The 72,089-nt window shown below is 40.4% G+C and overlaps 1 protein-coding gene across 2 annotated transcripts; it reads left to right on the forward strand.

Moving 5' to 3' along the window:
- Window positions 1-2,237: 2,237 nt before the first annotated feature.
- LOC311049439 (NACHT, LRR and PYD domains-containing protein 3-like) lies at window positions 2,238-58,444 on the forward strand. 2 transcript variants are annotated; one of them, XM_084063009.1, is made up of 18 exons: window positions 2,238-2,364; window positions 11,239-11,322; window positions 15,306-15,371; window positions 15,457-15,579; window positions 16,230-16,300; window positions 17,310-19,119; window positions 20,785-20,958; window positions 32,034-32,204; window positions 32,878-33,051; window positions 33,133-33,288; window positions 41,819-41,862; window positions 46,386-47,031; window positions 49,220-49,282; window positions 50,801-51,015; window positions 51,386-51,627; window positions 55,875-55,985; window positions 56,297-56,438; window positions 57,903-58,444. In XM_084063009.1, the coding sequence occupies exons 2-18, from the start codon at window positions 11,258-11,260 to the stop codon at window positions 58,295-58,297; spliced, it is 4,668 nt and encodes a 1,555-aa protein (XP_083919135.1). In that variant the 5' UTR covers window positions 2,238-2,364; window positions 11,239-11,257; the 3' UTR covers window positions 58,298-58,444. The 2 variants fall into 2 exon arrangements, with proteins under 2 accessions (XP_083919135.1, XP_083919136.1); XM_084063010.1 differs by lacking the exons at window positions 55,875-55,985; window positions 56,297-56,438; window positions 57,903-58,444 and having other exon boundaries at window positions 50,801-51,055; window positions 51,386-51,523.
- Window positions 58,445-72,089: the final 13,645 nt, after the last annotated feature.

The following is a 72,089-nucleotide window of genomic DNA, read 5'->3' on the forward strand; positions in this document are numbered from 1 at the left end:
TATACATCCTTATAGAACCACTGATCTATATACTAATAAACTATTATTAAACATATAATATATATACATCCTTATAGAACCACTGATCTATATACTAATAAACTATTATTAAACATATAATATATATACATCCTTATAGAACCACTGATCTATATACTAATAAACTATTATTAAACATATAATATATATACAGCCTTATAGAACCACTGATCTATATACTAATAAACTATTATTAAACATATAATATATATACATCCTTATAGAACCACTGATCTATATACTAATAAACTATTATTAAACATATAATATATATACAGCCTTATAGAACCACTGATCTATATACTAATAAACTATTATTAAACATATAATATATATACATCCTTATAGAACCACTGATCTATATACTAATAAACTATTATTAAACATATAATATATATACATCCTTATAGAACCACTGATCTATATATTAATAAACTATTATTAAACATATAATATATATACATCCTTATAGAACCACTGATCTATATATTAATAAACTATTATTAAATATATAATATATATACATCCTTATAGAACCACTGATCTATATACTAATAAACTATTATTAAACATATAATATATATACATCCTTATAGAACCACTGATCTATATACTAATAAACTATTATTAAACATATAATATATATACATCCTTATAGAACCACTGATCTATATACTAATAAACTATTATTAAATATATAATATATATACATCCTTATAGAACCACTGATCTATATATTAATAAACTATTATTAAACATATAATATATATACATCCTTATAGAACCACTGATCTATATACTAATAAACTATTATTAAACATATAATATATATACATACATCCTTATAGAACCACTGATCTATATACTAATAAACTATTATTAAACATATATATATATATACATCCTTATAGAACCACTGATCTATATACTAATAAACTATTATTAAACATATAATATATATACAGCCTTATAGAACCACTGATCTATATACTAATAAACTATTATTAAACATATAATATATATATATACATCCTTATAGAACCACTGATCTATATATTAATAAACTATTATTAAACATATAATATATATACATCCTTATAGAACCACTGATCTATATACTAATAAACTATTATTAAACATATAATATATATACATCCTTATAGAACCACTGATCTATATACTAATAAACTATTATTAAACATATAATATATATACATCCTTATAGAACCACTGCTCTATATACTAATAAACTATTATTAAACATATAATAATGAACTTATTTTATACACATAAACTTATACTAATATAGTTACAGTTACAGTCTTAAAAGTTAGCAGCAAACAATCTATCTGCCTGTCTGTCTGTCTGTCTGTCTGTCTGTCTGTCTGTCTGTCTGTCTGTCTGTCTGTCTGTCTGCCCACCTGCATGTGTGTCTGTCTGTCTGTCTGTCTGTCTGTCTGTCTGTCTGTCTGTCTGTCTGTCTGTCTGTCTGTCTGTCTGTCTGTCTGCCCACCTGCATGTGTGTCTGTCTGTCTGTCTGTCTGTCTGTTTGGACACGTTGTGAGCTTGTAGATCGGCTGTTTTTAGTAATGACATTTGGTGTAAAGGAGCTAGGAGTGCCGACACCTTTTTGACTTGAGAACTACTTTTGTGAGGCAACTTGTTTCCCTCACACATTGTAATATAACTGTATAATACTAAGTACTGACGTTTGAGAGCAACACTCTTTAAAACAAAGCATTGCATTGCCTTCTATAGAAGCCATGAAGGGAGCTGATAGGTCCTTCATGATGTCAGTCAAGTCTCCTTAATCCAAGTGACAGATGCCTAAAAGAGGAGTTTTGTTTATAAATATTTTCAAATATTGTAATAATAATTCTTTAGGGGCGTGTAACATGTCATGTGTTCTACCCGCATAGCATTTGTGATCACTGGTAGATCGCAATCTACCTTTTGGGCACCGGTATGATAGGTATTTTTACACACCTTAATAGTTTGTCAAGACATGTACATGTCTCTCTCTCTCTCTCTCTCTCTCTCTCTCTCTCTCTCTCTCTCTCTCTCTCTCTCTCTCTCTCTCTCTCTCTCTCTCTCTCTCTCTCTCTCTCTCTCTCTCTCACACACACACATGTTTCCGCCCCTCTCACTGTCTTCGCCATCAGTTCAAAGTTCAAACAGGAAGTGTTCGTTCTTATGGAAGCAGGAAGACACAGAGTTGTAACTTTACTTTGACGTGTGACGCTGTAACAAACAACAACAAGACTTTGAACAACTGACACACAACTACACACAACAACCTCTGACTTGATGAGCTCATCTTACCAGGTAAGAATGTTACTGTATCATAAACTATATGACACCGTTCACAGCTGATCTACAAGCTCATTTACACACACTGTGAGCTTGTAGATCTGCTATTTTTGGTGAATAGATTTAGTGTAATGGAGGGGGAAAGGAGTGGACCTAGTACATAGCCCTGGGGAGTGCCGTCAACAGTTGTTCATATTCAACAACATGTTTATATAATCTGAGATCGTCGTGACATGTTTTCTCTCTCTCTCTGTCTCTCTCTCTCTCTTCCTCTTTTTACAACTCACTGTCTGTCTGTCTTCCTCTTTGTTGTTGCAGCCACTTCCTCATACAGTGACACACACACACACACACACACGCACGCACGCACGCGCGCGCGCACACACACACACACACACACACACACACACACACACACACACACACACACACACACACACACACACACACACACACACACACACACACACACACACACACACACACACACAGGACAGTTCATAATGTGTTGTTATGAATATTGTAGCAACTGATCTGATTGGTCTGAGACATGGGGGGGGGTATGGTGGTGCATGTGGGGGTATGAGGCGACAGGGAGGTGGTATTCACCATATTCACATGGTGGCCATTTTGTTATTGTCTCCGCCAGGCCGAAAGGCATGGCGAGAGAGTATGTTTTACCCCCTGTCCGTCCGTCCGTCCGTCCGTCCGTCCGTCCGTCCGTCCGTCCGTCATTCGATCTGTCTGTGTACAGCTAATCTCCGGCACCGTTGGCTTGCTCGCAGCCAAACTGTGCACACACACTCCCTGGATACCAGAGCAGAACCTCTGCCCCAAATTTTTCACAGGGGCCTGTTATAGCGCCACCAGGAGGCCGATTTGTGCAAAACACATTTTTTGACAGTACTCCTACAGATTTTGTCCAAAAATCCCACAAATCGGTACACAGTATCTCTCTAGTCATTAAACGAAACGGGTCTTTCAGATTTATCATATTCCATCCTGATTGGCTAAAAATGTCTTCCAAAGTTTGCAGGAGTGCACCGTTTTGAACAAAATGCCTCAAATCATGAACACAGCATGCAATTTCCGTGACATTTTGCACGCACATTCCCATTAGGCCGAGGAAGAACTACCATTTGAAAATTTTCAAATCAGCCTCATGGTGGCGCTATAACAGGCCGATTCGTGTTTTTTCCTATAATTGCACCGATCTGTGTAAAACTTTGTATGCACACTCCCTAGAGGTCAAGGAAAAACCTTTGCCCGCATTTTTCACATCTGCCTTTTATAGCGCCACCAGGAGGCCGACTTGTGTAAAACACATTTTTTTATACTACTCCTTCCAATTTTATCCAAATTTCACGCAAATCGGTACACATGATCTCTATAGTCATGTGATCACGACGGATGTGTTTGATTTTTCATGTTCCATACTGATTGTCTAAGATTGACATCTAAAGTTTGCATTATTCATTGGCTTGTTTTGAACAAAATTCTGCAAATCATGAATGCACCGTCCAATTGCGCTCAAACTTTGCACGCACATTCACACTATGTTGAGGAACAAATGCCACCCTTTTAACATTGGCCTGTTATAGCGCCACCAACAGGTCTAATTTAGCGAAACACATGTTTTTGACAAAATGCCTCAAATCATGAATGCAGTGTCCGACTGTCGTGCAAGGCCTAAGAAGAAATGGCACCCTTTTCACGTTGGCCTATTATAGCGCCACCAGGAGGCCACAATAGCCTACCTGACCTGGCGGAGACCTGTGCTCCGAGGAGCACTTTTTCTAGTTAAGTTAATGAAATAATGGGGGGGGGGTTGGGGGGTTGGTTTAGGGTGGTGGGGCTCAGGCTCTTCTGTTCTGGCATTTTCATGTCAGGGACCCCCAGATTGAAATGTATTTGGCTGCAGACCCCCATATGTTCTGCCATTAAATGTTTGTGTTTAATATTTGTTCTAAAATGTCAAAATGATTCCACATTTTATGAGCTGTGAGATTGTAGATCGGCTAATTTTGAACTGTTAAAGTTAAAATTGGCTTCATTGATCCCTCTAGTGTCTTTTAAGAGGATTGCCATGGGCACACTCTCCAGCCATTGCTCCTGATTTGACGAGTAGCATATGCTGTGATCTTAGTCTTATATTAGTTTTATGATGTATTGTTGGTATTTAGCCTTTTAATAGTCTGTATTTTGGTGCTATTGGTAGTAGGTCTTTGGTATTATGGATGTCATGTTTCGTCTTTGTTTTGTTATGTCCTGTATTGTCGTTACTGGCAGAGCTGTGTAACATTTTATTTGCCTCTTCTTGTCAGGATCCTTGTATTTTGTGTATAATTTCCTGTTATCCTTGTACTTTTATTGTGTAGTATTGTTCCTAGTGTTTCCTGTCTGCCCTAGTGTTTGCTACCTGTCTTGTCTCTCCTCCCTGTGATTACTTGTTTCTCCAAGTCAATGTGGGGGTCTGCAGACACATACATGTTAATGTGGGGGTCTGCAGACACATACATGTTAATGTGGGGGTCTGCAGACACATACTGTACATGTCACTGTGGGGGTCTTTCCCTGGGGGTCCACAACACCATGCCTCATTAAAATGATTTGTATTATATTTTCCTCTCAAGCCAATCAACACTGAACTGAGTTTAAAACACAACAATCTTCTCTCTTTAGAGCAGTGCTTCTCAAAGTGGGGTCTGGGGACCCCCAGGGGTCCTTGAGGGGTTTCCAGGGGGTCCCCAGCAAATTGAGGAACAGTCTGACCACTTTAACCCTATTTTTTTATTTTTTATTTAACCTTTATTTAACCAGAGAAATCACATTGAGACTAGTGTCTCTTTTACAAGTGTGCACTGGCCAAGAGAAGTGTCACGATATGAGACAAGTTTTGGACCCAAGTGCAGAACCAGGCAGGCAGAGAAGGTTCAATGAAGATGTATTAATAAAATCAGCATACAAACTGACATTAAGGCAGGACATACAACAGGACACACCATGACATGAACTATAATCTGACAAGGGAACACTGAACACAGGGAGGTTTAAATAGACAAAGACTAACAAGACACAGGTGAAACATAACCACAATCAACACAGGGATTGGCTGGGAGACTAACAGTACACAGGTGGAGAAACAAGTAATCACAGGGAGGAGAGACAAGACAGGTAGCAAACACTAGGGCAGACAGGAAACACTAGGAACAATACTACACAATAAAAGTACAAGGATAACAGGAAATTATACACAAAATACAAGGATCCTGACAGTACCCCCCCTCAAAGGATGGATTCCAGACATCCAAAAAACATTGTCAGAACACCTAGCAGGGTGGGTGGAGGGGGTTCGGAATGGAGGGTCTATAGAGAATTAATTATAGAAAACAAAAACATAGAACTTAATACTGGACTGCATGTCAGGGCAAGGCTAGAACTCACACAGAAAGACAGGTGGGAAGACACGCAGACAAGCACACAGACATACAGACAGGCACAAACTGAGACAAACCAAGAGACAAACAAACTAACTGACAGACAGTCAAACAGGCGGACAAACAGGCAGTCTGACATAACAGGGGGGTAAACAGGTTAGAGGACTGGGGAATAGACAAACGCACAAGAAGACTGGCATACACGCTAGCAGACATACAGACAGAGAGACAGGCAGACATACAGATCGGAAGACCAGTCAACGGATTGGTTTGTGGTCCAACCGAACCTCTGGGGCATGGAGCTCCAGAGCAGAGCAGAGGGGGCTGGGGAGAGGCAAGAGTCTGTGGAAACTGAGGCCCTGAGACCCGGGGAACAAAAGGGTTGATGGGCGGTGGGACTGGGGCGAAGACTGACCTCTGGAGTGCCGGTGGAAGTCCATAATGTTCAGATTGGTCAGGTTTGTCAGCTGAGAAAGCTGACAGGGGTTCAGGTGGAGCACAAGGCGGTAGCGGAGCCTCAGTGGCACTGAGTTGCTGTAGCGGAGCCTCTGTAGTGCTGAGCTGCGGCGGCGGAGCTTTAGTGGCGGCACGCTGCGGCGGCGCCTCTATGGTGCTGAGCTTCGGCGGCGGAGCCTTAGTGGCGCTGAGCTGCTGCGATGTGGCCTCTGTGGCGCTGAGCTGCTGCGATGTGGCCTCTGTGGCGCTGGGCAGTAGCAGGGTCTCGTCATCGCTGGGCGGGGGTGACTCAGTATTGGTGGGCAATTGGGTGCGCCGGTGGCGGCGGGAGCGGCGGCGACCAGACCTCTTACGAGGCTTCGACTGCACACTGGCAGCATTGGCAACACGACCCAGGACGATGTTCTGGTCACCGACCCCACGGAGATCTCCCAGAGCCAGGCTGGTGCCTAGGTATGGGTCATCGTCTGAATCTGGGTCAGAATACACAGGGACTTTCACCCTGCTCTGAATATAGCTTATGAAGTCAATGGGCTGGATCTTCTGTAGAGCAGGATTGGGGCTGGCAGGTTGCAGGTTCAGGGCCCCGATCCTGACAGGAGGAGCAGGCTGGGAAGCAGGGGTGACTGAGGTGGAGCCAATAAAGTTCTTTAGCCGCTCACAGACGTCATTCAAGTGTGGGACAAAGTGGCTCACCCATGGCCTTTCCTGGAACCACAGCTGCTGGGTCGAAATCCTCTTTTCAAATTCAGCACGCTGATTGAGAGTGGAGGCAATGAGGCAAGTCACTGCATTATCAAATTCATCCACTCTTTGCTGGAAAAGTCTCTGTTCTGCTGGGTCCATTTGGTCAGATTATACTGTCACGATATGAGACAAGTTTTGGACCCAAGTGCAGAACCAGGCAGGCAGAGAAGGTTCAATGAAGATTTATTAATAAAATCAGCATACAAACTGACATTAAGGCAGGACATACAACAGGACACACCATGACATGAACTATAATCTGACAAGGGAACACTGAACACAGGGAGGTTTAAATAGACAAAGACTAACAAGACACAGGTGAAACATAACCACAATCAACACAGGGATTGGCTGGGAGACTAACAGACTTGTATGTGTCTGCAGACCCCCACATTGACTTGTATGTGTCTGCAGACCCCCACATTGACATGTATGTGTCTGCAGACCCCCACATTAACATGTATGTGTCTGCAGACCCCCACATTGACTTGTATGTGTCTGCAGACCCCCACATTGACATGTATGTGTCTGCAGACCCCCACATTGACTTGTATGTGTCTGCAGACCCCCACATTAACATGTATGTGTCTGCAGACCCCCACATTGACTTGTATGTGTCTGCAGACCCCCACATTGACATGTATGTGTCTGCAGACCCCCACATTGACTTGTATGTGTCACTGTGACATGTAAAAATTTGAAAATTTGAAAAATTATGAAAATCTGGAAATAGCCGATCTACAAGCTCAAAACAGGATGTGATGTGACACGTTGTGAGTTTGTCGATCTGCTATTTTCAAACAGTCAAATAGGGTTAAAGTGGTTAAACTGTTCGCTGTTTGCTGAGGACCCCCTGGAACCCCCTTAAGGACCCCTGGGGTCATATAAGTTCTAATGTGACTCAGAGTGTTCTTCATAGATTGTGTTCTTACATGAAGAACATGATGAATGTCACAATCTTTGTGACAGAGTGCCGCGCTATGAGCTTGTAGATCTGCTATTTTTGAAAAATCTTGAATTATTTATTTTTTTATTCTTTTTCAAAAAACTGTTAGGATTTAGAAAACATTTGTAAGAATGGCCTCAGGCCTTAAGGGAAGAGCTTCTGGTACAACAGCACAGCAGCCTCTCCAAGGATCCTCAAAGGGGGTTATTGTCCAATAATAGGCTGTTAATGGGGCACTTTTGATAAAAATGAAGGCAGGAGGACAATAATAATAATAGTAATGGCATTAAAAAAATGCAACAAGATTTTTGTGTGTGTGTGTGTGTGTGTGTGTGTGTGTGTGTGTGTGTGTGTGTGTGTGTGCGTGTGCGGTGGCGTAACAGAGGGGTAGCAAGCGACGCAACGCCCGTGGCGCGAGCGACACCCGTGAGCGACCATAAATCTCCCGCAAATGCGGACCAGGCGATCATATTGTGGATTAGCGGGAGGACGGTTCCTATTCACTTCTCATTACTCAGATCCGGTCTAGAGCCCGCCTACTGTCTGGGTTTGAACACATGAGGCTCACACAGACCGGATCTGCAACCTTCTTTGTTCTCATTCGTCGCTGAACTGTCAATCTGACAAAATGAATGAATGTCATTGGCTGTGGGAGGAGTGGGCGTTTAAAAGCACAAACTGCTGCTGCTGTTGGCCATTTATTATCTATATCAATTTTGATGAGAGAAATTAAAGCTAAAAACGTGTGGCGAATGCATTCAAATAGCCTAGTGAAATTAGAAGATCTACAAGCTCACGAGGGGTGTGAGCTTGCCTTGTAGATCTGCTCATGGCTTTAATAGCTACACTGATGCCCAAATAACTAATACTCCAGGCTGAAAGAGTTTAAAGTGACTGTATGCATATATTGATAAAGATCTGTTTAAGGGCTTGTAGATTTGCTAGTTTTTTAAGATAACTGATTCAGTGTGTATTGATCAAAGAAGAGATGGAGTGCTACTTGGGAGAGATAGATAAAGATCTATTTATGTGACTGTAGATTTATATTGGTCAAATAGAGATGGTAAAATCAGGCAAACATAAGAATTAAATAACATTAAAAAAATTATGATAATAATGATGATAATAACGACAGATTCAGTAGCACAGCTCAGATCGAGAGATTAGTGCACGTGTGCATGTGTGCATGTGTGTGCACGTGTGCATATGTGGTGTCTGTGCAGAATGATGTGGCTGTAGGTTTGACACATGAAGTAGGGCCGCCCTCTACTGGACAAAGCATGAAAATGCAGCTTATTGAACGTTCCAATACATGCATTATATCTGTGTAAAGTATGGAGACACTTTCACTACTGAAGTACTGCTGTGTCATGACAATAAGATGATATGGTGAGGGCGGGGGGGGTATGGTGGTGCAATGGGGTGTATGGGGTGAGAGGGAGGTATGGGGGGGTCTATGGGGGGGCGGGGGGTTGGTCTACTCTAAATCAGTGTTTAGTTTCTCAAACATGTTCATATCAAGGAGGAGAAGATTTGTATTTGAATAATTTTCCAAAAATGTCAATAAATTCCACATTTATCAAAATGTTTCGAAAATAGCCGATCTACAAGCTCAAAACAGGTCGCGATGCGACACGCTTTGAGCTTGTAGATCGGCTATTTTCAAATAGCCAAAGTATTAAATAGGGTTAAAGTGGTTAGACAACAGGGGGTCCGGGACCCCTATGGGGTCCTCAGAGTTACTACACGGGGTCCGCCAAATCTTTGTGTGATAGGATTTTTTTTTTTACCTTAACCCCATCCCCTTTCTGAGGTGAACTTTAGCCAAAAATAGCCGATCTACAAGCTCACAACGCCTCGCAGCTGAGCTTGTAGATCGGCTATTTTTGGCATTTGTATACAATATAGATGGGGGTCCCTGCTTCATCTCTCTCTCAACTAGGGGGTCCTTAGGCTGAAAACGTTGAAGACCCCTGGGTTAGACTGTTCCTCGTTTTACTGGGGACCCCCTGGAACCCCCTCAAGGACCCCTGGGGGTCATATCAGTGACTAAGAGTGTTCAGCATAGATCCTGTTCTTACATGAGAACAAATCACAGAGAAGAAAACATGGTGAATGTCAGAATGTTGGTGAAAACTCTGTGAGTGGATCTGAAGAAGAAATGTCTTCTTAAGAATGGTTGGTGAATGAGACCCATTTAGAACACTGGTTCTGGATCAGGACCCACTGTTCTGTTCATGTGGGGCGAGGAACACATGTTCTATTTTATGGACTGTCCTGCTGTCACCTTTATCTGTCTCCACCAGGCCGAAAGGCATGGAGAGAGAGTGTGTTTTTTACCCTGTCCGTCCGTCCGTCCGTCCGTCCGTCTGTGAACAGCTAATCTCTGGCACCGTTGTCTTGATCGCAGCGAAACTGTGCACACACACTCCCTGGATGCCAATTCAACCTCTGCCCCAATTTTTTTTCACATGGGCCTGTTATAGCGCCACCAGGAGGCCGCTTTCTGCAACAAAAAAAAATTGACAGTACTCCTACAGATGTTGTCCAAACGTCACACAAATCGGTACACAGTATCTCTATAGTCATTAAACGAAACCGGTCTTTCAGATTTTTCATATTCCATCCTGATTGGCTAAGAATGCCTTCCAAAGTTTGCAGGAGATTTTGTGCGTATGTTCCCACTAGGCCGAGGAAGAAATGCCACTTCTTTCAAATCAGCCTCATGGTGGCGCTATAACAGGCCGATTCCTGTTTTTACCTGTAACTGCACCGCTCTGTGTAAAACATTGTATGCACACTCCCTAGAGGCCAAGGAAAAACCTTAGTCCTGCATTTTTCACATCTGCCTTTTATAGCGCCACCAGGAGGCCAACTTATGTAAAACACATTTTTGGATATTACTCCTTCAGATTTTATCCAAATGTCATGCAAATCGGTACACATGATCTCTATAGTCATGTGATCAAGACTGATCATTTTTCATATTCCATCCTGTTAGGCTAAGATTCACATCTAAAGCTTGCAGGAGTGGCCCGTTTTGAACAAAATGCCGCAAATCATGAACACAGCGTCTGATTGCGGTGAAACTTTGCTCGCACATTTGCACTACGTTGAGGAACAAATGCCACCCTTTCCACAATGCCCTGTTATAGCGCCACCGGTCTAATTTAGCAATACACATTTCTGGATTCAATGAGTTAAAATGCACATATATTTATAGTCAGCTAACGGGTTAGGATGTTCTAACAGCCTGAGTACAGCTTGTAAGTGTGTCTTCTTTGTGTTCTCTGTGCATCATAGATGTGTTAAAGTCCAGAAGATGAGTGTCTCTGGGGACAGAGTGGAGGAGGGAACCAGCAATGAAGACAAACCACCAGACTCAAGGTAAGATCACTGAGCCTCATTCACCAACCATTCATTTATAAAACAGGTTTCTTTGACAGTACATAACATACATTAACAACAAGATCTATCAAAATGTGACGCATTGTGAGCTTGTAGATCGGCAATGTTCGATTAATCAAAGTACTAAATATGGTTAAAGTGGTTAGACTTAGCTGGGGACCCCCCTGGGCGTGTGGGGGTATGGGGGTGTAGGGGGTTATGGGGGTTATGGGCTTCCCACTGATGTCAGGACAGCAGAGTCACTGCCCATCTTTCGCCGCAGGCTGAAAACCCACCTCTTCAGGAAACACTACCCTTCCTCTCTGCCTGGCCTACTTGTTGTTAACTAGTTGTACGAACTCTTGTTTTATTTTTGTATTGTTTTATTGGATCTTGTTTAGTCGATACACTTATTTGTTTTAGCTCCTGCTCATTTGATTTTGCCATTTTTGTCTCATCTGTTTAATACAGTAGGTAGCTGATATATTGCACTTTTACCTTAGCGCTAGGTATACTCTTGGTTGCTTGTTTTTGCAGGAAATGCACTTAAAACTTCTGGTGATTAGTAGTTTTGTTCCCTACCCATGTTGAATACACTTATTGTAAGTCGCTTTGGATAAAAGCGTCTGCTAAATGACTGTAATGTAATGTAATGTAACTCAACCAGGGGCCTGTTCCTCAAAAGGTGAATAAACTAAGCCTGGACTTAAGCCAAATCCAGACTTGACAAAGTCGGGACCATATAAGCCTCGTTTATTCCGTTCCTCGAAGCAAAGCCAGGCTGAAAAGGAGCGACTTTGTCGAGCTAGGCCTTGTCAAGCCAGGCTATGTCCAGCCAGGATAATGAAGCCAGGCTTCACGTATTTCTATAAAAGACCATGAAAGTCGATAGCAGAATCCTTGAACTTGACCAATCATGGAGTCCAAAACCAGAGCGGCGTTCCTCTCTGTGGCTGAACAGCAGCATTGCAGCAGCTCATGAAATCATACAAGGAAGTAAAATCTAAAATGTATTATAAGCGACTGTGTTGAATAAATAGATCCAGGGAGAAAGCGTGGCAAAGTATTGCAAGCACACACAGAGTGTGTGTGTGTGTGTGTGTGTGTGTGTGTGTGTGTGTGTGTGTGTGTGTGTGTGTGTGTGTGTGTGTGTGTGTGTGTGTGTGTGTGTGTGTGTGTGTGTGTGTGTGCGTGCGCGCGACGGGACAGGACGGCAACGGGACGCACGGGACGGGACGCCGGGGGGGTTGACCGCGACTGGGGGCCGCGACGGGATGAGCGGGGGACAGGGGGGGGGGGGGGAGACACGCAATAACCCCACATTTGCAAGACCACTTTGGTAGAGGTTTGGGTTGTGTAGTTACCTTGCCATCATGATGTAACTCCAAAGGTGGACAAGAAATAAAAAATAATTTCTCCATTGACTAGAAATTGATAATTTAAAATATGCTCCTCATTGACTTACATTCAGTGAAAAAAAAAATCTGTTATATATTATCAAACATCTAACAACAATATGAACTATAGTGTTAACAGAGTGACAATGACATCCCATGAGTCATTGTGAAACAATTATGATTCATGGTCACACACTATTTCAGTAATATAATTAATTTGATTATATCTGATTGTATTTATTTCATTTTATTTGAATGCAAGGTCATTAAAATGAGTCCATATTCAAACACATGTGTTGAATTAACTGTGGAAAAACTTGAAGAACAAGGCACTGGATTAAGTAAGCTTGGCTGTTAGCCTGCTCCTGACCAGGCTAACTTCACAGCTAAATTGCCATGGTAACTAAGGTAGGATTGCTTCAATTCTCTTTTGAGGAATCGGCTCATGGCTAAACTTAGCCCGGGTGAACTGGCTAAACTAATCTTCAAGCTAATTCAGCTTTTGAGGAACCGATTCAGCCCTAATCCTGGCTAAATTAAGCCAGGATAGGTGTTAAAGCCAGGCTTAAGCTTTAATTCTCTTTTGAGGAACAGGCCCCAGGTCTCTTCTGGTTGGATTGTAATTTTCAGGCTTGTTGAAAACTAAATCATTGTTTCTCACACATGTTCATATCAAACTGAAATGTATGTGTCTACAGACCCCCATCTGACAATATGTTCTGCCAGGGACCCCCATAAGAGAAGACTTGTGTTTAATATGTCTCAAGATGTATCAAAATGTTTTGAACATAGTCGATCTATAAGCTCATAACAGGTCACATTGTGACACGTTATGAGCTTGTAGTGTATGCATGGGGGTGTGGGGGGTGGGGGGTTTAGGGGGGGTATATGACTCAGGCTTCAACTCAGCCAGGTCTGTTTGTTTGAATTGTAATTTTCAGGCCAGTTGAAAACTCTAGTGGTTCTCAAACATTATGAAAATGTTACCAAAAATAGCCGATCTACAAGCTTAAAACAGGCTGCGATATGACATGTTGTGAGCTTGTAGATCAGCTATTTTCGAATAGTTAAAGTATAAAATAGGTTTGAACTGACCCTTGCTGGGGGCACCTCAAGGAGCCGGGGGAGTCCCCAGACCCCACTTTGAGAACCACTGCTCTAAAGATGACAATATCTAAAATATATTGTCACAATATGTATTATAAATGATTAAAAAAAAAGATTGTTATTTAAATGCTATCCATCTATACATTTGGAAAATCTCAACATATCACATACTCAACATATCACATGTCACCTCACTGGCCACAACGTGTGCCATGAATTTACGGGAGGCGTAGGCTACTTTTCATTGCTCACTACACATTTGCCTCCTCGGAGCATAATTCATTCAACTCACCACATTAACGACCACACCGGACGGGGAAACACTTTAGCACCGTTTACCGTGAGCACACCCGAGTGCCGACGGCCACACCCGACGCAAAATGAAGCGTCGGCCATTGAAATCTCTCTGCATCTGCACAACAACAACAGACGCGAGCCCTTCACTTCAACCCCCGCTCTTGCTTACCTTTTTCTTTGGTCATGTCTCTATCCCACCACACTCACGCTAATATGTCCATCATTTTCGTGCCATGCACATCCCAAACAATACATTATTAATGTATTGTTACCCACGCCAGCGTCTAAACGCAGCCTCTAACAGTCACCCGAACCGACTCGCCAGTCAGTCAGGATTGCCAGGTTGGAGAAAAACAAGCGGCAGAAACAAGCAAGCAGGTTCATGAAAAAACAAAAGCCAGAGGGAGCAAGACGGTGGATCTATATGGGGTCTGAAGGGGTCCGCGATGTTTCGCGCGGCTCCCAAGACTCCCAGGGGGTCCACGAGGGGGTCTGTGGACCCCCAGGGGGTTCCCCATGTATTTTTTTTGTTTGTACATTTTGTATCCCACGATTTTGTAACCCCAAAATAAGCAAGCTAGAGCCCTGTGCGCGGCTAGGGGGCAGGGCGCCCATAGGGCGCCCGGAGCTCTAGTATTATATAACAGTTTTTGAAGAAAAAAGAAGAATCAATTCTTTTGCACAAACATATCAGTTCTCATCTGTACCTCAGAGTGCTGATGAGTGAAGATTCATATTAAGACGTAACGTAGATTCTAATTAGAAATGTTACGCTTTTCTATGTTTCCTTAAACATAAGTATTCTGAACATTTTGATATTTGAGCAAAATCTGTAGCTCCAACGGTTTAGCAGATAGATCCATGTTGGAAGTAGTGCACCAGTTATGGTCATTTTAAGGTTTTTTGACTCGGATAGAGACTTACACACAGTTTCTAAGTTGTTCCCTGGGGTCATATTAGCAAAGAACAGTTGAGATATCTCTTTAAATAAATAAATAAATAAGTAAGTAAGTAAGTACATTGGTTCTGCTTAAAACTGGTGGAAACTCGTTCGGTTCCGTGAAAGCACAGAGGTTCCTAGAATCTAGAATGAAGAGCCAGTAGACAGAGAACTAGAGACTGGTTTATAAATAGTTCTCAAACATTCAGTAATTAATGTTTGTGTGATTGTTATGATTCCAGAAGTGACGACCAGAGACAGACACCAGAGTCTCCAGAACACATTAATGAACCAGACTCCCAGACAAAGTAAGTAACTGTAAACTTTAATTCATGTTAGTTTGATCAGGAATGTACTGTATGAACCAGTGTTGTGTGATTGTGATGATAACAGAGGTGACCAGAGTCAGAGACCAGTCTCTCCAGCTCCCAGCAGCACAACGAGTGGCATCTTCTCTCCATCTTCTACTGGACTCTCTTCAACCATCAGTGATGAACCTGGACCTTCACACTCACAGTAAGATCAATGGCCCGGATTCACTAAGCAATTTATGACCATATTTTGATCGTACCGGCATTTACGACAATTCCTTCACTAGCTGTCAGATTCATTCATGTCTCAAGTCAGCCCCGAGGTGGTCTTACCAGGGATCAAAGCTGTGCGTATGTCGTTAGAATGCTCTATTCTTCATGCAAAATCAATTACAACAGTGCCAAACCTCAAATAAAATAGTATGCGCCCAGCACAACACATATATAAAAAAGAAAAATTATGTCAAACGATGTATTGCTTGTAGCATATTTATAATAGACATGATGCAGATTCCACCGCTTTTTATTTATTTTCTAGGCTATCAGTTGCATTTAGAGCAGAATTTCTAGGCCACACACACACACACACACACACACACACACACACACACACACACACACACACACACACACACACACACACACACACACACACACACACACACAGTCAGGGCATAATGTCCTTTATTCAAACATTTATTCAAACATCATTTTACTAGTTCAGTGTTTACTATATAACTAGTACTAACTAGTCTGTTACCGTCCATCACTAGTTACTAGCTTCAGGTAATCACTGTGTGTGTGTGTGTGTGTGTGTGTGTGTGTGTGTGTGTGTGTGTGTGTGTGTGTCCACAGAGAGAGGAACATCAGTACTGAGGATCCATCCAGGGGTTCAGTGTGTGACCATCCCACCAGCATTGTACAAAGTAAAGCCTGATGTATTTGTGTACCAGCGCACTTTTTCAATTGATTAATTGTTATTAACATTAACATGGTCACATGGTTAACTGCTGGGCTTACAGCCATTGATAGACTAACTGTACATTCACTTCATGAATTAAAATATAATTCAAGATCAAAACAGACAGACAGCCTGACTACTACTGCTGCTGGCCAGCGTTGCCAGATTTTGCGAAAGAAATAAGCAACCAGGTCTATTAAAGCAAGCCCAGAAGAACAACTAGGCCACATGAGCACTTTAAACCTATTCATGTATACATTGGCCATTTGAAAATAGCAGATCTACAAGCTCACACAGACGCGTCGTGAGCTTGTAGATCTGCTATTTTCAACAACAAAGAAATCTTGAAAAGGAAGGAAGGAATGTTTTTTAAACTGGTCACAGGACTGAGGGGTCCCTGGCACAAAATATTTACAGATGGGGGTGCGTTCGTGCGTGCGTGTATATGTATGTGTATGTATATGACATACACATACATACATACATACATACATACATACATACATACACACACACACACACACACACACACACACACACACACACACACACACACACACACACACACACACACACACACACACACACACACACACACACACACACACACACACACACACACACACACACACACACACATACATACATACATACATGAATATATCATTAATGTAGTTGCTGCTCAGAAAAAAACAACCTGAATAATAAATATATGTAATCAATAATAACTCACAAATTAATACAACTATAAACTTAAGTAAATGAATGAATGAATACATACATAAATACATAAGTATACTAGTCAAAGAGTTTTGTTGTTGTTGCCTTTTTTGAGTTGTTTCAGAGTCAGAGTGTTTTATTTACATTTGATCCTGTATTTATTCTGGGAATATAAATTATAAATCATATGTTTCCATAGGATTTAAAGTTATGACTGAACGTGTGTTTAACATTGATGAACTGTTGTGTTCCAGTGGATGTCAGTCTGCAGGAGGTTTTAAAGCCCTATAAGACCAGTCTGACACAGAGGTCAGAAGGTCAGAGAGAAGACATCACTGGACCAGGACCTGGAACCCCCTTAAACAGGATCTACACAACGCTCTACCTCACACATGGAGACAGTGAAGGGGTTAATCAGCAGCATGAGGTGTGGCAGCTTGAGAGAGCATCCAAGATGGAGAAGACCTCCCTTGACAACACAATCCTGTGCTCTGACATCTTCAACCCCTTACCAGGCACAGAGACACCCTTCCAAAGAGTTCTGACAAAGGGCATCGCCGGCATTGGAAAAACATTCTCTGTGTACAAGTTCATTCAGGACTGGGCGGAGGGCGTGGCCAATCAAGACATCGATCTCCTGATTCCGATCTCGTTCCGAGAGTTGAACTTGGTCAGAGATAAGCGGTACAGTCTTCTCACACTGATCCATGAGTTCCAGCCAACCTTAAAGGAGCTCACAGCAGAGCAGCTTGCTGCCTGTAAGACTGTGTTCATCTTTGATGGTTTGGATGAAAGCAAAATTTCACTGAACTTCCGCAACAATGACAATGTTTCTGATGTCACAGTGACATCATCAGTGGGCGTTCTGTTGACAGACCTCATCAAGAAGAATATGCTTCCCTCAGCTCTCCTCTGGGTAACTACCAGACCTGCAGCAGCCAATCAGATCCCTTCCGAATGTGTTGACAGGGTGACAGAAGTACGAGGGTTCACAGACCCCCAGAAGGAGGAGTACTTCAGGAAGAGATTCAGTGACGAGAAGCTGGCCAGCACAATCATCACACACATCAACAAAACAAGGAGCCTCCACATCATGTGTCACATTCCACTCGTCTGTTGGATCGCTGCTACCGTTCTGGAGGACATGTTGAAGACCATGTTGAAGACAGACAAGACAGGACAGCTGCCCACAACCCCGACTGAGATGTTCTGCCACTTCCTGTTGGTCCAGACAAGGAGGAAGAAGCAGAAGTATGATGAGACAGATGGGGTGAGTCAACAGCAGCTCATGAAGACTGACTGGGAGGTTCTTCTGAAGCTGGGCAGGCTGGCGTTTGAACATCTGGATAAAGGCAGCATCATGTTCTACCAAGAAGACCTAGAAGAGTGTGATCTTGATGTCACTGAAGCCTCCCTGTACTCAGGAGTGTGCACAGAGATCTTCAAAAGAGAGAGCGTGCTCTTCCAGACAAAGGTCTACAGCTTTGTTCATCTGAGCATTCAGGAGTTTCTGGCAGCAGTTTACCTGTTCCACTGTTTCACTAAGAGGAACACGAAGGTTCTGAATACATTCCTGGGAGATGACAACAGTCGCATGTCCCTGGATGACTTCCTGAAGAAAGCCATGCTTAAAGCCCTGAAGAGTAAAAACGGCCACCTGGACCTCTTCATTCGCTTCCTTCACGGCCTCTCACTGCCGTCCAATCAGAGTCTATTAGGAGGCCTGCTGGGTCAGACAGAGAACAGTCCAGAGAGCATCCAGAGAGCCATCAACAACCTGAAGGAGATGAATGCTGATGATGATGACTCTCCTGACAGATGTATCAACATCTTCCACTGTTTGATGGAGATGAAGGATGAATCAGTACATCAGGAGATCGAACAATACCTGAAGTCAGGGGACAGATCTAAGACACATCTGTCTGATACCCAGTGTTCAGCTCTGGCCTACATGCTGCTGATGTCAGAGAAGGTTCTGGATGAGTTTGACCTGGACAAATACAATACATCAGCCTGGGGACGAGAGAGACTGCTGCCAGCTGTGAGGAACTGCAGAAAGGCTCGGTTAGTATTCATGTGAATTTTAACAAAATGGAGGAAATCATACTAAAGCTGCAGTCAGTCAGTCAGATTGTCATCACAACATGTTGACAATCTGTCATGCTACCACTGAAAAAGATTAGTTTATAGACACATCTACAAATGTATTATTATTATTATTATTATTATTATTATTAATAAAATAATAGAAGTAATATTAGTAATAGTAAGCAGTGGTGGAAACTGGAAAGTAACTAAGTACATGTAGTACTCAAGTCAAATATTCAGGTACTTTTACTTCCGATTTTCTATACTTTTACTTCTACTCCACTACATCTCAGAGACAAATATTGTAATTTTACTCCACTGCAATTATTTGAAAACTTTAGTTACTAGTTACTTTGTAGATTTTGATTATTATTACAAACATACATTAGCCATTTCAGCCCTATTTAAACTTTGGCTATTTGAAAAAAAGCCGATCTACAAGCTCACAACGCGTCGCATCACAACGCTTTTTCAAATGATTTTTAATACATTTTAGACATAACGGTAACTTGTGAAACCGGACATTCTGCATACTGAGTACTTTTACTTTTGGTACTTTAAGTATATTTTGATGCCAATACTTCTGTACTTTTACTCAAGTAAATGTTTATTACCGGACCTTTACTTGTAACAGAGTGTTTCTACATTGCAGTATTGATACTTTTACATATAAGTAAGAAATGTGAGTACTTTTTCCACCACTGATAAAGTAAAGTTATATTAATAAAGTATTAATAATGATAGTAGTAGTGGTAATCAATGTTCACGTTAAGCCATATATTACATATTATCACAAAGTGTTGTGAGCTTGTAGATCGGCTATTTTTGCAGAATGTTTACCTCAGAATAGGGAGGCTAGTGTTCATGTGGTTTAAAGAGCAGTGGATCAGAGTTATGTAATGAGATACTTAACAGGCTCTGTGTATGACTGTAGTTCCTCTTCCATACGGTGACATTCCTGTTTCCTGTTCTAGATCAGTTTCTCATCGCTTCATTTGATTGGCTCAGCAGCAGATTTGAACAGGAAACAGGTGTCGTGTGTTTTTAGTTCACATCTGCTGCTGAGCCAATCATGAACAGAGCCTGTTTCCTGAAGGCAAACTTAATAAGCTAATACACTTCTTGCCATGAAGAAGACAGTACAGATGTTTGTAACACATAGTGGGATGTTGAACATTAGACTGAAATGACAGCTTGAACTCATCACCACATCATGTGACTGTGAGTGTTAGTTGTTTTGCTCTTGTGATTGGCCAATGATCAGTGAGGCTTATGGGTAATGTAGTAGATGTCATGGATACGAGTGAATGTCATTGTGTGTGTGTGTGTGTGTGTGTGTGTGTGTGTGTGTGTGTGTGTGTGTGTGTGTGTGTGTGTGTGTGTGTGTGTGTGTGTGTGTGTGTGTGTGTGTGTGTGTGTGTGTGTGTGTGTGTTGTCACAAATTAACAAATTAAGTTAAAACATTTACCTTTATTATTAAGATAACTAATAATTATAACAGTAAACTAATTGAATCATCTCTACCTCCATAGTAGTAGTAATAGTAGTAGTAGTGCTAGCTGTGATAGTGCTGTTATTGGTAGTGTGATGCTGTATAAACTAATTGTTTTACACATTTTCTCTTTTAATGTGTAATTACAGACTTGCTGAATGTACCATCAGTGAGACAAACTGTGAGGTCCTGGTCTCAGCTCTCAGCTCTAATCCATCCCATCTGGTTGAACTGGAGATGTCTAGTGTCTCCCTGGATGATGCTACAGTGAAGATGCTTTGTGATGCAATGAAGAGTCCTCACTGTAGACTGAAGATTCTGACGTCAGTAGTGCTATTATTTATATCTATCTATCTATCTATCTATCTATCTCTCTCTCTCTCTCTCTCTCTCTCTCTCTCTCTCTCTCTCTCTCTCTCTCTCTCTCTCTCTCTCTCTCTCTCTCTCTCTCTCTCTCTCTCTCTCTCTCTCTCTCTCTCTGAGAGTGTCTGTCTGTCTGTCTGTCTGTCTGTCTGTCTGTCTGTCTGTCTGTCTGTAATGAAATGTGCATACAGGCACTTAACGAGCCATCATGAACCTTCTAATGTTACATCACCTTGAGGCAATAATATGTACAGTTGGGTTGAAAACATTTCCACAGAGAGATCACTACTCTAATATAATAACAACACTCTTAGTTAAGGAATTTTAGCAAGATGTTTGAACCATCTGTGAAAAAATGTACTACGAATAGCTTACTTCACCATTGTCTAATCACCTCTCAATTAATGCAAATCCTCTTGGAGAATCCTGGAGAGCCAATCAATGTTAAGGAGCCCAGAGGGAACATATGAAACAAATTAGGAGTCTAAAATTAACTTGTGAGGTGTCTAACTAGTAGTGATGCGCGGGTCGGGTTTTTTCATGACCCGCCCCGCCCCGCCCCGCGACGGAACCCAACCCGCCTCAACCCGCCCCGCGAACCCATATATAAATCTATGGCTCAACCCGCCCCGCGCCCCGCGATTTTTTTTTAATTCTGTAAAATCATGGTTAGAAAATAATCCCCAAGTGTATTCAAACTGTTTTATTGTTATTATTCTTATTCTTATTAGGAATAAAGACAAAACAAGAGCATGTGATTTTTTATTTTTTTTTGCGTGTGAGAGCGGCTGACCCGCTCACCCGCAGCCCGCATAATTGCCTCCGAAATTCTGACTTGACCCACCCGCGCCGCGGGTTGACCCGCGGGTCCCGCGGGTTACGGGTCAACCCGCGCATCACTACTAACTAGGGGTTTTCAGGGGTGCTGAATCCATTCCAACCATTATTTTTGAGTAAAAATGTCTCCCTGGCCATCTAATATCTCCCTGGCCATCTAATATATCATATTGGTTATTGTTAAGCTGTAATGTAAAGCACAGTGTATAATCAATGGGATTGGGGTGTTTTTTAATTGATTCTATTCTGAAAAATTAAATAAGAAAATATTGCTCCAGGATTTTCCACAAGGATTTGGGTTTGCATTAATTGAGAGGTGATTCTAGACACCTATAAGAACACATTGGTGAAGAAAGCTATTGGTTGTAAATGTTTTCACAGATAGTCCAAACGTCTTGCTAAAATTCCCTAACACTCTCTGACATGTGGATTTAGTTTAGTCAATTCAAGATGAAAACAACAACAGCTTGTTTACAAAGGTTAGTATATATGAGATGTAATACTGATGATCATTTAGATTATTCCAGTGGTCTATCCAAGGTTCTAGTCAAGCACTGAACCAACTGGTGAACGAGTCATTAGAATGAAACTGAACTGTAGTGAATAATTCAGTCAGTAAACCAAACAAAAAAAACGATAATTCTCACAACTATAAATGATGACACCTTGTATTCCTCACTGTGATTTATTACGGCAGTGATTTGACATGTGATGTGGTTGCTGAAATGACATACACAATATGTACTTCAATTATACAATATGCATAATGATAATCAACAAACAAACATTATCATCCCACACTTGGAATCAAACAGCTGTATAGAATACAGTGCATTCTAGCAAGCATATACAATACTAACAACACATGAAAAGGGAACGTCTGCTGAACATTATTATATGGTGAATAGAACAATGACTTAATTATCTTGTGTACAATAACTACTTAGGTTAACATTCATACAAACATATCAACCCCATAATAACAACTTATAACATAGTTAACCCAAAAAGTAAATACTTAAGGTAGGATTAACACGACGAACATCAGCAAACATTTGAGAGATTATCAATGTTACTTTAGCTCAACTTTATCAAAACGGACAAACTATGAACTTACACAAATATAGAGTCAAATAGCAGCACTTAAGTTGGTCATTTACGCACATGAAAAGCAAATGAAAGAAGCAAGTTCTGGAACACTCTGCAACTACTGTTGCACCTTGCTGTTTGGACAAGAACAGACTAATAATATTCAATTACATACAGCTGTGTGGTAGCTCAGCCATGCAGGTGCTGAGTGTTAGGGGGGAGGATCTACGTCCTCCCAGTGGGGGCTCCTCACTGGCAGGTGAGTCAGTAGGATACAACTGTAGTGACAACGCACACATTTCAGTTAGACAACTCATTGAATATAGAATATATTTGTATTGAGCATAATTGAGCATAGATATATGAAGCATAGTTTGGCGTGAGGGCTCTGTCTCCATTCATTCCCTGTAAGCATGAACATTTTAGTTAAAGGTAGGGTAAGTTAAAAACCTTTGTTTAAAATAAGTATTAAATAGCTCTATATTCTGATAGTACTCATTGCTATAGAGTGTGTGTTCAGTAAAATTAGTCTCCTTGTCTCTCCAGCTCTTTATGAAACAGAAAATGCATTTTCTTTTCAGTTTCAGTTCCATTTCCAATTTTATCCAATAAGGATAGAGAACTCCATCAGGATATTGATTAAACAGTGAAATTGGAACTGATGACACTAAGAAATGAGCAGGCAAAATTGGAATTGGAACACTATAAAAATGAAGCTTAAAATGGGTACTTTCTCCTGATTGGCTGAGATTTTTACACCTACCGGAAAATGCATTTTCTGTTTATTAAAGAGCTGGAGAGACGGGGAGACTCCTGTTACTGAACAAACACTCTATAGCAATGATTACTATCAGAATATAGTGCTTTAACCTTTTAACAAAATACTTTTTGTTTTAACCAAAAAATATCACTTACCCTACCTTTAAGTTACATGCCAAATAGAATTACAGGGAATGAATTAAGACCTCCAAGGGTAATTGCAAACTTGATGGTCAGCAGCAGACAGTGAGGCAAGGCAACAGACAGCAGAGGAGACAGCAGAGAGGCAGCAACGACAGCAGAGGAGAGCAACAGCAGTACAATGTCACTGCCAGGAGAGAAGTTTAAATAGCCGCCCAGATCAGGAGAAGAGTGCATGTGACTGGTCACCTGATCAGGTTGGTGCGCTGCCTTGAGTTGGCTGCCTGAACTAGCTACGCAGGCTGTGCATCATGTGTGTGTGTGGGGAGGAATCAAGTTGTATGAGTTTGATATTTCAGATCTCATTATGAGTGGCTATGACTGTCTTTCAATGTTTGCGGGCCCTGGGTGGGCAACCCGGCCTGGCGGAGACCTGTGTTGCTTGTATTGCTTGGAATCCTTTCAGTTTTATCCTGTATGTTGGAGTAGTTGGTTGAAAATAGAGTGAGATTGTCTGCAAAGTCAGGATCTTTAAAGGAGAAATCCGGTCATTTTAAGTGTTATGTTTGATGTGTGTCAAATCACTTACCAACGTATAAATGAAAATCGCGTAAATCCACAGAGCCCCCTATCGACCCCCACCGTTGTCATTGTAGGAGGATATAGAATAGCCCAAATTCGCCTATTTTAACCAATGCAAAGTCTGTTTTTTTGCTTCTAGTACTCATTGTTGAGTCCCATGATAATGTAACAGGCGCTAAAACTCCCGACAAGCTAACGGCTAATAACAGAACGAGCTAATGCTGGTTGCTGGTTTCTCTCCCGACCTGGCAACCTGGGGCTGCCATTCAGAGAGATAAGCAGCCCCAGCGTTAGCTCGTTTGTTATTAGCCGTTAGCTTGTCGGGAGTTTTAGCGCCTGTTACATTATCATGGGACTCAACAATGAGTACTAGAAGCAAAAAAACAGACTTTGCATTGGTTAAAATAGGCGAATTTGGGCTATTCTATATCCTCCTACAATGACAACGGTGGGGGTCGATAGGGGGCTCTGTGGATTTACGCGATTTTCATTTATACGTTGGTAAGTGATTTGACACACATCAAACATAACACTTAAAATGACCGGATTTCTCCTTTAAGGTGGGAGAACATGGTCCATTGGAGGTCGGTTTCGGTGGAAAAACTAAACTGGAAACTAGAAATTGTTTAACACTCGCGTGACTAACCCATCAATCTGACCGATTTTAAGAATTTAAAGTGGATTATCTTCTTTCATGAAGCTCTGAGGAAGTTCCCCTTTCATGTCTTTAATCTAAAACGTTTTATAAATAGGAAATTAGCTATACATATACCATCCCAGTTATATTTCGGCTATTTGGACCGCTCTCACCCTTTCTCCCACAGGCACAGAGCCGTTCACACCTCGAGACCCCCCGCACTGGCCCACAGACCGTCATTGTTCTAGTTAATGGATGATTTGCATTTCACTGTCAGCCTGGCCAAGGGACTTCTCTCCTCTAGGTCTACTAATAATGAAATAAAAATGACAACTGCTTTGTCCCCGTAAATCTAACCACTAAATGTTGTATTTGATCGGAGCAATCAACAATGGGCTGCTCTCTCTCTCTCTCTCTCTCTCTCTCTCTCTCTCTCTCTCTCTCTCTCTCTCTCTCTCTCTCTCTCTCTCTCTCTCTTTCTCTCTCTCTCTCTGTGCACTGTTGCCATGTCTGCTTATTATAAGCGACTTTGGGCTTGTTTTTGTATGAAGTAAAAGATAAAAACATTGCTACAAGCTCACAAGCGTCACATTGCGACGCATTGTGAGCTTGTAGATCTGCTATTTTCTAACATTTTAGTACTTTTACTTTTGGTACTTTAAGTACATTTTGATACCAATACTTTTGTACTTTTACTCAAGTAAATGTTTAATTCTGGACTTTTACTTGTAACAGAGTACTTCTATATTTTATGTATAATGCACTTTACATTTGAAAATCTCAAAGTGCAACAATAGGCAGTTGCATAAAAAGAAACATCACACCATTAAAACATCTGTACACGGTCTACTAAACTGGAAGGCTCATAAAGCACTAAGCTTGTTTAAAATGAGATCCTCACAAACACAAATCATGATGACATATAGGAGACAGACAGCACATTACTGCTTCATGCCTCACTGTTTTCTCAGGGCACACACTCAGACAGACACAACTCATGCAGTAAAATGTTCATAGACCTTACTGATTATTTCTCTCGCAAAATTTGGCAACCCGATCACTTTCCCCTTCACTGCAAAGCAGCGAAAAAAGACCAGATCTACAAGCATAAAGCACGTCACGCAGCGACTATTTTAGGCTTGTAAATCAGATATTTTGCGCAGGATTGAGCACATGTTTGAAACATAACGATGTGTTCACTTGTGGCTTTTGTCAGCGACGTGGACAGCTGATAGAAGGAGACGCTTTACGCTCAGGCAAATGTGAATATTATTATTATGAATAATAAATAAATACATTATTATTATGAATAATAATAATATTGGTTTGTCAAGAGATATCCATGAGTTTTGGACAATAGAGACAGTCACGTAATTAGACAGAGGCTCAGTGGTTCATATAGGCTCCATGTTTCTCTCAAGAGTTTAATGTAACGCTACAGATCGCGCTGTTTTATACGTTTATTTTTAATAAAGATTTTACATACAGAATCTGCAGTTACCATTACAAGTTTGCCTATTTTATAATGTTTCTGCCTGCCTGCAACAACATATGTGAGCTCACTGACTGAGCAGAGTGCAATTGAGAAAAACAGCTGAAAAACAGCTGGAAAAACAGCCTTTTTGACCTGCAAGTCAGGCAGCATATGGGATGGTGAAACCCCAGTCATGGGAGTGTTAAATCACGGAAATATGTTGTTTTGTAAATGTTTCCATTTTTTGTCTTTTTACTTTTTTCATATTACACAAGTTTGAATGTTGAGGAAACCATTCAATATAAAAAACAATTTTACACAAAATAGTTACAAACTTCTGTTTCATTTCTGGATAAAAAGAAGAGAATAGTTCAAATGGTGACACAAGTGTGACATTTGCTACAAATCATTTTTGGAGGTCACTCTTCGATTTAAGAAACCGGGCCACTCGTAAATCAAAGATGGCGGCCATTTATTTCAAGATCGCCACCAAAATTAGACTGATTGTGCATTTCAACATATATTTGCCTACTTTTATTTTTTTTATTTTTTTTTACTTTTGTGAGGTCAATCACCAAATCACCAAATCAAACAGGAGTTACCATTTATAACCATCAAAGCATGCCAGCAAGTTGTATGAGTGCCATACAAGGAAACATGTTAGGAGACATGTCACCATCCTTGTTGTAGACCAGGTCTCCCTTCTAGAGAGATTATCAATCCATGGCCATGAGTTTTGGAGGGGGTTTAACTGTTCTACCATGCGGTGGACGAGAGGAGGAATGGGGTAGATATAATCCTAAAGGAAGAGTATATCAACAGATTGAGTTGAAGAGATGGTCAGACAGAGTGATAAACATGAGCATTATGGGCAAGGCGAAGAGAAGCATGGTGAGGGCTAGGTAAAGAGAATGAGAAGTTGGACACCAAGAAGGGAGCAAATGATCTGCACCGATTGGCTAGACAGAGTTAAAGGGATGGGAAGGATGTGCAACAGGTTAAGGTGATAAAGGATAGAGATGTAAATGTTCTAGTAAGCAGGGACAGTGTGTTGAGAAAATGGAAGGAGTACTTTGAGAGAACGGATGGAGGAAGGTGTCAGGAGCTATTTGTGACAGAAGGGCACCAGTGAGAGGAAGGATGTATTAAACGGTAGTGAGACCAGCCATGCTGTACGGCTTGGAAACGGTGGCACTGAGGAAAAGACGGACGGCACAGCTGGAGGTGGCAGAATTGAGGATGCTATGATTCTCATTAAAAGTGAAGAGGAAGGACATCAGAAATGACTAAAATAGAGGATCAGCCCAGGTTAGAAGGTTTGGGGATAAAGCAAGAGATGTGAGGTTAACTCACTGAGTGCCAGGATTGCCAGAATTATTTCAGAATTGATTCTGAAAAGTGCCAGAGTTTTTTTCACAGAAAACAAAAAGTGCTTAGGAAGAGAGATATAGCCTTTTTTAGTTCTAAGTTAAACAAGGAGTGGATGGAGCTGCACATCTTCTGGTAATGATATCTTGGGTTCTGAACATTAAAAAAAAAAAAAAAAAAAATCATTTTTTTCATTTTTTTCAAAAACACGTCAAACACGTTAATGGCACGTTGCGCAATAGCGATAAAACACGTGAAACACGTTAATGGCACTCAGTGAGTTAAGATGGTTTCGACCTGTGAAATGCACTTTACATTTGAAAATCTCAAAGTGCAACAATAGGCAGTTGCATAAAAAGAAACATCACACCATTAAAACATCTGTACACGGTCTACTAAACTGGAAGGCTCATAAAGCACTAAGCTTGTTTAAAATGAGATCCTCACAAACACAAATCATGATGACATATAGGAGACAGACAGCACATTACTGCTTCATGCCTCACTGTTTTCTCAGGGCACACACTCAGACAGACACAACTCATGCAGTAAAATGTTCATAGACCTTACTGATTATTTCTCTCGCAAAATTTGGCAACCCGATCACTTTCCCCTTCACTGCAAAGCAGCGAAAAAAGACCAGATCTACAAGCATAGAGCGCGTCACGCAGCGACTATTTTAGGCTTGTAAATCAGATATTTTGCGCAGGATTGAGCACATGTTTGAAACATAACGATGTGTTCACTTGTGGCTTTTGTCAGCGACGTGGACAGCTGATAGAAGGAGACGCTTTACGCTCAGGCAAATGTGAATATTATTATTATGAATAATAAATAAATACATTATTATTATGAATAATAATAATATTGGTTTGTCAAGAGATATCCATGAGTTTTGGACAATAGAGACAGTCACGTAATTAGACAGAGGCTCAGTGGTTCATATAGGCTCCATGTTTCTCTCAAGAGTTTAATGTAACGCTACAGATCGCGCTGTTTTATACGTTTATTTTTAATAAAGATTTTACATACAGAATCTGCAGTTACCATTACAAGTTTGCCTATTTTATAATGTTTCTGCCTGCCTGCAACAACATATGTGAGCTCACTGACTGAGCAGAGTGCAATTGAGAAAAACAGCTGAAAAACAGCTGGAAAAACAGCCTTTTTGACCTGCAAGTCAGGCAGCATATGGGATGGTGAAACCCCAGTCATGGGAGTGTTAAATCACGGAAATATGTTGTTTTGTAAATGTTTCCATTTTTTGTCTTTTTACTTTTTTCATATTACACAAGTTTGAATGTTGAGGAAACCATTCAATATAAAAAACAATTTTACACAAAATAGTTACAAACTTCTGTTTCATTTCTGGATAAAAAGAAGAGAATAGTTCAAATGGTGACACAAGTGTGACATTTGCTACAAATCATTTTTGGAGGTCACTCTTCGATTTAAGAAACCGGGCCACTCGTAAATCAAAGATGGCGGCCATTTATTTCAAGATCGCCACCAAAATTAGACTGATTGTGCATTTCAACATATATTTGCCTACTTTTATTTTTTTTATTTTTTTTTACTTTTGTGAGGTCAATCACCAAATCACCAAATCAAACAGGAGTTACCATTTATAACCATCAAAGCATGCCAGCAAGTTGTATGAGTGCCATACAAGGAAACATGTTAGGAGACATGTCACCATCCTTGTTGTAGACCAGGTCTCCCTTCTAGAGAGATTATCAATCCATGGCCATGAGTTTTGGAGGGGGTTTAACTGTTCTACCATGCGGTGGACGAGAGGAGGAATGGGGTAGATATAATCCTAAAGGAAGAGTATATCAACAGATTGAGTTGAAGAGATGGTCAGACAGAGTGATAAACATGAGCATTATGGGCAAGGCGAAGAGAAGCATGGTGAGGGCTAGGTAAAGAGGATGAGAAGTTGGACACCAAGAAGGGAGCAAATGATCTGCACCGATTGGCTAGACAGAGTTAAAGGGATGGGAAGGATGTGCAACAGGTTAAGGTGATAAAGGATAGAGATGTAAATGTTCTAGTAAGCAGGGACAGTGTGTTGAGAAAATGGAAGGAGTACTTTGAGAGAACGGACGGAGGAAGGTGTCAGGAGCTATTTGTGACAGAAGGGCACCAGTGAGAGGAAGGATGTATTAAACGGTAGTGAGACCAGCCATGCTGTACGGCTTGGAAACGGTGGCACTGAGGAAAAGACGGGCGGCACAGCTGGAGGTGGCAGAATTGAGGATGCTATGATTCTCATTAAAAGTGAAGAGGAAGGACATCAGAAATGACTAAAATAGAGGATCAGCCCAGGTTAGAAGGTTTGGGGGATAAAGCAAGAGATGTGAGGTTAACTCACTGAGTGCCAGGATTGCCAGAATTATTTCAGAATTGATTCTGAAAAGTGCCAGAGTTTTTTTCACAGAAAACAAAAAGTGCTTAGGAAGAGAGATATAGCCTTTTTTAGTTCTAAGTTAAACAAGGAGTGGATGGAGCTGCACATCTTCTGGTAATGATATCTTGGGTTCTGAACATTTAAAAAAAAAAAAAAAAAAAATCATTTTTTTCATTTTTTTCAAAAACACGTCAAACACGTTAATGGCACGTTGCGCAATAGCGATAAAACACGTGAAACACGTTAATGGCACTCAGTGAGTTAAGATGGTTTCGACCTGTGAAAAGGAGAGATGATGGGTACATTGAGAGAAGGATGCTGAAGATGTAGCTACCAGGTAAGAGGCGAAGAGGAAGGCCAAAGAGGAGGTTTAAGGATGCGGTGAGAGAGGACATGCAGGAGTCACAGAGGAAGACACAGAAAACAGAACCAGATGGGGGAAAATGTAATACATGAGATTTGTTTTGCTGAGTCCCTGAGTTTGCCTGTGAGCACAGTTGTATGGCATGTTTTTTAAATGTTTCAATTTTGATGGTTATAAATGGTAACTCCTGTTTGAAAATGTAAAAAAAAAAAAACATTAACCTCACAAAATAATTGGCAAAGATATGTTGAAAAGCAAAATCAGTCTAATTTTGGTGGCCATTTTAAAATAAATGGCCGTCATATTTGATTTACGAGTGGCCCAGTTTCTTAAATCGAAGAGTGACCTCCAAAAATGATTTATAGCAAATGTCAGACCTACCTGCAGATTATTCTAGTGTCAGTTACCTTATGGGGACTATGTGGTCGACACACACAAACACTTTGCACCTTAATCCCGTGTACAACATTTCTGTTTTTTTCTCGCACCTTAACTAACATCCATAGCGTTATATCTTACCTAAGGTACACACCTTATATCTTACCTCAGGTTAACTTACCTTATAGGTCTAAATATGTAGATAATGTGTTTGTTTTTAACTTTAACTTTTTTATTGATCTCTCTTCCCCCTTGCCCCCCCCCCTTTTTATTCTTCCCTTTCTCTTATGTAAATAAAAACGATTTAACACTTGCACAAAAACAAATTTCACCCACTGTTTTACACCTGTAAACCTGTGTTGAGACAATAAAGTTTATTCTGAACTATTTTCAGATTTCAACATTCGGCACATCATTTAAAAGCTGACTGTGTCCAACTTCAGGTGTTTTCTTTTCATTGGAAATATGATTGGCAGAATAAGCAAACCTGATTTCAGAGAAGACAATAAGTTTAACAGTTCAAAAGGGCTTTATTAACAGACATAGTCCAGTACACAGTCAGCAGATCAGGCTCAGTTTTAAAGGTTCATAAATGGGTAAACTGGCTCTGGCTCAGAGGCACAGGTTATTAATCCAAAAAAGACAAGTAGAAGTCCAAAATGCAAGAGGTAACTAAAACCGAGTCAGAGTGTTTCCTTAGTGGGTGGGAACACTCACTAAGCAACTAAGCAATGCACTGAACAAAAAGAGGAAATTGGATAAACAGGTGAAACAATCCTTTTCAACACAGGTGGAAACTAAACAGGCATGAGAGACTAACAGATCTAATAGGATCTATTATGCATTATCCAGTGACCAGGTGCATAGCTGGTGACAGTACAGTATGTATGAGAATATGATTTATTTATGATCCAGTTTCATGAACACAGTTATCAGAGCAGACGACAAAGACACTTACATAAAACAATATGTTCATATGTGTTTCTCTCCATTCAGGCTGAGTAACTGTGGCCTCTCAGAGAGTTGCTGTGGAAATCTGGCCTCAGTTCTCTGTTCCAACTCAAGTCTTCATGAACTCGACTTGAGTCATAATGACTTGAGCGATTCAGGGGTATCGCTGCTCCTTCCTGGACTTGAGAGTCAACAATGCAGACTGAAGATCCTCAGGTTAGATCAGTTCATGCTGATGTTATAACACATTTCCATTAGGTTATAACTATAGAAATGTGATTATTTTCAGTTCTGTTTCTGTGTTAAACTTCTGTTTCATTTCTGGATAAATAACTTAGCTGCCCCCCACCCCCCCGCAATTACTCAATCATTCTCATATAATAGCATTTGAAAACACGAGAGAAAAACACCTTTGAATGGTGATTCACTCTTTCGGTGTGTATAAAGATAAAAATTATGTAAAATTCCTCTCTTTCTCTCCAGTGCTCGCTCTCTGTCTTTAATGGTCTCTGAGAACCCCGCCCTTCCTAGCTCTGTCACCCTTAACCATAATAGAAGAAAAACACAGTAATGCACACATATGGTCGATATGTTTTTTCTTTGGGCTTGACACAAACAAAAGCAAGGGAATAATATTGTAATGTTAACCTGATCACAATGGAACACAGATTTTACCGCGTACAGCTGGCATAGTGGACAAACATGTAACAGTAAGTGAATTGTTGCTAGTGGATAGGGCTAACACTGCTATAGGTTGAATTGTAAGTTTTCAATTTGTGTATTTGTGATTGAGTATTCAGATTTGTGATATATCTATCTATCTATCTATCTATCTATCTATCTATCTATCTATCTATCTATCTATCTATCTATCTATCTATTTTTTCAGGTTGAGACAAACTAACCTCACGGAGAAATGCTGTAAGGAATTATCATCACTTTTCAGTTCCAACTCATGTAGTCTGACAGAGTTGGATCTCAGTTACAATAAGTTACAGAATTCAGGAGTGAATCGGCTTTCTATTGGACTGAAGAGTCCACACTGCACATTGGAGATTCTGAGGTGAATAATGTGTTATCTCTCTGTGTGGATTTCTACGTGAATATCAGAAGCAATTGGTTAAGACGTTTTGTTTCTCTGCAGGTTGTCACACTGTCTGGTCTCAGAGGAAGGCTTTTCTTCTCTGGCCTCAGCTCTGCGTTCCAACCTCTCCCATCTGAAAGAGCTCGACCTGAGCTTCAATCGACCAGGAGACTCGGGAGGAGAGCAGCTGCTCTCTGTTGGACTGGCTACTCTCAAGTGAGTAGATTTGTGAAGTCATTCCATGCTGAAATGGTTTGTGAGAGATATTTTTGCAATAATAAACACCCGCATGCACACATATAAATGCTTTAATAACAGGCTAAGGAAAATAGTGAAACCAACTATATTAGTTAATGGTTATGGCCTTAATTTAGGTTCATATTCAAGTTTTTGATAAGAGGAGTGTAATATTAGGCTACAACTTATTACCGCTGGGCCAAGGAAAAGGCGCACCTTGTTGAGTAAAAACAATCACACGCAGTGTGAAGTGAGTGGTGCCTTGAGTTAAATTCATTAAGCTATATGAACTAGAGGAACAATGTTAAATCCCTGTCCATTCATTTCACGGCAAACAGGAACATAGTGGGGGTGGGGCTTAAGCAATTACAGGCTGTCCCTATTGACCATCTAAATGCTCCTAGCAAGTTTCGGAAGTTTACCATGGTGGGAAAGTGTTGGCCAGCCAATAGGAACACAGAGGGGGCGTGGCTTAATCAATTATAGCCTTCCCTATGGAGGGAGCGGAGCAATTGTTCTGGCTGGCCCGCTGGGTGCCACACTTGGTCCCTGGTGTGGCTATTGTGATGGTAGATCCCTGACAAGTTTTGTCGATCGGAGCCACAGTGTGCCTCGCAGGTCCACATTTTCAGCACGCGTGTGTGTGTGTGTGTGTGTGTGTGTGTGTGTGTGTGTGTGTGTGTGTGTGTGTGTGTGTGTGTGTGTGTGTGTGTGTGTGTGTGTGTGTGGGGGTGTGTGTGTGTGGGTGGGTGTGTGTGTGTGTGTGTGTGTGTGTGTGTGTGTGTGTGTGTGTGTGTGTGTGTGTGTGTGTGTGTGTGTGTGTGAGTGTGTGCGTGCGTGCACACATGCGCACTTCGCAAGCACATGTGCTGAACCAGCGTGTGTGTGTGTGTGTGTGTGTGTGTGTGTGTGTGTGTGTGTGTGTGTGTGTGTGTGTGTGTGTGTGTGTGTGTGTGTGTGTGTGTGTGTGTGTGTGTGTGTGTGTGTGCATGTCTTTAAGTGGCTCCTGCTTGTGTTGAATTAGTGTAACTGGTTGCAATCAACTGCATCTGTCAAATGTAGGAGAGGTTGGCACCACTCAAAAATCCATTGACCAGATCTGTAGAGGGTGCAGTGGAGTAACTAAAAAAAGATTCTATCCGCTGGAATACTTTATTTTCTGGACAAAAAGTGTATTTTAGACGGCTCAACTGCACTGCATGTTGAGGGGACGGCTGTGCTGTGCGACAGAGAGAGGCAGAGAAAATCCTCTACATTACAGACGGACAATGTAACATAAAGACTTACGCGGTTGTCATAATTATTAAAGTTTCCTAAACGTAACTTTCAAGTGAAGTTTATGGGGCTAAAGGAAGGGAGGAGTCTTGTCTGCCTCTGTGCTGAATCAACGTGGTGTGTCTCAGCGTGACCAGACACACACACACACACGCACACGCACACGCACACGCACAGGCGCGCGGCCGAGACACAATTGGGTGGTATGGCAGCGATGACGTTCTTAACTTTCTGTGTGCAGTGCATGCACTCAAACTTTATTGTTGATCATGCGTGACGTGATAGAAGCATTTATTTTTGCATTGGTAGGTCAGATTTTTTTTTAAATAAAATTAAAAGATATATATATATATTTTAATTCAAATGCAATAAAATAAATTCACATTCAAATTATTTCCGAATCGCTAAATTCGTTCTGACGGCACTAAAGTACACCTTATAGAATAAAAAAAAAAAATCGGAGTTCAATACATGTGGATTTGTATTTGAACTAGATGTTCAGGCCACTACGGGGCCTTCAAGTCCTAGAAATGGTTTAGTAACAACTTGATTTGAACAGAAATGTTGAATTTGTGATGAAAAATAATTTAAACATACAATAACATTGTGTTTGTGATATCTCACTTCACTTTGCAATTTTTTATTTTGGTTATCAGTTCAACCATGTAGACAATACACTACATATGCATAAAAACAACAACAATGATAATACATTGTATTACATGGAACAGGACCATTTGTTTCAAAACTAGATCATTTTAACTTGATTCCGTTTTTGGCTAACTGGATGAGTATTAACAACACATTGAGTGCCAAACACATAGATCTACATGTTTGCAAATACACCCGTCGAGTGCCATAACCGTAGATCTACGTGTTTTCAAATTTTATTTTTTCTATTTTTCTATTTTCTATAACACAACTTAGGAATGATCCGAGGACCTTTTAAAATGGAATAGACGGATGTTAATCCAGTCCAAAAAACGTCACTTCCGTCAGCTCCAATAATAGGATCTTGAAAAAAAAGGTCCATATCTCCATATCTTTTTACAGTGGTGAAAACAAGCCATTTTCGACAGGCGATCACTCTGAAATATTATTGTTTTTTGTTTTTGTTTTTTTAAACCTCTGGTACTTGATATGTAAAAGGCAGGCTTTTATGCGATCAGCTCAAGTAATGTAAACAACTTTGGGAAGTCAAGTGATATAGTAATTGAGAACCTACAGTTCAGAGTTGATATGGATGCCTTCTTCTCATATTTACAAAACAATTTTAGCACTGACTTTTAGGTAAATGTTAGAAAAGTATATGATAATAATAATTTTATTATGAGCAATTCCTGAGAGGACACCAAAAGTAGTGCTGTAACACATAGGGCCCTATTTTGCGCCCATGTCGCGCTACACACTATTTGGGGGTTTAGCATGGCGTGTAGCAACTCATAATTGCTACATGGCCAAGTTGCTATCTTCCGACACCAGACTTAAACACTGTTACATTATGCATAGGTGTGGTTTGGGCGTTACATTAAAAGTCTCTTTAGGAGACCAGAAGTAGGTCTTGAAGAACAAGTTTGTTCACAGTACGGTAGTTGTAGTGAAGGGAATGCAGTTATGCTGAATTTGGGGTGCCGATTGCTATTGTTCACTAGGTTCATGTCGGTGTGTCGGCCAGAACACCACTTTAGGGGCCCTTATTCCAGATATTAAAGGGGAAATCCACCCATTTTCAATATTTAACTATGTCATTAATATAGCATAAAGGAGTTGTGTGGAAAAAAGAAAAAAGTTCCCCCCTTTCTGTGTTGCCTTGAACTGGAGGATTGATTTTGGGTTTAACATTGCAAATTACAACATGATGACTCATCGTGTTGTAATTTGCCATGTTAAACCCAAAATCAATCTTCCAGTTCAAGGCAATACAGAAAGGGGGGAACTTTTTTCTTATTTCGACACAACTCCTTTATGCTATATTAATGACATAGTTAAATATTGAAAATGGGTGGATTTCCCCTTTAAAGAAGAGGACAGAGAGAGGCTTGATGCTGTGTTTTCTCCTTTTACTTTCTCCTTTTGCAGTCTTACAGGCATGTACTAACAGTTCAACAATGCAAAGGTGTATGTGTGGTTTTCTGGGAATAAACAGAATAAAGACACATATAAGTGCTCTAATATAAATACTATGTACCATCAGAGGTCTAACATATCACACACACATATCAAACCAGTCAAATGGTGTCATCTGGAAAGATACAATGCCAAATAGCATACACTTCACAGTTTAGAGTTTAGAATAGTAGTTGTATATCCAAATACAATGCTATATGTATAGGAACTGTCATAAATTACCCAACTGTGACTAGAAAATACTGCAGCTTGAATTATGCAGAATGCGTTGGCATGACATGACAAATAATCATACAATAAAGAGTCATAAACTCATATGCAGTAGTTATTCTTAATAACCAACATATTAAGGACTTGTTGTGAGAGAATGACAGTGTATACATTAGCCCAACTATAATCATCCCTGAACGTCAGCCATTACTGACAAGCATAGAGCTAATTCAGACAATAGATATTAGCGGGTGCAATACGTTAGTAAACCCGAACCAAACCCGCACCCTAACCCTAACCGCACGCGGATGCCACATAGTCGGAGAAAAGGTCTGTCGGATTAACGCATGCCTCCCGATATGAGCATAGCAACAGGTACTAGCTTAGATAGCACTTAGCTTAGTTAGCACTTTACAAACTTAATGAGCATGTTTTAGTTCCACAAATATTATTAACATCAACAATGAACTTACATGGTCATTGACGCACACAACACACTCTAGTTAGGAGCAGACTCAAACTAACTGAATTAACATCTTAAAGACGACTGAATACTCTGTATTGACGTCAGGAATGTCTCTGAGAATGTCCGTGGCTTTCAGAGCGTCTCACTGAAAACTCTCGCGGGATTTGACCCGCTATTCAGAATAAAGGCACTTGGATAGTTTTAGCTTGGCAATCAGTGTTCACAGTCACAATCTAGAAATGCAATATCAGAATGTCAACGAAATGATACATAGAATGAAATGCTTAAATCTATAAGTTGGGGGCCTTTTCTATAGTAGTACACAGGGCCGTGTTTATGCACAGGCAATGTAGGCACATGCCTATGTCTTGTCGGGGGGGGGGGGCGAAAAATGCCCCCCCCAAAAAAAAAAAAAAAAAAAAAAAATGTTTTTTTTTTTTTTTTTTTTATTAAATAACATAAGCCTAACCTAACCCTAACCCTAACCCTAAAACCGAAATAAAGTAACAAAGAAACGCCCAAAAACGGCCACAATCCGCGAAATAACCGCAAAATTTCGCGCTGCGCGCGCGTGCATGTGCGCTGGGGGGGGGGGGGGGGCCCGAAAACTGTCCGTTGCCTAGTGCGCATTTTGACATTAACACGGCCCTGGTAGTACAGTCAAAAAGCTTTGTTAAAAGGATAATACAAATAGCCCTGGGGGGTGTGCTACACAGAGCCACCACAGTGTCTATGTGTGAGTGTGTACATGTGTCATATAATACATGTGTGTCTATGTGTGAGTGTGTACATGTGTCATACTACATGTGTGTGTCTATGTGTGAGTGTGTACATGTGTCATATAATACATGTGTGTCTATGTGTGAGTGTGTACATGTGTCATATAATACATACAGTATGTGTCTATGTGTGAGTGTGTACATGTGTCATATAATACATGTGTGTCTATGTGTGAGTGTGTACATGTGTCATATAATACATGTGTGTCTATGTGTGAGTGTGTACATGTGTCATATAATACATGTGTGTCTATGTGTGAGTGTGTACATGTGTCATATAATACATGTGTGTCTATGTGTGAGTGTGTACATGTGTCATATAATACATGTGTGTCTATGTGTGAGTGTGTACATGTGTCATATAATACATGTGTGTCTATGTGTGAGTGTGTACATGTGTCATATAATACATATGTGTCTATGTGTGAGTGTGTACATGTGTCATATAATACATGTGTGTCTATGTGTGAGTGTGTACATGTGTCATATAATACATGTGTGTCTATGTGTGAGTGTGTACATGTGTCATATAATACATGTGTGTCTATGTGTGAGTGTGTACATGTGTCATATAATACATATGTGTCTATGTGTGAGTGTGTACATGTGTCATATAATACATGTGTGTCTATGTGTGAGTGTGTACATGTGTCATATAATACATGTGTGTCTATGTGTGAGTGTGTACATGTGTCATATAATACATATGTGTCTATGTGTGAGTGTGTACATGTGTCATATAATACATGTGTGTCTATGTGTGAGTGTGTACATGTGTCATATAATACATGTGTGTCTATGTGTGAGTGTGTACATGTGTCATATAATACATGTGTGTCTATGTGTGAGTGTGTACATGTGTCATATAATACATATGTGTCTATGTGTGAGTGTGTACATGTGTCATATAATACATGTGTGTCTATGTGTGAGTGTGTACATGTGTCATATAATACATGTTTGTCTGAATGTGTACATATGTCATATAATACATATGTGTCTATGTGTGAGTGTGTACATGTGTCATATAATACATGTGTGTCTATGTGTGAGTGTGTACATGTGTCATATAATACATGTGTGTCTATGTGTGAGTGTGTACATGTGTCATATAATACATGTGTGTCTATGTGTGAGTGTGTACATGTGTCATATAATACATGTGTGTCTATGTGTGAGTGTGTACATGTGTCATATAATACATGTTTGTCTGAATGTGTACATGTGTCATATAATACATATGTGTCTATGTGTGAGTGTGTACATGTGTCATATAATACATGTGTGTCTATGTGTGAGTGTGTACATGTGTCATATAATACATATGTGTCTATGTGTGAGTGTGTACATGTGTCATATAATACATATGTGTCTATGTGTGAGTGTGTACATGTGTCATATAATACATGTGTGTCTATGTGTGAGTGTGTACATGTGTCATATAATACATGTGTGTGTGAGTGTGTACATGTGTCATATAATACATATGTGTCTATGTGTGAGTGTGTACATGTGTCATATAATACATATGTGTCTATGTGTGAGTGTGTACATGTGTCATATAATACATGTGTGTCTATGTGTGAGTGTGTACATGTGTCATATAATACATGTGTGTGTGAGTGTGTACATGTGTCATATAATACATATGTGTCTATGTGTGAGTGTGTACATGTGTCATATAATACATATGTGTCTATGTGTGAGTGTGTACGTGTGTCATATAATACATGTGTGTGTGAGTGTGTACATGTGTCATATAATACATGTGTGTCTATGTGTGAGTGTGTACATGTGTCATATAATACATGTGTGTCTGAGTGTGTACATGTGTCATATAATACATGTGTGTCTGAGTGTGTACATGTGTCATATAATACATGTGTGTCTATGTGTGAGTGTGTACATGTGTCATATAATACATGTGTGTGTGAGTGTGTACATGTGTCATATAATACATGTGTGTCTATGTGTGAGTGTGTACATGTGTCATATAATACATGTGTGTCTATGTGTGAGTGTGTACATGTGTCATATAATGTGTGTGTGTGTGTGTGTGTGTGTGTGTGTGTGTGTGTGTGTGTGTGTGTGTGTGTGTGTGTGTGTGTGTGTGTGTGTGTGTGTGTGTGTGTGTGTGTGTGTGTGTGAGTGTGTCATATAATACATGTGTGTCTGAGTGTGTACATGTGTCATATAATACATGTGTGTGTGTGTGTGTGTGTGTGTGTGTGTGTGTGTGTGTGTGTGTGTGTGTGTGTGTGTGTGTGTGTGTGTGTGTGTGTGTGTGTGTGTGTGTGTGTGTGTGTGTGAGTGTGTCATATAATACATGTGTGTGTGAGTGTGAGTGTGTCATATAATACATGTGTGTGTGAGTGTGAGTGTGTCATATAATACATGTGTGTCCAGTGCAGTGTTGATTTCGTCGACTAAAAAATGTTGGTTGACCTTTTTTCACTGACAAAAACAAAATAAAACTAAACAAAACATAAGCTATGACTAAAATTAAGACTAAATATACTGACAATTTCGTCAACAAATAGAAACTAAAATGTTGGAGAGGGACGAGTGGAGAAGAGATCCAGTAGAACTAAAAGACAAGTCATTTAAGCTTGTTTGTGCTCGGTTGTTGCGCTTTGAAAATAGCCGATCTACAAGCTCACAATCGGCTATTTTCAGCATGCAACCAAGTGTAAAATCAGCCACTACGACACCATCAAGTCACCGCCAACATACATTTTAGTCGACTAAATCAACTGTAGATTTAGTCGACTATAATCTTATAATATTTAGTCGACTAAAACTAGACTAACAGTAAAACTTTTCAGATGACTAAAATATGACTAAAACTAAATGGAATTTGATTGAAAAGACTATGACTAAAACCAAATCAAAATTTGCTGTCAAAATCAACACTAGTCCAGTGCTTCATATGTAAATTATTAGGTGCTGGAGCTCATGAACCCGTCAGTTTTTCCACCGCCTTATGAATCCATGGCATTTTCATGAGTAACACGGTTTTAACCACTACTCAGGATCATAGCCACAGACAGATACGTCAGTTCACTCTACGTCTGTCCTCTCTCTCTCTCTCTCTCTCTCTCTCTCTCTCTCTCTCTCTCTCTCTATGGATATTTCCACATGTCTTCTCATCAAGTTGTAAACATGACAGAACTAGCGTAGGACTCCATCAGACCGCAATGTGTCTAACAGCGAATAATAAAGTGTTTTGTCTGAAGATTTACAAACCCTCCTTTTCCATTGCAGGAAGGGACATTGAGGGGAAATGTGAAAGCTGAATTCATAATAAATAGTCTAAATAAAGACGTATTGCATTGTATGTGCATGTGAGGTGACGGAACGCCTTCTAGAGGTACTGGAGCGCAGGAGGCAGGTTCCTGAGCCGAGCTCCGGCATTAATTAAGCACTGTGTGTGTGTGTGTGTGTGTGTGTGTGTGTGTGTGTGTGTGTGTGTGTGTGTGTGTGTGTGTGTGTGTGTGTGTGTGTGTGTGTGTGTGTGTGTGTGTGTGTGTGTGTGTGTGTGTGTGTGTGTGTGTGTGTGTGTGTGTGTGTGTGTGTGCGTGCGCGCGCGTGCGTGCGTGCGTCTGTGTGAGTGTGTACATGTGTCACATAAATGTGTGTTTCATTCCTACAGGTTGGATCAAGAAGAAGAACATTCACCTCAACTCCTTAAAACATGTGAGTACAGTAATACAATATTACTTTATTATTACCCTTTCACTGAAATTTCGCTGCTGTGTCTTGTGACACAGCAGACATATAAAAAATAACAATGACACACACACACACACACACACACACACACACACACACGCACACACACACACACACACACACATGCACACACGCACGCACGCACGCACACCCACACACACACACACACACACACACACACACACACCATATGCTGCCAGACCCGAAACACATGCTCAAAAATGATTATATATGTCCAACTATATTTGAGTGTAAAGTGTCATGTATATTTCATAAGTCACGTCTGATGTGTGATTAATTAAAGGTTGTGCAGAGCCTAGATTTGTGTGGATCACAGGTGTATCTCGTGATGAATCTGCATAAATCCCAGCTGATCGTATTATCACAAGCGCTTGGAGATCATTTGCATTGTTCCACGCCCTATTTCACACCATAAAAGGCAACAGGAAATATCCAACTTCAAACTGACTTCATCCAACGTGAAACCAACTTCACCACGTGAAGAATTTCAACTTTGTCTCTCATCAAAAATAACAGATCTGCAAGCTTACAACGTGTCGCGTTGCGTCGCCATAGCATCCTATTTGTTCTGTCTGGAAGCGAGTCCCTCGATTACACGATGGATCAGCTGATCGTTAATAACGTAATGCCTCTCATGTGTAAGTTTAACCTCACCACCAAATAATAGGCTGAGGTTTACTGAGGTAAAAATATGATGCTGGAATCCAGGGCATACTGCAACACTGCTATATATAGATATATATAGATTATGGACCAGAGCTTTATTGATTACTTTTCAATCAGACTCTGTTTGTGGAAAGATGCAGAAATATAGCCTGGAAACCAGATGAATCTATCAGTGCAACAACACAAGATGCCTTCATCAGATTTGGTCCGGCCCCGCTCGGTTGTGAATGGATTTCCCTGCCTCCGAAGTTGTGGAGCACCAATCAGGGCCCAGTATGAAAATATGGAGGTTCCACACAGAGATTCAGACTAATATCTATGCAGAGATATTAGTCTGGCCATGCCAGGCTAGTGGATAATATGCACATAAGTACAAGATGTGTGCGTACCCTAGCTTACTAATAAGGGTAATAATAATAATAATAATAATAATAATAATAATAGCTTAGTGAATGAGGCTTAATGTGTTGCATTCAGCTCATCCAGATTCTCTCTCCTCTTCTCTCAGTCAATGCTTTTTAACACATTAACATCTACAATGTGCAGAAATAGCATAAATAGATATATTAATATACTGTACAAGCTATGTTTATCACACAACACCAGCGTAATACAAAGTATAAAATAGGACTTAAAGGGAACGTCTACTCAGGCTTTTGTGTTTAAGAAAACTTTCAGTTTTTAAGTTGCTTGATTCAGTATTTAGATATTTATTATTCATTTTATCATTGACACGCATGGGAGTCAAAGCTGGAACAGGAAGTTTGGTGAAATACATTGAAGTCTATGGCAGCCATCTGGACCAGCTTGTGAACAAACACTATTTCTGAACCATTACGTCCTTTGTCAGTTAATCGGTTCAGGAATATAAAAGAAGACATAATTATCACAAGTTGTTTTCCAATCAATTGTTTTTCAATTTGTTTTGTTTTGTCTGTATATTATAATAAGTTCTAGGAAAACATGCTCAAAAGAAGCAACTAGGGCACTAGGCCATTATGAGCATTTTAAACCTACTGTATACATTGAAACTAGCCGATCTACAAGCTCACAATGCGTTTTTCAAAACATCTTGAAATAAAATGTGGAATATTTGGAACACTGGTTTCTGGCTCGGCAGTATCGCGTGATTTGGTTGTCAGGCGGTCAATGATGGACGGTCTTGCGATACTTTGGCACGTTCATAAACGTACTTTGTTGATTTCACAGTTTTTCCTCTGCGCGATTTCCTGTCAATACGGTTCTTTTTTTAGACACCAGTACCTTTGGTTGAGCTGCACAGCTACCACATGACTAGTGGTAGGTTTGATTTAGAGCCTTGTATGAACCGTCGGAATCCCATCCCAAAAGCATCACCTGGGACTAAATTCTCCGAAGAGGAAGATTGAGCTGAGCAGAAAGTTTGATACGTTTGTGAAAATAAAGACAAGAAAGTCAACATATAATGTAACATTATATGTTGACTTTCTTTTCCGCCATGAGTTTCTAGTCTTATCACTGTTTGTATTTAATGATGCAACGCCACAATGTGCTGGTTTAACATATGAATGAAAACCACAAAAGCAAACACACACACGCGCGCGCGCACGCGCATGCACACGCACGCACACGCACACGCACACACACACACACACACACACACACACACACACACACACACACACACACACACACACACACACACACAACAGCACCCTGCCTCTACCAGACCTCATACTACAACAGCACCCACACCACAAACATATTAGTTAAAGACCACTTCCCTGTCTCTGTGTCTGCTTTTGGGTACCCACCCTGTCAGCTATGACAGATCACTTTTTGCCTCTCACCTTGGAATGCATTTTGCTTCACTGCTATATACCTGACCCACTTAACACCTGGGTGTGATCTGCTTCCTGTGGTGCTGTTCAGTAGCCTTGAAATGAATTTACAGGGATTTAACATTGTTTCTCTAGTTCATATACAGTATAGCCCAATTAAATAAGCTCATCAAAGGCACCGCTTCCTTCACACACGGTGTGATTTTTTTTAAATACAAGCTCATATGAGCTTGTAGATCTGCTATTTTTTGAGTGGTGCCAACCACTCCTATATCTGACTTTGTAAGTGTGTCCGGGTGTATGTCCAATAAACAAACATTGATGACAACATCAATACGGGGCTCATCAAAGGCACCACTCTCTTCACACAGGGTGTGATTTTTTAAAATACAAGCTCATAGCGCGGCACTCGGTGCCGTGCCGCGCTCATAGCCGCACTATGAGCTTGTGGATCTGCTATTTCTTTTAAATACAAGTTCATAACGCGGCACTTGGTGCTGCGCTATGAGCCGCGCTATGAGCTTGTAGATCTGCTATTTCTTTTAAATACAAGTTCATAGCGCGGCACTCGGTGCGGCACTTGGTGCTGCGCTATGAGCCGCGCTATGAGCTTGTAGATCTGCATTTTTTTTAAATACAAGCCCATAGCGCGGCACTCGGTGCGGCACTCGGTGCGGCGCTATGAGCCGCGCTATGAGCTTGTGGATCTGCTATTTAAAAAAAAATACAAGCTCATAGCACGGCACTCTGTGCCGCACTATGAGCTTGTGGATCTGCTATTTCTTTTAAATACAAGTGCCGCGCTATGAGCCGCGCAATGAGCTTGTAGATCTGCATTTTTTTTAAATACAGCTCATAACGCGGCACCCGGTGCCGCGCTATGAGCTTGTAGATCTGCTATCAATCAATCAATCAAATCAAGCTCATAGAGTGGCACTCGGTGCCGCACTATGAGCTTGTGGATCTGCTATTTTTTTTAAATACAAGCTCATAACGTGGTGCTATGAGCTTGTAGATCTGCTTTTTAAATACAAGCTCGGTGCTGCGCTATGAGCTTAGGTTAATGCCCTAACACACACACACACACACACACACGTACGCACGCGCGCGCGCACACACACACACACACACACACACACACACACACACACACACACACACACACACACACACACACACACACACACACACACACACACACACACACACACACGTCATTTAATGACTTTTTGGTTTCCACCAGGCGAGAGAGAGAGAGAGAGAGTGAGAGAGAGAGAGAGAGAGAGAGAGAGAGAGAGAGAGAGAGAGAGAGAGAGAGAGAGAGAGAGAGAGACAGAGAGAGAGAGAGACAGAGAGACAGACAGACAGACAGACAGACAGAGGGAGAGACACACACACAGAGAGAGAGAGACAGAAAGACAGAGAGAGAGAGAGAGACAGAGAGAGAGAGAGAGACAGAGAGAGAGGGGCGACGTGTTGTGCGCTTGTACATCGGCTATTTTCACTTTTATTGTAATATTTAGTCATTTGTACTTTAGAAGGCTTAAGTATTTTTAAAGCATGTAATCAGAATATAGAAGAAGGAGGGAGGAGGAGAGAGAGGGAGTCACACACACTGTGTTCACTTATAAATGAATTTATTTATTTAAGATGCAACGTTTAGGTCACTCTGACCTTCATCAGGCTTTAAAAGTATTTACTCCAAATACTTTGACTCAAGTACACATTTGACTGACCAACTGGTAGTTGAGTAATACTTGAGTATCTATACTTTGACTCAAATATAAGGGTTGAGTACTTTGTCCACCACTGGCTATAATATGATTCATTAAGAGAGGAGGGGGGGGGGGGGTGAGTAGTATTAAATACCATAATACTGTGGTATTTTGTTAGGTACTGTACTGTGACATGTTATACTATTACATCTCTACTCAGTACTTTGTGATGTAATGAAATATTGTTTGTTGTTCTCTCCATCAGGTGTCTGTCCTCTCACACTGGACACAAACACAACATGGCCAACCCTCTCTCTGTCTGAGAACAACAGAAAGGTGACATGGACCAGTGAGGATCAGTCCTATCCAGACCATCCAGACAGATTTCAGTACTGTCCACAGGTTCTGTGTAGAGAGGGTCTGACTGGATGCTGTTACTGGGAGGTAGAGTGGAGTGGAGAGGTTCTTATAGCAGTGACTTACAGAGGCATCAACAGGAGAGGAGAGGGTGATGACTGTCTGCTTGGATACAATGACAAGTCCTGGAGTCTGTTTTGTGGTGATGGAGGCAACAGATACTCTGTCTGTCACAATAAGAAGAAAACCGTCCTCCCTGTCCGTCCCTCTGGCTCCTACAGAGTAGCAGAGCATGGTGACAGTGAGGACAGTGAGGACAGAGTCTACAGAGTAGCAGAGCATGGTGACAGTGAGGACAGTGAGGACAGTGAGGACAGAGTCTACAGAGTAGCAGTGTATGTGGATTGGTCTGCTGGCGTCCTGTCTTTCTACAGAGTGTCCTCTGACTCACACACACACCTGCACACCTTCCAGACCACATTCACTGAACCTCTCTATCCTGGGTTCTATGTGTGGCCCGACTCCTCCTCCTCAGTGTCTTTGTGTCAGATAGAGTAAGTTACACACACACACACACACACACACACACACACACACACACACACACACACACACACACACACACACACACACACACACACACACACACACACACACACACACACACACACACACACACACACAGATCTATATGGTGTTGACAATGTTTTATAGATATGTTATTTTCAGTGTTTATAACATGTAGATGTTTTATAGATCTGTTATATTCAGTGTTTATAACATGATCTATAACATGCAGATGTTTTATAGATCTGTTATATTCAGTGTTTATAACATGCAGATGTTTTATAGATCTGTTATATTCAGTGTTTATAACATGCAGATGTTTTATAGATCTGTTATATTCAGTGTTTATAACATGCAGATGTTTTATAGATCTGTTATATTCAGTGTTCATAACATGCAGATGTTTTATAGATCTGTTATATTCAGTGTTTATAACAATCTATAACATGTAGATGTTTATAGATCTGTTATTTTCAGTGTTTATAACATGATCTATAACATGTAGATGTTTATAGATCTGTTATTTTCAGTGTTTATAACATGTAGATGATGTATAGATCTGTTATTTTCAGTGTTTATTACATGATCTATAACATGCAGATGTTTTATAGATCTGTTATATTCAGTGTTTATAACATGCAGATGTTTTATAGATCTGTTATATTCAGTGTTCATAACATGCAGATGTTTTATAGATCTGTTATATTCAGTGTTCATAACATGCAGATGTTTTATAGATCTGTTATATTCAGTGTTCATAACATGCAGATGTTTTATAGATCTGTTATATTCAGTGTTTATAACATGCAGATGTTTTATAGATCTGTTATATTCAGTGTTCATAACATGCAGATGTTTTATAGATCTGTTATTTTCAGTGTTTATAACAATCTATAACATGTAGACGTTTATAGATCTGTTATTTTCAGTGTTTATAACATGATCTATAACATGTAGATGTTTATAGATCTGTTATTTTCAGTGTTTATAACATGATCTATAACATGTAGATGTTTATAGATCTGTTATTTTCAGTGTTTATAACAATCTATAACATGTAGATGTTTTATAGATCTGTTATTTTCAGTGTTTATAACATGATCTATAACATGTAGATGTTTTATAGATCTGTTATTTTCAGTGTTTATAACATGTAGATGTTTATAGATCTGTTATTTTCAGTGTTTATAACAATCTATAACATGTAGATGTTTTATAGATCTGTTATTTTCAGTGTTTATAACATGATCTATAACATGTAGATGTTTTATAGATCTGTTATTTTCAGTGTTTATAACATGATCTATAACATGTAGATGTTTATAGATCTGTTATTTTCAGTGTTTATAACATGATCTATAACATGTAGATGTTTTATAGATCTGTTATTTTCAGTGTTTATAACATGATCTATAACATGTAGATGTTTTATAGATCTGTTATTTTTCAGAGTTTATAACATGTAGATGTTTTATAGATCTGTTATTTTCAGTGTTTATAACATGTAGATGGTTTATAGATCTGTTATTGTCAGTGTTTATAACATGATCTATAACATGTAGATGTTTTATAGATCTGTTATTTTTCAGAGTTTATAACATGTAGATGTTTTATAGATCTGTTATTTTCAGTGTTTATAACAAGATCTGGGTGGAAAAATAAATAAATAAATCTCCTCACGGAGATTCCCGGTTTTGGCACTCAATGTGTTAATGATATTTTAGGCTCGTGAAACGTTTCAGACTAGTATTTACTAAAATGTATTTTCAGGCCTTGATGGCGTCGTAATGCTTGATTTATACGGCAGCCGATCTACAAGCTCACAATGTCTGTGACGCTTATTGAGCTTGTTTTAGGATTGTTACACCTGAGAGCAGCCAATCATAAAATGACTAGTCTTAGTTCTACTGGATCTCTTCTCCTCTAGTCTTAGTTCTACTTGATCTCTTCTCCTCTAGTCTTAGTTCTACTGGATCTCTTCTCCTCTAGTCTTAGTTCTACTGGATCTCTTCTCCTCTAGTCTTAGTTCTACTGGATCTCTTCTCCACTAGTCTTAGTTGACACTTGAGCCCTGTGTCAAATAACACAGGGCTCAAGTGGGCTCAAATATTATAATCTCCAAAATCTAATTTATTTTTTTGTTTGTTTGTGGGTTTTTTTGTGTTTGTCTTTCAGGCCAGTGGTTCCATCCAGTTTCTCCCCCATCGTTCACACAGAACAAACAACCAATGAATACAGGTCAGTCGTCCTAAACATCTTCATTGGTAACTTTTTATCAAAGAGACCAATCACTAAGACGCACGCACGCACGCGCACACAGACACGCACGCACGCGCACGCACTCGCGCGCGCGCACACACACACACACACACACACACACACACACACACACACACACACACACACACACACACACACACACACACACACACACACACACACACACACACACAGTTAAGAATGCCATTGATTTATGAATTTAGATGATTATTTCAGGAATGTCATTGCTCTTTGTTTTAATCATATTACTTTTATGTGTCTGTAATCATGGGTCACAGATTATCCTTTACTAGAAACCCTACATATAATAAATCTGTCTGATGTTACTTGAATCAAGTTTTTTTTTAACATCGTACCTGTTAAATAAACATTAAAAAAGAAGAACAATGTGTATTGTAAATTAACTTGATGTGAAGTGTCAACATGACAGCTAATAATACAGATTGTGTGTTTGTTTAAATGTCTGTTTAATATCATATAGATTTTATACCAATACAAAAAATTGTGTTATATCATATTAATAATAATAATACATCAGACTTATATAGTGCTTTTCCTAGTTCCCAAAGTCGCTTTACAAAACAGTTTAAAAACAATTGTATTAGGAGCAAAAGAAAAAGAAAACTTTAAAGGCTAAAAACAATAAGCTAAGACTGAGAGGCAGAAAAGGAGATTAGGTTTGGGTTAGGCAGGGAAAGCAAGTCTAAAAGGTGGGTTTTGAGACTTTGAACACGGTAAGAGTGGGGGGGGGGGTTCCAAAAAGAGGGGGCTGACACTGAAAAAGCCCTGCTGTCACCACAGGTGCGTTTTTTTTTTTTTTTGTGGAAGTCCAGGCCCTCACACAGTTAAAACAAGTGTTTTGTGGCTGCCTTATGCCTTACGTGAGGCATAAGGCCATTTCAATTCATTCCCTATGGAAGTCACATGGTTTAATAAGGCTGACTTGTCTTATGGGAGGAGGGCAAAGCCGTGAGAAACGTATAAAGAAACTGGGAAATGAATTGAAATGGCCTTATGCCTGACGTAAGGCATAAGGCAGCCATTAAACGAGTGTTTTAACTGTGTGATCTGTCTCACAATAAGGCATAAGGCAGAGTGTTTTAACTGTGTGATCTGTCTCACAATAAGGCATAAGGCAGAATGTTTTAACTGTGTGATCTGTCTCACAATAAGGCATAAGGCAGAGTGTTTAACTGTGTGATCTGTCTCACAATAAGGCATAAGGCAGAGTGTTTTAACTGTGTGATCTGTCTCACAATAAGGCATAAGGCAGAATGTTTTAACTGTGTGATCTGTCTCACAATAAGGCAGAGTGTTTTAACTGTGTGATCTGTCTCACAATAAGGCATAAGGCAGAATGATTTAACTGTGTGATCTGTCTCACAATAAGGCATAAGGCAGAGTGTTTTAACTGTGTGATCTGCCTCACAATAAGTGATATTCTATATCAACACAAATTATTCTTTTGTGTCACAGGTTCCAGGTCCCCGGGGCGGGGCTGTTCCAGTGCAGTGACACAGGGTTGGTGTTTGGAACGGCAGGGGAAGGAGAAGTCCTCTACAGGACTGTTCAGTGGGATGAAAGATGTCTCCAGTCAACAGGAGGGACTCCTGCAGGTCCTATGTTTGACATCCAGTGTCCTCAGAAGTCTGTCCGCCGGCTACACCTGCCACACTGTGCCATCACACCTGGTGAGTCAGCTACACCTGCCACACTGTGCCATCACACCTGGTGAGTCAGCTACACCTGCCACACTGTGACATCACACCTGGTGAGTCAGCTACACCTGCTACACTGTGACATCACACCTGGTGAGGAGCTGCTCTTAGCATCGTCCAATCAGTTTCAAGGTTCTTGTTAAAAGCAACATAATATAACAAACAATAATATGTTGAATTCCAATATCGGATGTTGTATTTGATCATATCATCTGACAGCGTTATGGATTATCTTCCTGTTAAACTGAGATGGTTCTTGTATGTGGTTAAAGACATCACTATTTATGTTGAGGTTATGTTCAACATTAAATGGAATCTATTATGTTTTAAATACCTTTAACAGGTGATGACCTGGCTGTGGTCCACATCACAGACGATGGGATGAAGCTCTTAGAACCGCTGGAAGTGACCAAGACCCATGTGGTTGTAAATGTGACCCATCTGTCTATCTATGGTCTCCTGTGGAAGATGTACAACTACATCAAACCAACATTTGGCCAAGTTCTGCTGTTCCGCCAACCACCGAGACGTCGGAAACGCACAATGAGTGTATTGCTGCTGCCGAGCAATGTTCTCATCGAACAGGTAAAATATAATAAGACAAAGCAGCCTTGTAGCCTCAATACGATGCAGATTTATTGAGCAAAATTCCTTCAGGATATAGAGGCCTTAACAGACAACGTCACACTGATAAGAACCAGTATGTGGCACCAAATGAACCCTACCGCTTGTAAGATACAACGTAATCACAGCCTCACGTGTCAAAATGCATCCATCAAACTTTCAGAAGCTGTTTTTCTCCCAGTGTGAAGGAAGAATTCTTAGAATGTTTACTGTGATCTCTCACTCTTGAAATACATATTTCTTGGTTTCTGTTGTGTGTAAACACAATAATAACAATTCAAAGTAGTTGTCCTCAAACCCCGCCTCCAGTGTCTGTCGTAAGAACAGAGTGAGCGCTCTATAATCACACCACCAGAACCTGCTCTTGCTCGCGCAGCTGCAGCCCGTCAAGCCTAATTTATGCTCCGTCCCGCGAAGGTGTCGCGCGCAGAGAACGGCCGAGAATAGCAGACCTCCAAGCTCACAGCGGTCTCATCCGCGATGCAGTTGTGAGCTTGTATGTCAGCTGTTCTCGGCGCGCAATACCGTTGCGCGATGAAGTACATATGTCTCGCTAGGGCGCATCTCACTAGACAACACACAGAGGAGGTTTGATTGATTGATTGATGTACTTTATTTAGTAAGACATGAGAACAACAGTACATGGAAGTACAAATTCACAATACAAGGTCTACTAAACTGGAAGACTCATAAAAGCACAGAGCTTGTTTCAAATGAGTTCCCCATGCACACAAATCATGATGACATATAAGAGACAGACAGATATACACAACTACTATAGAATGTCATACAATCAGTTTACAGGTTACTGGTATGAAGAGTGAGAAATATGTACAAAAGGAGAAGGAGAGAGGGGGGGGGGGTAGGGGGGTAGGTTAGGTTAGGACTTAGACAGGGGCCATTTTCCAATTGCAGCCTCCTGAAGGTGTATCTTTAGGGCAGTTTTGAAAGAGAGTAGGGTTTTACACTCCTTTACTCCTTTTGGTAGGGCGTTCCACATTTTTGATGAATAGCATGAGAACGAGTTACTTCCCTTTGTTGAGCCAAAAAAGGGTTGGACAAGGTTTGTGGAGCTGCCTCTGGTATTGTGATCGTGGACATCATTAACATTTTGGAAGTATTTTGACAAATACAGGGGGATCCCAATGTTGTGATATATCTTGAAGACCAGGCCCATAGCAAGTTGCTGTACTCTGTCCGCAACCCTAAGCCATCCAATCCTGTCAAAATGATCAGGGGTTAGATGGATTTTGTAGTTGAGGCCAAGAAGTAGCCTTACAAGTTTGTTTTGGGATGTTTGGAGCCTTGTTTTTAAGGCCTTGGTGGTCTTGTGATACCATGAAGTACATGCATAATCGTAATGACCTTGTATGAGGGCCACTGCAAGAGTCTTCAGAGTCTTCTTACTGACTTTACGATCAATACTCCGCAAATAGCGTGTTTTTTTGTGGACCGTTTTGATCGTTTTTTCAGCATTTTTGTCACCAGAGAGGTCAGCCTCCAAGATAGAGCCCAGGTAGGTAATTTCGTTTTTTCTTTTGATGATATCATCACCCGCTTTGATCGTGAAGCTCTCTGCCTTTCTGAGGTTAGGAGTGGACCCAAAGAGGATGCATTCCGTTTTGCCCAGGTGTAATGAGAGCTTGTTGTCGGAGAGCCAGATGCAGATCTTGTTGAGTTCAGAGCTGAGAGTTTTCTCAACCTGCAGCCTGTCCCTGTCCGAGACTAGCAGGGCCGAGTCATCTGCGAACAGGAACAGGTTGCAGTCGCAGGCTGACGACATATCATTCACATATATCAGGAACAGTAAGGGTCCTAGTATACTTCCTTGGGGAACACCACAAGTCACTGGGAGGGGGGGGGGACTGGGTGCCGTTTACTTCCACCACTTGCTCCCTCCCTTCCAGGTAGGATCTCATCCAGTTCACTGACGTGTCATCAAAACCTATTGCTCTGAGCTTATTGATCATAATCGGGTGATTGACGGTGTCAAAAGCCTTCTGGAGGTCCAGCATGACCATGCCGCAATATTTGCCCTTTTCAATCTCTTGTTTGATAGAGTCGTTCAAATAGAGAAGGCATGTGTCAGTGGAGTGGTTTGTTCTGAAGCCAGATTGGAATTTGTAGATTAGATTTTTCTCGGCAAGATACTTGTCGACCTGTTCATAGACTATTTTTTCCATGACTTTCGAGATGGAGCTTAGAATAGAAATAGGGCGGTAGTTGCCAGGGTCTAATTGGTTTCCTTTTTTGAACAGAGGGGTCACCCTTGCTTTTTTGAAGTCGTTGGGGACCTGTCCCTGTGTGGTGGAGAGGTTGAATATGTGGGTAATGATTGGAGCAATGGAGGCGGCTGAGTCTTTTAGAAATTTGGGGGGGATATTGTCGAGGCCTGTGGCTCTGTGTTGATGAAGAGCACTCAATTTTTTAAACACCTCTTCTGTTTTCACAGGGGAGAGTTTAAAGTCATCTTTGCAAACACCCTGTTTTTCGTAAAATGAGACAACATACTCCTCACCATATCTCCCAGAGTGTGGAGGAAGTTTTTCAACCAAATCTGAGGCTACGGTCGTGAAGAATATGTTGAGGATTTTACTCACTTCGTGTTTGGATGAAATGAGAGTGTCATTCACCTTGAGGCTTAAGTTTGAGAGCCTGGTTTTCAATTTTTTGCTGCAGCCTAGGAGGTTCTTGAGTAGCCTCCAAAGCTCTCGTGGTTTTTTTTGATTTTCCTCAATCTTGTCATCGAGGTAGCTTTTTTCTGCTAACAGGAGCATGCTATTTACCTTGTTTCTTAGCTTGTTTTTTTCCTTTTCAAGTTTAGCTACGTGGGATTCGAGACCTTTGTTAAAACATTTGGCTAGTTTGATCCTACTTTTATGAAGCTCAGAACACTTTTTGTCTCTGACTTTCATGGCAGTAAGGATGTCCGAATTCATCCATGGTACCGAGCGGGTTTTGACCCTGATGGTTTTCATGGGAGCCACACTGTCCAAAATTTGAATGAATTTGGTTTTGAAACAAAGCCAGGATTCGTCTACCTGTGTGCTGTTTAGAACGTCGGACCAATCCTGTTCCTCCAGTCTGTGATCTAAGTCCTCACTCTTATAATTTTTGAGGTCTCTGATTGTGACTGTTTTGTGGTAACCGGTCTTAGGTTTACGTTTCTTTCTGGTGCAGAAGATCATGTTGTGATCAGATATGCCACAGGTGGAAACACCACTATTTAGGATTTTTTCCTTGTCCGTTGTTAGAATGAGATCTATGGTAGTTTGAGAGGAAACACACAGCCTTGTGGGCTGAGTGATCAGCTGGTGGAGTGAATGCCGATCACAACACGCCTTGAATGACTTATACACTGACGCTTCCTTGCGGAGTATGTCAGTGTTAAAATCACCAAGAAGAATCGTCTCCGCATGGTCCACTTTAGCTAAGCATTCATCAAGTCTATCATAGAAATCAGTCTGGTTAGGAGGTCTGTATATGGTACCGACTAGCACAGGTTTGGCATGTTTAAAAATGATCTCGACCCACACAGCTTCAATGTTTTCATCCATCAGGTCTTCCCGAAGGATGCAGACATTGTCAGTATGAACATACATGCAAACACCACCCCCGTTTCTGTTCCTATCTTTCCTGAAGAGTTTGTAGTTTTCAATCTCAATCACAGAATCAGTTATCGCTTGATCAAGTTTTGTTTCAGAGAAAGTTAAAAATGTTGAATGAAGTGAAACCAGCGAAACCCCAAAACAACAGGTTTGGGGATCTGTTGGGAATTGATTACATGAAACTGTCACCTGTGTGTCTAGTCTCAATGTTTGTAAACAAATAATTGGTCTATTTGTCTTGAACCTGATAAGTTGCATCTCAGAGAGTTTTAATTTTTTTACACTCATTGAACCTCAACATTATTTTTTTGGAATACAACCACAGGCTAGTATGTAGTGTGGACAACTGGACACATTTGACAACAAACAGAGAGTTTGTGTTTATAGTATAAGGACAATGTCAAAATATCTCGGTACTGACAGTAATAAAGACTGGTGAAGTATGCTGTGTACACAGCCTGTAAGGCTGTCCACATACAAGACTTTAGGATTTAACCATCTGGTGACAAGTTGTGTCTGTGTCATTGTAGGATGTAACCATCAGGTTGTCTCTGTGTCATTGTAGGATTTAACCATCAGGTTGTGTCTGTGTCATTGTAGGTGATGAGAAGGTACACTGAGTGTGAATACATCCCAACCACCGCCACCTGTGAGCTCACTCCATATCAACGCTACAGTCTGCAGTGTACTCCATATAAAGTACAGCCTAAGGTATCACACATTAAACAGAATGTATTGTAGAGTTTACTTACTACTACTAATATTACTACTACTACTACTACTACTACTACTACTAATATTACTACTACTACTACTAATAATAATAATACCTACCATTACTACTGCTACTACTAATATTACTACTACTACTACTACTAATAATAATACCTACTACTACTTCTGCTACTACTACTATCACCACCAATACATACTAGTATTATATTATTAACTACAATCACTACTAGCACTTCTAAAGCAATACAATAGTTAAATATCTTTCTAATGGTTATGTCTGTATTCAGGCTGTGAAATATGTTCTGGACTATGGACACAATTTCCATCCAACATTTGAGGTGAAGATGGATCTCAATGCAGAAGACGTCTCATTGACGTTACTGGGACCCGGGAACGAAGAGGTCTGGCAGAGAGACATTGACCTGGAAGGTACACGTTCACTTTAATTTAATTATGGGATGTAGCGTAATATATTTTTGCTCAGACGGTGCAACTCTTCATGTTTGTGGCGCCCCTTATGGGCACAAGTGAAAGCGTTTTGGAGGTGTGCTGTTTAGGGCATAGCAGTGGCGGCCATTTTGTGGTGCCACAGATAGAAAGCCCATTCATGTTTCCCATAGAGATTTTCGAAAACATTTATATAAATTATGTTAAGCCTGGAACCAAGCCATTCAGGCTCCTGACGAATCATGACCATAACACACTTGATTCTGGGAATTTATTTATTGTATATCGTCGCTATTTGGCAGAGACCAGCTATCTCAATTTGTCTACTTTTTATTTATTTTTTTATAAATCAGTGTTTATGTGAAACACCCTTTGCGTCTGTGTGTGTGTGTGTGTGTGTTTTACAAATATTGAACCAATGAAATGTATTAAAAGCGCATCTGATTAAACCTCCTAACTCCATTGGATCCTTAAACAGTTGGACAAACCACCATTCATTAGAATGTCAAAGTATATAATATAATCAAATATTTCATGCCAACCTCTCTGCTCTGCCATGAGAGACTGGCACGCAATCTCTCAGTACTCTGCCTCACACCCCTTGGACAGTGCAGCTTTATTCTGAGCTGTTTGAAGCTTAGACAGATGTTTCTTGTCTGCGCCCGACCATATTGTAGAGCAGTAATCAAGGTGAGATAGTAGTAGTGCCTGTGTTACTAGCACTCTAGAGGCTGGTTGTAAAAAAAAACAGGAACACCTTTTAATGCATGATATTCCTAACCCATGTTTTTGACAATATTTTCAATGTGTTTATGCCATGTTAACTGTCCATCGAGTGTGACACCAAGCAAAGCTGCCTCTTGAAGCTGTTCAATATCTCAGTCTTTGAGTGATATAGGCACAACTTATTATCCTCCTTAGTGGCATGTCTAGCAGTGAATACGTTTGGTTTTTGCTACATTCAAAACAAGTCTATTCTCACATATCCAGTCAAGTAATAGTTGCAGTTCTGATTGAAGTGTGTCTCTTAACTCAACTAAGCAGTTTGATGCTAAATAAACAGTTGAATCATCTGCAAATAAAGTAAAACAACACAAAATTAGGGCATCATATTTTGCCAATCATAGCCAATCGGAATCGAATAGTTAAAATCTGCTACATCTTGATCACCTGACTCCATGTATCAATTTGTGTAAGTTTTGGACAGAATTTGTAGGAGGTGGAAATGGACATGGCCTAATACAGCGACTTATGTCATGATCATAATTCATTTTTATTAAATTTGTATTTTTTACGACCTACATTTCAAGAGTATCATTTGTAATGATGAATAAGTATTTAATTACTTTTACTTTACTTCTACATTTAGTCCATCCATCTGCTCGTCAGTCAGACAGTTTAATGCATATTAATTGTAACTGAAAACAATGTATTATTCTTGTTCAGAAACTCATCCAGACACCAGGCCAATCGCACCGACAACGATGATGACATCACAGGGAGCGGAGACGTTGCTGTGCGTGCGGTCAGAGTTCGTTGCTCGAGTGTCGGAGCCCGTTCTCAATGGTCTGCTGGACAAACTGCTGGAAGAGAAGGTTCTCAACGATGAAGAGATGAACTCCATCAGATCCAAGGCGTACAGCCAAGAGAAAGCGAGGCAATTCATCGACATGGTGAGAAATAAAGGCGACATAGCGTCTGCGAGGATGATCGCTGCGCTTCATCAGCTGGATCCCACCCTTCATCACCATCTGGGTCTTCATCACCATCTGGGTTTGGCCATACACTTAAGAGGCCCTCACACCGACAGCCCTCGTGGTGATCGCTGTAATGTGTTGTGACCTGTATCTTTATTTGATGCCGTAACGGCGTAACCACTGAATGTAGGGTTTTCAAAATAAACGTTGTTTATTTGTATACATTTTGTATATATACTATAGATGTTGAGAATCCCTGGCATACAGTATGAGCAAGCCACGCATGCATCTATGTGTGTAGAAATATGGAATCACTGTCACACCTGACACCGTTAGTAGTCGTCAATCTATGATTCTAATGGCCAGTCGAAGACCTCAGTTGACGTAAGTACATTATTGGATTTTTCAATAATCACCTTGCAAGTTTCCAACTGTGTAAATATAGAAGTGGCTTTTATTTTGGAATCTGCTCAGTTTTTACGACATGAAAAGCATGCTCTTGTGAACTACGTAATGTACACTGATCCCACGCGGCACCTCGGGTCCTCGGGTGCAGTACGTTAGTCCGACAGCGCATTCCTCCGACAGCGCAGCGCTCCCACGTTTCCAATACTAAACCCGAACCAAACCCGCACCCTAACCCTAACCGCACGCGGATGCCACATAGTCGGAGAAAAGGTCTGTCGGATTAACACATGCCTCCCGGGTCCTCAGCGACACACACCGAGTTTGGGACGTGACAAAGATGTGCCGGGGCCATAGACAGCATTTATTGATCATATTTCTTCCATAACCATTGTATCTTTACAACGTGTATGTGTACATATGCTTTAGTTTTATGTTTTATCTCTTGATAAATTGTTAATGAATGTCAGAGCATTATTATGCGTGTATTTGACAGTTTATTAAAAATGTTACGGCTCTGTGCTTTAATAAAAGCCATGAATCATACAGTATGTTTTTTCATTTGTAGTTTTACAGATTATGCACTTTGTGCAAAACTAGAGCGTTGAAGTTTGTCACATGAGCTTTGTTCTCTGTCACAGCCTCTGCAGTTTGTCCTGATATCTCTGATAAGTTGACGTTTCACTCTGTACTTGGTCAGCTCGCCGAATAGTCGATCTAGCTTAGATCGACTGTTTTCGGCTGATGTTCCCCTCAGAATAGGGATGCTAGGGTTCAAGTGGTTATATATACAAAAAAAAGAAAAGATTCCTATCACACAAACATTTGGCAGCCCCCATGTAGTAACTCTGAGGACCCCCTAGGGGTCCCGGACCCCCGGACTATGCATTATGTACTGGACTGTGACATGCAGCTGTGGTTGACATCATTTGCCACTAGGTGGCAGCAAAAGACAACAATCTGTAGTTCCCATCTGCAGATGACAGATCATAGTAAAGACACCATCACTTAAAACTCTGGGTTAAATTTATACCATTTGTTTCAACTTTCAAAATATATAATAATAATACAGATGAAAGAGAGAAAGGAGCACATCTGTTTGGCAAAGTACAAAACCCTCAACAAGGTGCTTTTTGGTACAAATAGGTGACAAAACTAACTGGCAACAGAAGGAGGAGACCAAGACACTGCAGTGCAAACATTAAAAAGCCTTCATCAGGGATCAGGCATCGACGTGATGAAGACTTTGTTGCCGCAATACGTATATTTTTAGATTCTTGCCAAGCGTTAGCCAGACTATTAAAGGCTTTTTATTTTGTTCCACAAGAATGCCTTAATTGGTCTCCCAACCCGATCGCCAGAGGAAACGTTCTCATTGAACGTTTTTCAACGTTTCTCAAAATCCGTGCATAGACTACTGGATTAACCACAAATTCCGTGCATAGCCGCCTCGCATCTCCCCCATTGTGACTAAACCATTTCGGAGCCGCGCAGTCTCAAGGGAATTGTCGCATTGTGAAGGACCACCGAGCGCGCTAAAGCGCGCGAGTTGCCGTCCTGAACATTGCGATATTCCCTTGAGCCTACTCAGCGGCGTTTGAGTTACGTACCGATAGGCACAGAATCGTAAATTTTGTTGTGGGGACTGCTCTACTTCCTGGTTTTTCCGGGTTGCGACTGGTTACGCCCACCGTGGGACTCCCCGTACATATGCACGGAATCTGGGGGTTTCTAGGCGACTATGCACGGAATGACGTGCACAAATCCGTGCAATGTATACTAATTCTCTGGCGATCAGGCTGGGTCTCCTCCTTGTTTTGCCTAATAAAAATAATTGATGTTTGAAAGCAAAATACATCTTCATAATAAACAGCCACCAGACACAGGAGTGTCTAACATGTAAACATTAAGACGTAATACTTTATACCTATATTTTTATTAAATCCTTTTTCCACTCATATTAACTTTAAAAATAGTGTTAAATATTTGACCTTTCACCTTTTGATCATTGATAAAGTTTGTCAAATTGGCAAATATTACCTAAGAAGGGGCCAGAAAATAGCAGATCTACAAGCTCACAATGGCCCTGTGAGCTTGTAGATCTGCTATTTTCACATTATTTATCTGTGGAACCTAATCCCACTAAATGTAATGCCTACAATTCCAAGTGTTTGTCAGGGTGTGGGGGGGGGTCCCCAGTTCAAATATGATTATTTGATGATTATTTTGGGGGGGGGGGGGGGGGGGTCACGGCCTGAACACGACCTTGACGACCTTGCAGGATTATGCAAAGGCAAAGGCTAAAGGATGCCAGGCTTATGACCTGACATCCTATAGTGTGTATAGTTTATATAGTTATAGATATCATGTTGTAGACAGATGTCAGGTCATTGTTGGCCTGACATCCTATAGTGTGTATAGTTTATATAGTTATATTATAGTTATATTATAGTTATATAGTTATAGACAGATGTCAGGTCATTGTTGACCTGACATCCTATAGTGTGTATAGTTTATATAGTTATATTATAGTTATATTATGGTTATATTATAGTTATATTATAGTTATATAGTTATAGATATCATGTTGTAGACAGATGTCAGGTCATTGTTGGCCTGACATCCTACAGTGTGTATAGTTTATATAGTTATATTATAGTTATATTATAGTTATATTATAGTTATATAGTTATAGACAGATGTCAGGTCATTGTTGACCTGACATCCTATAGTGTGTATAGTTTATATAGTTATATTATAGTTATATTATGGTTATATTATAGTTATATTATAGTTATATAGTTATAGATATCATGTTGTAGACAGATGTCAGGTCATTGTTGGCCTGACATCCTACAGTGTGTATAGTTTATATAGTTATATTATAGTTATATTATAGTTATATAGTTGTAGATAGCATGCTATGTAGACAGATGTCAGGTCATTGTTGGCCTGACATCATATAGTGTGTATAGTTTATATAGTTATATTATAGTTATATTATAGTTATATTATAGTTATATAGTTATAGACAGATGTCAGGTCACTGTTGACCTGACATCCTACAGTGTGTATAGTTTCAATGTAAAAGCTGATGATAGGTTCTTGGTTTACGAATGTATTAGTTTTTATTATTAGATTATGGGTTTACTTATGCATTACTTTATCATTAGATTACTATTTCTATGCATTTGATGTATTATGATGTATTATCTTGTGTCCTTGCTTACTGTAAATCACTCTGGATTAAGAGTGTCTGCTAAATGCCTAAACTGTAAACTGTAATCAGGTTCACACTCCCTCCATGTGGTCAGGAAGGAGGTGATCGACCCTCAAGGGGAAATGAAATAGTGCCAGGTAAGAGGAGAAGAGGGAGGCTTTCTGAGGTCATAGTTTGTGATAAATTATCTATTTGTCTCTGTTCTTGTTGTAACTGTTCTGTGATTTTCTTAGAGGACCACAATGGAAACAAGACATACAGTAGGGCTTTATTGTTTATCTTAGCGGTTTACGGCTGTATGGAAGTGCTATTTATTTTATCACCAAATAAATTGCACTCCGGAACCTGTAGAGGGCGCTCCACTACTTCAAATGCACCTACAATGTATTTTTTCATTGTGGGCCACTCTTCCGGTGACCCCTAATGGGAAAAAAGTACGATAGTTTTTTACGGCTAATTGGAAAAGGAGTTAACTTTGGCTGCACAGCGTGTGGTCAGGTAGGATCACTGGTCCTGGGAAGAAAGGTGTGGGAGTGGGCGTGAAATTAGCCAAACAGTAGGTGACAGGCACCGTTAACCCCTACTGCACCAGACATGAAGAACAGGGAGAGGGCCATGAGGAAAGAAATGTGGAACATGAAGACACTAAGGCTGACATTAAGGAAGGAAGTCACTAAGGAAGACACTAAGGCTGACACTAAGTCAGACTGTAGAGAAAGCGAGCGAGAACACGTTGAAGCAAGTCATCGTTAACGCCCAAGCTTAACATATATCCACAACAGCTAATGTTTTCCGCACTGCATACGAGGAAGCTAAACGACACAGGCCAGCATATGGATTTGAGCATGAGATGGATTGCCAGCAGTTAAATGGTGTTGACAACTTGACATGGGGCCAATTCTGTGTTCCAATGTTGCATGTTCCAACATTCAGGAACACGTATCTTCGAAAATGAAGAAAAAAACATGGCCATCATGTTGCACCAAAGATCTGCCTGATGTTAGATGAGGATACGGGTCTAAACACACACCCTGATGTTAGATGAGGATACGGGTCTAAACACACAACCTGATGTTAGATGAGGATACGGGTCTAAACACACAACCTGATGTTAGATGAGGATACGGGTCTAAACACACACCCTGATGTTAGATGAGGATACGGGTCTAAAGACACACCCTGATGTTAGATGAGGATACGGGTCTAAAGACACACCCTGATGTTAGATGATGCTACGGGTCTAAAGACACACCCTACCCTGATTGTACTGTATATGCCAGAGTCCAGCTAGACGCGAACTCTGAGGTCAGCTGACCACCAGGACCCTGAGGTCAGCTGTAACTGTAGCTGTAACTATGAGAGTGTTTAAATGGAACCAAATGGACCCTTACAGGTCTGTAACTCTGACTCCATCTGTACACTCTCAGAGTTACAGACCTGTAAGGACCCCTGGTGGGCCCCGGACCACACATTGAGAAACAGTGATTTACACAGCAGCAGCGTTGGGCCATAACTATCATGGGGGGGGGGGGGGGTTGGGGGGTGGGGGGGAGGGTTGACATGCAGACTTGGAAGGCGCACCGTTTCTCCGATCCGCAACCAAAAGGATACAAACACACTGCCATGACAATAGCCTCACCAGGGGCCATGTAGTAGGGGCTGTTAGTGCCACGATACTTCACTTTGTGATACAAGCGCCAAATTTTCCACAAAGTTTCTTCTGGACCTACTTTTTCACAAAAGCCCGTTAGCCACCCAAAAAAACCCAATATGGCTGCCATTTTCCAAAATGGCTGCCGGCGAAAGACATGCTATGTGGTTTTTGACCTGGATTGTGATTGGATTATCCAATTTTGATTATTTTGGCATCAGGATATAGTTTTGACTCCCCCCCACCCCCTCCCCCCGTTAGCCATGCAAAAAAATATATATATGACTGCCATTTTCCCAAATAGCTGCCGGCGAAAGACATTTTATGTGTTTTTTGACCTGGATTGTGATTGGATAATCCAAAGGTTTTCTGAGGGTGTACTGTAAAAAGGTTGCGCAGAATGCGCACCACTGAGCTAAGGGACTAACGGGACACAGGTGGAGAAATAAAACAAATCACAAGGTAATGAGACAAGACAGGAAACGTTACAACAAAATAAAACAAACACAACAGTAAAGTAAAAACTAAGTAACCGCTTAAAACAGGACAAACGAACATATTACAAAACAGTACTGTACTGTTATTGTACAGCACTGTACTTTACTCTACTGTTCTGTTATTGTACAGCACAGTACTGTACTGTTTTGCTATTGTACAGCACAGTACTGTACTGTGCTGTACTGTATTGTTATTGAACAGCACTGTACTGTACTGTACTGTATTGTTGTTGGTTACCAGTTCACGATTTAGTGAAGAATTTAGGCCCTAAAAAATCCATTGGCATCCTTTTCTTTCACACTTTCACTGGATGTGATGTCGTGTCAACCTTTCGTGGGAAAAGGCAAAAAGACAGCATGGCAAACCCGGCTAAGTGTGGCCTGAAGTGTCTCATGTCTTCCAGAAGCTCAGTCAATATCCACCAGTAACAGTGCATGAAAAGAACAGCGCTGGTGATGGGGTTGATGATGCAAGATTGTACCTGTTTGCATGGAAGCAGAGGTCCTATGATGAGGGCATCTCTATCATGTGAAGCATGCCACTTATCAAGTTGCCCCTGTCTGAAGCCAGGTAACTGTATGTCAAATGTCATACAGAGAGCCCTGCCAGCTGGGGATGGCGAGCAGAAGATGACATTTGGCAAGTAGCGTGGATGACACTCTACCAATTGCCCAGATCTGTGAACAACTGACAAAAGCCGGTGCAAGACTTAACGTCGTGGTAGATGCAAGTGCTACCGCTTTGGCGTTCAGTGCACACAGCTGAGTGCCTGCAAATGTGACGATTACAACAATTTGTGATCCAGACATGGGGGGGGGGGGGGGACTCATATGTTGATACCAAAATAATCAAAATCCAATCACAATCCAGGTCAAAATACACATAAAATGTCTTTCCCCAGCAGCCATTTTGGAAAATGGCAGCCAAATTGTTTTTTTTTCGCGTAGCTAACGGGGGAGGGGGGAGTCCAAACTATATGTTAATACCAAAATAATCTAAATCCAATCACAATCCAGGTCAAAATACACATTAAATGTCTTTCGCCAGCAGCCATTTTGGAAAATGGCAGCCATATTGGGTTTTTTTGCGTGGCTAACGGGCTTTTCTGCAAAAGTAGGTCCTAGGCATTGTTCATGCCAAATTTGGCGCTTGTATCACAAAGTGAACTATTGTAACATAAAAATGGACTTAGTGGCCTGCACTAATGCTAGGGGCCCCAAGGGCCCACAGGCACAGTGTGGAAAGTAACTAAGTACATGTACTCAAGTACAGTGCTTAAGTAAAATTTTGAGGTATTTGTACTTTGAGTATTTCCAATGTCCACTTCTACTCCACTACATCTTGGATCCAAATATTGTGCTTTTACTCCACTAAATTATTTGAAAACTTTAGTTACTAGTTACTTTGCAGATATACATTATTATATTATAGAACATACTTTTATACACTTTAGCCCCATTTTATACCTAGGCTATTTGAAAATAGCAGATCTACACGCTCACAACACTTCGCATCGCAACGCGTTGTGAGCGTGTAGATCTGCTATTTTCAAACATTTCAGTACTTTTACTTTGGGTACTTTAAGTACATTTTGATACCAATACTTTTACTCAATTAAATTGTTAACACCATAACGAAAAAACATCACATGGATGCACCTGGGACGTATCATCAGTGTTGTAGCCTGGGACGTATCATCAGTGTTGTAGCCTGGGACGTATCATCAGTGTTGTAGTCTGGGACGTATCATCAGTGTTGTAGTCTGGGACGTATCATCAGTGTTGTAGCCTGGGACGTATCATCAGTGTTGTAGTCTGGGACGTATCATCAGTGTTGTAGTCTGGGACGTATCATCAGTGTTGTAGTCTGGGACGTATCATCAGTGTTGTAGTCTGGGACGTATCATCAGTGTTGTAGCCTGGGACGTATCATCAGTGTTGTAGTCTGGGACGTATCATCAGTGTTGTAGCCTGGGACGTATCATCAGTGTTGTAGCCTGGGACGTATCATCAGTGTTGTAGTCTGGGACGTATCATCAGTGTTGTAGCCTGGGACGTATCATCAGTGTTGTAGTCTGGGACGTATCATCAGTGTTGTAGTCTGGGACGTATCATCAGTGTTGTAGCCTGGGACGTATCATCAGTGTTGTAGTCTGGGACGTATCATCAGTGTTGTAGCCTGGGACGTATCATCAGTGTTGTAGCCTGGGACGTATCATCAGTGTTGTAGCCTGGGGTCATAGGGTGTTTCGGGTCTCTCAACAACATACAGCCTCGCCCAGGTGACCCTGAGGGGTTGATCAAGCCCCGACTTACGTCCCAGTAGCTACCCACGGTCAGTCCTCTGAGGGAAAGACAGGGCCACTCAAAAGATGATTTAGTTTATGAGCTAAAATAGAGACTTTGAGATCTGTTTCACCTGCAATGTAAGTCATTGAGGAGCAGATTTAGAATGATCAGTTTTTAATCAATGGAGCAATTATTTTAGATTTCTTGTCCACCTTTGTATTTACATCATGACAAGGTGACTACACAACCCTAACCTCTACCTAAGTGCTCTAGTCCTTTAACGTGACCTTTTCACAGCCCTCCCCGCAGCCTTGGTGCAGATCTACAAGCTCGCAAGGCGTCGTGGCGCAATGTGCCGACTTGTGAGCTTGTAGATCTAACAATTTTCACCGTGAGTAACAGTGAGAAACAAACATAAGATCTGGTATAGACAGGCAATAGGTATTAGCTTATCAATATGCAGCCGTTCCAGAATATAATATAATGTATATCTGTGTAAAGAACATATTCATATCTAATCAATAGCAGCAATATCACAGTCTAGTGTGCAAAGGAGTTGAGCATAGATGCATAAATGAGTCATTGTATCATCTATCTATCTATATATATATATAGATCAGATTGAAGACATTAGTTAATAGTTTGTCATGCTGCCGTCATACCACACTGTACCAGAAGATGGCAGTGTGTCTGCATGGCTGACTACAAAGTCAACATTTTCTCAACACAACATGGCTTTTATGTCAGTAAGACAAACCAGCTCATTTTGGAGCTAAAAGTCACAGAGCATTTCTATGAAGTCACCAGAACAACATAGTAAAAGTCCTAAGAAATTCTTGTTGCGGAAATATGTTTAATTGGCATCAATCCAAGATGTCTGCCGATTATTGTCAAAAAGACATATAGATGATTTTTTAAATATACTAGTTGTATCAGTTTTTTATAAGACATGACATCAACAAGACATAACAATAAGACAAACAAACACCAGAGAGAATATATAGAGATGATGAGTCCAATTCTCATTCATCTGAGATTTGAATTGACTTCCAGATACATTTTTAGGTGAAGAATTCAGATAAAACACCCTGACTGAAGTTATTTTTCATGATTTTTCAAAAATAGCAGATGTACAAGCTCGCCGCGCTGTGAGCTTGCACATCTGCTACTCTGGAACATTTTAGAATACATCTTGAAAGTGTCAGAACTGCTGAACCCTATACATACATACATACCTAGACATCCTACATTACTCATAACCCCATACATACGTACCTAGACATAACCCTATACACCATAGACACTCTCTCATCTACTCTTGAGTTATTTCAGGCCGTCAAAATATATATTAATTAATAATATTGTAATATTAATGATATTACATTCTGTGCTGGGAGGAGGAGGAGGTGAGTACTGGGATTGAGCTCGAGTATTAATGTGACTCATTTATTCTGGGCGGTCCTAGTTTTTAAGATCTTGGGGGTCTGGTGAACCAAGAAGAACAGACGTAGTCAAAATGGCGTTGAACCAGAACCCCCCGACAACTGCAAAGAAATGTTGACATTGTACGTAAGAAATGTAAGGGAGGGAGGGAGGGACGGACGGACGGACAGACAGACAGACGGACGGACGGACGCATCAAGCATTAAGCTTTTCCAGTGTTTATATGTTGCCTTATTTGTATTAGTCTGCATTTAAACATCATATAGGTACACACTGCCATTAAATCCTATATATACTTCATTATACATCAAATAACATCATGATGACAGCTTGTGAGCTTGCAGATCGGATAATTTCGCTATATAAAAAAAGATTTTGAAGAATAAAAAAATGCTATTAAACATTGTGACCATTATACATTTATATACTAATTATTTGTGAAGTCGGACTGTCTATGACAGACCATAGTTTACTGCTTATTATCTATTTAACTAGGCCTAATTTGTGGAATATAGAACTGCACGATAATACACACAGGAATATCTATCAATGAGTCATTATAGCAGTGAGATTTATATTTTCTCTGCTGAGTTGTGGATTAGCTCCTGTCAGATTATTTCCTGGACTATGAAAGTACAGTATTTGAGTAAATGCACTCATACTTACCTTACAACACAATAGACACATCATTAGCACTTTGTTACATAATATAGTACTTTAGAATAAGAAACAAAAATGCAAAAAATATATTTTTGTATTATTTTAGTTTGTTTTATTGAAGCATTCCTCTTTACATGTAAGAAATCATTCAAAGAACCAACAATAACCATTTTAAAAGGACACATTAAGTCAAACTGGATTAGATTTTCTTTTGTATCTGTTTTTTTTTTCTTTTTCTTTTTAGTTTTTCTTGCATGGTGATCAAAAATAACTCACATTATGTATTTATTATTATTGTACACATATTCACATATCAACATAAATACTTCATGTATTGTATTGTACACATTATTCACATACTGTATCAACGGAAAATACCTTTTAGTGCAGGAGTCTTCAACTTTGTTCAGGCCAAGCTTAGCTGAGAGAGAGATGAAGCAGGGACCTCAATCAATTCTCCAGTTCTAGGCAACATAGAAGTGGGGGGACTTTTTTCTTAATTCCACACAACAGCTCTAAGGTGTATTAAAGACAATGTTGAAAATTAGTGGTTCTCCCCTTTAACCACTTAAACCTAGAAAACATAGAAGATCTGATCTTGTTTCCCCACACCAAACCTCTTTGCGGAAAATAGCAGAGCTTGTAGATCTGCTGTTTTGGGCTAATGTTCCCCTCAGAAAATGAATTCTAGTGCTCAAGTGGTTAAAGTAAAAAAAAAAAAGTTCCTATCACACAAACATTTAGTGCCCTTCCCCCCCCTGTAGTAACTCTGAGGACCCCCTAGGGGTCCCGGACCCCCTGTTGAAGACCCCTGTTTTAGTGTGTTTTTTACAGTTGAAAAAAAACGCACGGGATCACATGACGACCATGCAACTAATTACACTCTGTTCAAACATGGATGTTTGTCTCTGTCATGATGGTTGTGTTGTGTGAGCTTGTGCGTGGGGCTGCGCACCGAGGTGACGCACATAGGTGTCACATAGGCCCCGCCCCCGTCACATGACCTGCCTACCAGTGACATCATCTGTAAGCAGGTTTGGTCATTTCAAAGATTACACTTTTTTTCCCTCACATTCAGGCCTGTCCCCGACTAAGGATTTCTATAGTCGACTGTGATTGGCCAAATGTTGCCTGTTAGTCCAATCTTTTTTTTTTTAAACTTGCATGATTGGACTGAGATTGTCAGAGGAATCAGTCACTACTTTATAATAATGGTTCTGATTCATCTGACAATCTCTCAGTCCAATCATGCAAAAAAGATGTTATGCAACAGAGGAACATTAATGTCTGATTTAACATATACTTGCTTGGTTTCTCCCCCGATAAATCATGATATATCCTATCAGTTAATTAATATAACAAATTAGGCCAATCTCTCAGTTGAATAATGCAGCAAAAAAAAGAAGGCGACTTTTTTCCTAGATTGATTAGTCGACTATTAGAATAATCGAGGTCAGGCCTACTCAAATTAATGTCTTCATCATAGCAGGCTAACTTTACAGAACAATATCTTCCATCATAGCAGGCTAACTTTACAGAACAATGTCTTTCATGTTAGCAGGCTAACTTTACAGAACAATATCTTCCATCATAGCAGGCTAACTTTACAGAACAATGTCTTTCATGTTAGCAGGCTAACTTTACAGAACAATGTCTTTCATGTTAGCAGGCTAACTTTACAGAACAATATCTTCCATCATAGCAGGCTAACTTTACAGAACAATGTCTTCCATCATAGCAGGCTAACTTTACAGAACAATATCTTCCATCATAGCAGGCTAACTTACAGAACAATGTCTTTCATCATAGCAGGCTAACTTTACAGAACAATATCTTCCATCATAGCAGGCTAACTTACAGAACAATGTCTTCCATCATAGCAGGCTAACTTTACAGAACAATATCTTCCATCATAGCAGGCTAACTTTACAGAACAATATCTTCCATCATAGCAGGCTAACTTACAGAACAATGTCTTTCATCATAGCAGGCTAACTTTACAGAACAATGTCTTTCATCATAGCAGGCTAACTTTACAGAACAATGTCTTCATCATAGCAGGCTAACTTTACAGAACAATGTCTTCATCATAGCAGGCTAACTTTACAGAACAATGTCTTCATCATAGCAGGCTAACTTTACAGAACAATGTCTTTCATGTTAGCAGGCTAACTTTACAGAACAATGTCTTCCATCATAGCAGGCTAACTTTACAGAACAATGTCTTCATCATAGCAGGCTAACTTTACAGAACAATGTCTTCCATCATAGCAGGCTAACTTTACAGAACAATGTCTTTCATCATAGCAGGCTAACTTTACAGAACAATGTCTTTCATGTTAGCAGGCTAACTTTACAGAACAATGTCTTCCATCATAGCAGGCTAACTTACAGAACAATGTCTTTCATGTTAGCAGGCTAACTTTACAGAACAATGTCTTCCATCATAGCAGGCTAACTTTACAGAACAATGTCTTCCATCATAGCAGGCTAACTTTACAGAACAATGTCTTCCATCATAGCAGGCTAACTTTACAGAACAATGTCTTCCATCATAGCAGGCTAACTTACAGAACAATGTCTTTCATGTTAGCAGGCTAACTTTACAGAACAATGTCTTCCATTATAGCAGGCTAACTTTACAGAACAATGTCTTCCATCATAGCAGGCTAACTTACAGAACAATGTCTTTCATGTTAGCAGGCTAACTTTACAGAACAATGTCTTCCATCATAGCAGGCTAACTTACAGAACAATGTCTTTCATGTTAGCAGGCTAACTTACAGAACAATGTCTTTCATGTTAGCAGGCTAACTTACAGAACAATGTCTTTCATGTTAGCAGGCTAACTTACAGAACAATGTCTTTCATGTTAGCAGGCTAACTTACAGAACAATGTCTTTCATGTTAGCAGGCTAACTTACAGAACAATGTCTTTCATGTTAGCAGGCTAACTTACAGAACAATGTCTTTCATCATAGCAGGCTAACTTACAGAACAATGTCTTTCATGTTAGCAGGCTAACTTACAGAACAATGTCTTTCATGTTAGCAGGCTAACTTACAGAACAATGTCTTTCATGTTAGCAGGCTAACTTTACAGAACAATGTCTTTCATCATAGCAGGCTAACTTACAGAACAATGTCTTTCATGTTAGCAGGCTAACTTACAGAACAATGTCTCTCATCATAGCAGGCTAACTTTACAGAACAATGTCTTTCATCATAGCAGGCTAACTTTACAGAACAATGTCTTCCATCATAGCAGGCTAACTTTACAGAACAATGTCTTCCATCATAGCAGGCTAACTTACAGAACAATGTCTTTCATGTTAGCAGGCTAACTTTACAGAACAATGTCTTCCATCATAGCAGGCTAACTTACAGAACAATGTCTTTCATGTTAGCAGGCTAACTTTACAGAACAATGTCTTTCATCATAGCAGGCTAACTTACAGAACAATGTCTTTCATCATAGCAGGCTAACTTACAGAACAATGTCTTTCATGTTAGCAGGCTAACTTACAGAACAATGTCTTTCATCATAGCAGGCTAACTTACAGAACAATGTCTTTCATGTTAGCAGGCTAACTTACAGAACAATGTCTTTCATGTTAGCAGGCTAACTTACAGAACAATGTCTTTCATGTTAGCAGGCTAACTTTACAGAACAATGTCTTTCATCATAGCAGGCTAACTTACAGAACAATGTCTTTCATGTTAGCAGGCTAACTTTACAGAACAATGTCTTTCATCATAGCAGGCTAACTTA

Source organism: Gymnoscopelus microlampas (assembly GCF_963454915.1).
Source record: "Gymnoscopelus microlampas genome assembly, chromosome: 1".
In the NCBI taxonomy this organism is placed as follows: Eukaryota; Metazoa; Chordata; class Actinopteri; order Myctophiformes; family Myctophidae; genus Gymnoscopelus; species Gymnoscopelus microlampas.

Coding starts and splice junctions, on each gene's coding strand:
- LOC311049439 (XM_084063009.1), top strand. CDS start 11,258: ATGAGTGTCTCTGGGGACAGAGTGGAGGAGGGAACCAGCAATGAAGAC. Junction 47,032..49,219: donor GTGTCTTTGTGTCAGATAGA/GTAAGTTACACA, acceptor TTTGTCTTTCAG/GCCAGTGGTTCCATCCAGTT. Junction 51,628..55,874: donor GCAATGTTCTCATCGAACAG/GTAAAATATAAT, acceptor GTGTCATTGTAG/GTGATGAGAAGGTACACTGA.